This window comes from Camellia sinensis, chromosome 11 (assembly GCF_055761805.1).
Source record: "Camellia sinensis isolate YWXY chromosome 11, ASM5576180v1, whole genome shotgun sequence".
Lineage (NCBI taxonomy): Eukaryota > Viridiplantae > Streptophyta > Magnoliopsida > Ericales > Theaceae > Camellia > Camellia sinensis.
This window is the reverse complement of record NC_138971.1, coordinates 142,884,429-142,956,517: the sequence shown is the minus strand read 5'-3', so window position 1 is coordinate 142,956,517 and position 72,089 is coordinate 142,884,429. Positions and strand designations below refer to the sequence as shown.

General features: G+C 37.5%; 2 protein-coding genes and 2 pseudogenes across 2 annotated transcripts; 1 reads left to right on the top strand and 3 right to left on the bottom strand.

Annotated features, from left to right (window-relative positions):
• Positions 1–10,571: 10,571 nt before the first annotated feature.
• LOC145802721 (uncharacterized) lies at positions 10,572–11,066 on the top strand. The gene has a single exon (XM_082895483.1). The coding sequence runs from the start codon at positions 10,572–10,574 to the stop codon at positions 11,064–11,066; it is 495 nt and encodes a 164-aa protein (XP_082751609.1).
• Positions 11,067–18,551: 7,485 nt separating this feature from the next.
• On the bottom strand, positions 18,552–22,216 carry LOC145802720 (uncharacterized; annotated as a pseudogene).
• A 5,413-nt stretch (positions 22,217–27,629) lies between these two features.
• Positions 27,630–28,409, bottom strand: LOC114299140 (cysteine protease RD19A-like; annotated as a pseudogene).
• Positions 28,410–46,329: 17,920 nt separating this feature from the next.
• LOC145802719 (pectinesterase inhibitor-like) lies at positions 46,330–46,914 on the bottom strand. Its single transcript, XM_082895482.1, has one exon. It carries the CDS (start codon positions 46,912–46,914, stop codon positions 46,330–46,332), a length of 585 nt encoding a protein of 194 aa, XP_082751608.1.
• Positions 46,915–72,089: the final 25,175 nt, after the last annotated feature.

Genomic DNA, 72,089 nt, shown 5'->3' with positions numbered 1-72,089 from the left:
TGGTGCACCAAGGGGGCGACTTAGGGAGTGCGCCATGGGGTGGCTTGGGTGGTTCCCATGGTATATAACCATGCTCATTAGCTTGGGTGGTTCGCATGGTGTGTAACCATGCTCACCATGATATATGTATAACCCCCCCTCAAACTCAAATAGGTGTGAAGATAAAAACCTATTTGAGGTTGAAACAAAGGGATTGAGAAAGTGGAGCAAAACGGCTCAACATAAAGTGGAGATGTTAAAAAAAAAAAAAAAATGGTAGAAAGGGTTTTTTTTTTATTTTTTATTTTTGATTACGAAAAAAGGAAGATAAAATAAAATAAATAAAAGGAAAGTAGGGGTAATGTGAATCAGCAAGAGTTTTTGAAAAAAAAAAAAAAAAGGATGGTGAAAAGTGAGACAACTCATGGTATTAAAGTAGAGAATAAATTAAGTAATGAAAAAAAAATTGTTATTGTTTGTTGGAATAAAAATATATATATATATATATATATATATATATATATGAAAAAGGAAAAGGATAAATACGGGAATAAGAGGAAAGAAAAGAAAAATAGTTTGTCAAAAGCAAAGGGACATGCCCATGTGGGTGTCATGATAAGAAAAGCAAAAAGAAAGAAAGAGAAGATTGGTTTAAAAATAAAAAAGGGGTATGGGTATGTGCAAAAGGTGGTGGATGATGGGTTGGAAAGTGGCGTAACCCTGGTGGATGTCCTTGAGTAGAGAGAGAGAGTGAGGGGCCATGGGAGAGGTCTTGGAATTGTGTGATCAAACACAACTTTCTCGATTTGGAAAAGTACTGGATACAGCGTGAACGAGATGAACGGTGTCGACGAGGCGGTAGAGGTTGACGAGGGCCCAATCGAAGGTGTGCTTGCTGTTGGGGCCATGATCGACGGCGATGAGGATGTCGCGGCTGCGACGTCTCTTGCCGGTTTCTCTCTCAAGTTCAAGCGCGGCCACCACCGATCGTAGATGCCACGGTGGACAGTGCTGAAAGTAAACATTTCAGTAATGAAATTGAAAAAGTAGATCTATTTGCCTCCATTTTCACCATCTCTGTAGAAGAGTCAACAATGGCTGCTCATGGAGAAGAAGTGAGATGCAAAAGAGCTACTGGATCGAGCACGCTGCCGATCTCACCGTGGAGGCTATGAAGCTCGACTCCAAAGCTGCTGATCGCGACAAGGAAGAGAGACCTGAGGTACTTGCTCTGCTTCCACCATATGAAGGAAGGCGGGGGTGGCAGAGATGTTGGAGATGAAGGCGCGGAAGGCGGGGGTGGCGATGGGTGCTGTGTGACGGCGGTGGTGGTCGATTCGGGGTTTGACTCTTTGTTGCTTCATATGAATCCATGGTGAGGTCTGGAAAAGCTTGGTCTTCGTTGGCAGCCATTGTAAAGGCAGAGAAGAGCTCAATTATGGAAGAATGTATGTGTAGAAAAACAAGCGGACTAGGTTGAGGTCCGGCGGGCAGCCAAGGCGAGGTTGCCGCCCTCCGGTGAAACGAAAAATACTAAGTTCTTAACCTAGCTCTGATACCATGTAAGATAAATTGATAGAGAGAGAATAAATTGTATGTAATATGATTGATCTTGTGAATGTTGTATATTACAAATGGTGAGGGGCTCCTTATATAGGAGAGGGACTGAGAGTGGCCGAAGCACTATTATTACATACAGCCGAAAGGCTAATAGCACTAGCACTAAAGTAAGCATAAAGTAAGCATACATTAATATACACTAACATAAAATATATTAACAGATCTTGTGTTTCACTATCTGCTATTTAGTATTTTAACAGAAAATTTATTTTGAAATTGAAATTTTATTTAATATATTTATTGCATCTTTATAAGTTTCTTCTCAATGAATTATCTCGGATGAACTTTTCATATGCATATTGCTATTTTTTATTTCCTTCTTTATTTATTTATTTTTTGGGTGAGAGAACAATTAACCTTTGCTAATTCTTCTTAAAGAAGCAAAATGTGTCTCTTAAAATTCTTGAAAACAAAACCATGAAAATTATCTTACTAATTATCAATATAATATGAGATTTTTTTAAAATTTAAAAAATGTGACTGCCCCTACACCCCTAAATCAGTCATTTTTATGTTTAAGCACCATAAAACAAAGTCCGTAAATTTGAATTTCCTGCCACAACCCACTATAATTAAGTAATTGGAAGTCGCCACCTAAGTAAATATAAATTTTCAAACCATTACTATTACAAAAATAGATAAAGATCACACTTTTTTTGTATGATGTATGTTATTTAATCACACATTTTAAGTTTTATCAAAGTGTGATCTTTGAGAGTGTGATTAAAATGGGTCATTTTTAATCACACTTTTTAAGTTAGATCACTCCTTTTAATATTTAGATCATACATTTTAAGTATGATTAATAACATTTAGATCACACCTTTTAAGTGTGATTAATAATATTTAGATCACACCTTTTAAGTGTGATTAATAACATGTACATTACACCTTTTAAGAATGATTAAAAATATTTAGATCACATCTTTTAAGTGTAATTAATAACTAATAAAACATGTAATAATAAACATTTAGATCACAGATTTTAAGTATGATTAATATCTAATAAAACATGTGATTAATAATTAGATAAGATCACACGTTATATGCATTTGAAGAATGTAATGCACAATATATTCTATATTTTGAATCACAACCATATATTGAATGGAATAACGTCATATATTTCATAAATGAAAGTTAAATGTTCAAAAGTATATACAAAGGAATTAATAAAAAGTTTTCAACTGTGCTTATATATATTAAAAAATAAAAAAACTTGAAAAAACTAAATTGTTGAATTCTTTAACCATATTTTTCATTTCTCCTAGAAATTTCTGACCTGAAAAATAAAAACACAAATTAATTCAGAAACCACTAGAAGCATATGAATAAACTTACTATTTTTGTAGAGACTGTTCTTGTCTTACAAAAGACAAAATTGAACATTTTCTCATCACAGTGCCTTTTCATCTCCTGCATCAATAAAAAAGAAATAACAACTTTGATTGTTACTGAGAGTAGGAATGACAATGGAGCAGGGCGGGGCCGGGGACCACACTCCCTGTCCTCGATCCCCGAAAGTGAGATATTCCCTGTCCCCTCCCCCGATCCCTGACAGGGACCCATAGCCCACCCCCGTCCCCGCCCCCGATCGGGGATCGGGGATCCCCGATCCCAAAAAATCCTTGGTGATATATTTTTTTTTTGATCTGTAAACAATCCTATTGAAATATATTTTCAAACATATTTGTAACTCCGTCCATCATATTTTTTGTAAACATATTTGTAACTCTGTCCAGCATATTTTCATATTTGTAAATCTAAAATATATTTTCAAACATATTTGTAACTCTTCAAACAATCCTATACAAACATATTTGTGACATTTTCAAATTAAAAAAATCTATAAACATCTAATTCAAACATATTTCAAATATGATATTTGTTAACATATTTTGTATCTGTAAAGAACAAAATAACATCTATGAATAACTCTGTCTAGCAGAATAGTCCTATTAAAATCAATATATACAAATCAATAAATCTGTCCAGCAGTTCTAAAAAAAAAAAGAATCTGTCCAGCAGCATTCTAATCAAAAGAATCTGTCCAGCAGCATTTAGCATAGCAGAGAGAAAAGCATCCTATTCAACAAAATAACACAAACAACAAAACAGATGCCTAGCAGCCCCACACAAGAAAATTCAACAAGTTGTAAAAAGAATAATTAGTCCCAAGCACAACCCGCAAGGGATAGGTTACCCAAAAATTGAAATTTAAAAAAAAAAAATTCCATTACAACATAAAAAATCAAATGAATTGTTTCTCCAATTCTCATACAAACCACACAACTACTTTCATCATCTCCTTCAACTTGAATTCTTGTTAAATAACAAAAGGAAAGAAACAAATAATTAATACTAATAATAAAATGTAAAAAATGTTAACAATTTATACAAAAAAGATGACAACTAACACAAAAGTGGCACATGACTCGTCCGAGTCGATCTCATCATTATCATATATAGTTGCATAGCCTACCGATTCCAATGTTGAATTTCCTAAAAAGTAAAGAATATAAATTCAGTATTGAAATTATTCCATGGTAATATAAATAATAAAAGTGAAATAATAATATGTACATTAGATGAAATAATACATTTCATCTCCGCACCCCACAACCAACTTTGTGCACACATTAATGCTTCTAATGTGTTTGGATGAAGTCTACTACGATGTGGACTTACCAACCTTCCACTAGTACTAAATGCTGACTCAGAAGCAACAGTGGATACAGAAATAGCTAAAATGTCCCTAGCTATTGCCTGTAAAGTCGGATACTTTGGTCCATTAGCTTTCCACCAATTCAAAACATCAAAACCTGAAGTTCTTAGCAAAACATCATCTTCTAGATAATTGTCCAACTCTGATCTTACGTTCTTCATTTTTTTACTTCTCTTTCTACTAATAAACAAATCAAATTCTGAAAGGGTCTCTATAACAATTTCTGGATGAGTAGAAGAGTCACCAACAACATCCGTCTCCATACCAACTCGATGCTGATACTCTTGTAGCAAATCATAACAAATCTGACAAACCCTATCAACTTCATCTTCAGCTTTGTCTCCATAAAGTTTTTCAAAATAAAACTCCAATACACTCATCTTATACCTAGGATCAAGTACAATTGCAACTCCAATAACACCATGTACCACTAACCAATATTTATCAAATTTTTCCACGATTTTTGATGCCATTGTTCTAATCACTTCAATTTCACAAGAGAGCCATTGAGACAATGTCATCCTAATCTCACATAAAGCAGGGAAACAAACATTGGCTGTGGGATACTTTGTACCAGAAAACAATTTTGTGATAGAAAAAAAAATCTTAAACCTCCCACTAATCTCTTTAGCAAACTCCCATTCTTGCTCAGTTGGCACAGTCTTATATTGGGGCTCTCTAATTTTCAACCTAGAAAAGACATCCTTATACAACAAGGCTGTCTGAAGCATCAAGTAGGTTGAATTCCACCTAGTTGCACAATCAAGTCCTAATTTTTTAGTATGTGGAATAAGCAATTGGTTGACTGTTTCTTCAAAATTTTCTAGTCTTTTTGGTGTTGCTATCCAATAAGCTACACTCTCTCGAATTTTCTCCACACCCACTCGTATGACATCCAATCCATTTTCACTATCAAATTCAAAATATGCGCACAACAACGCATATGAAACAAAATACCACCCAACAAAAGTAATGTATTACTTAACTTATCCATCAACATGGTAATCATGGCATCATTTGTGGAGCAATTATCAATAGGCACAGTAGAGATTTTTCTATCAATATTCCAGTCCATCATACACTTAAGCAAAGTATCACAAATAACTTCTTTTGTGTGTGGACATGGAACATAAATAAACCTAAAATATGATATTCATAAACAAGTATTAATAACATGCAAATTGAACTGAATAAGATAGAATTTTTAAATGATCTGTAAATTTATGAAAATATACCTCAAAATTCGACTTTGCAATGTCCATGAATCATCAATAAAGTGTGCGGTGACAGCCATAAATCCTTTCTTTTGATTGCTAGCAGTCCACATATCAGTTGTGATTGCCGCCCTACTTTTATTATGCTCCGCCAAACTCAATGTCTTCACCCTCTCATAATCATAAATCTTTAAAATATCACTCTTTATTGTATTTCGAGAAGACATTTTAAACAATGGTTGAAGTGCTGCTAAATATCGTTTAAAACCAACATGGTCTACGATAGAGAGTGGATATTCATGCAAGATTATGGCATGTGACAACTCTTTCCTAGCAAAATCTTGATAAAAAATATAAGAATTCATTTTTGGACTGTCTCTACTAAAATTGTTCGTTAACACTTTTTGCCTCATGTCCATCACTTTTTTCCTAGTACAACTCTTATGGTGATCATGCAAATGCCTAGTTCCATTTTTTGAATCACCTCCAAGATGCTTATTACAATAATTACATATTGTCTTCCACACCCCATTGACTTGTTGTTTTTTAAAATGTTCCCACACAACACTAGGTTTTCTTTTAGTTCCTCTACAAGTAGTATTAGACTCTTCTTCTAAATCAATAACATTTTGATTAGAGAGGGGAGACGGTGAGTTTGTAGCTGGCGATGAATGTTGTGACACGTCACTCTCAAATGATACTTGAGAGTTAACGGGTACTTGAGAATTAACGGGTACTTCAGAGTTAACTGGTGGTTGAGAGTTAACATCTGACATTTTTAACCTTTATAAAAATAATATGGATTGAATTAATATTAACAGAGGTAACATAAAAGTACATTACTGCAACTAAGAAACAAATTAATAATAACTAATAACATGGATTGAATTAATGGAACTGAGAAACAAATTAACTAAACATTAATTTTCTTTATTAACAATACTGGAACTATGATTCTAACTCCTATATACCAATGTATTTGGCAATTGAGATTTGAGATACTTACTCTCCATTCATACTTCTTTTTAGAACTTGAAATACATAATGCATTTTATTCCCAAGTTTTTCTCACTACAAGTTACAAATTTTCCTAAATTGCGTTGTCCTAGGCAGTATAGCATAGCAGAGATAGCTATGCTATGTAACCTAGCCAAGGCAAAAAATGAAAGAGTTTCAAACTTCTAACAGTGAAATAACAAATTTAGAAAAGTAGAAATATCAAAGAAAACTCATACATAACAATATAAAAGAAAACTCATTACACCATCAGTCTAGTTTAAACTATTTTTTTGAAAATTGAATTTTTTGTTTTATTTTAGTGATTTTTTTTTAAATATTCAAACTCTACTTTAGCATTCAACTCAAAGAAACAAAAAAAAAAAAGACCAAATACAAAAGGTGTAAAGTGTAATGGCTGTCTTGATTTACACCCAATATTGAACATATTAATGTTTGCTTCCATTTTCAATCATGGCTGTCTTGATGTAGTGCTTCACAAAAAATTATTAAATATTCTTAAAACAAATGTGATAATAATATGAAATCATAACATATTTGAGAGAGTCATTTTTTTTTTATTATTATCTTTAATTAGTTAATAAAAGTGAGTTAATATGACTCACTCATAAAACTTTTTGTTTTATAATTAATTTGAAGTACTTGTAAATAATTATCCTTCATACGAACACAGTGCAATTAACAACTGCAATTAATTAAAGCTATAATTTTGTTTTTATGCTCTATTACCAAAGACTTACATGAGAAGCTGGTTTCATTTTTAATTATGAAACGAAGTATAATTATGAACCAAAGTCAACCAATTTGATTCATTGGCAAATTAATATCACTCAAATAATTTTAAAACTTGCCTTCCTTTCATCTTAAAAATTGGTAAGATTATGTTAATGACTGCAGTGTGTGCTAAGGACATTTAATTACAAACTTTGTAATTTGTTATAAGAATTTGTACTATAAAATTATAATTATGTTTAACTCAATTATCTAATGTCATTAAAATTCTCACTAACAAAATACAAATTTGTATTAACAAATCAATTGTTAACTAAACAAATTAACTAAACATCAATCAGCATCATCAACTTCACATAATTTCAACTACAAACAGATATCTGGACACAAATTATCAAATTAACAATTCAACTACAAACAGATATCTTCACACAGAATAACATCAATAAAGAGAACATAACATCATCTTCAATAATATATCATCAATAAAGAGAAAATAACATCAATCAATAAAGAGAAAATACCTGGATGAGCAAACGAACTAAACCTAATTTCTACACACAGAATAACATCATCAACATCATCATCTTCAATAATATATAAAATAAACAGATCTAAAATAAATAAATTTTTTTATAAACAGATCTAAAAATAAACAGATCTAAAATAAATAAATTTTTTTTATAAATAGATCTAAAAATAAACAGATCCAAAATAAAAATATATAAATAGATATATTTATATATATATGTATATAATAAATAAATTTAGAGGAAAAAAAAATAGAGCTTAAAGAAAACCCTAGATCGAAACCCTAGATCAAAAAATATATATATATATACACTCAGATCGAAACCCTTAATCGAAACCCTATATACACTCAAATGTATATATATATATATATATAATATAGACATATATATAAACCCTAGATCGAAATCCCTAGAGAGAGAGAGAGAGATACCTAAACAGAGAGAGCAGCGACGGAGGAGAGGAGCGGCGGTGAGGGAGGATCCGCGGTGAGGGAGAGAGCAATAGCCCTGTCGTTGTGTGTGTGTGTGTGTGTGTGAGAGAGAGAGAGAGAGAGAGAGAGAGAGAGAGAGATGGGAGGCAAAACGGTAAACGACAGAGGTGAGGCGGTAAGGGAGGCTCGGTGGTGACGGAGGATCGCTGTCGGTGAGGAGGGAGGCGCGGCGGTGACAGATGAAAGAGAGAGGGAGAGACCAGCGGCGAGTGTGAGAGAGAGGGAGGAGCGCCGTGTATGGGAGGTTGAATGTGTGTGTCTGTGTCAAACCTAAACAAAAATCAAGCATATATATATCCAGGGACAAAACTGTAATTTTAGCTCGGGGACTAAGTAGGGTGGGGCCGGGCCGGGTTCGGGTCTGAAACACCTATCCCCATCCCCGGCCCAGATATCATTGGGAATGAATTTTTGAATACCATCCCCGGCCCGTAGGGGATATTTTTCGGTGAATAACCACTGAATTCGGGGTCGGGGGGTCGGGTCACCGTCAGGTCGGTTTCAGATTGCCATCCCTAACTGAGAGGGTAATTTGTAAACAAATTGGACCGAGTTAGGAAGAGTCTTCTTTGGGAGTTGGGCCGTGTAATGGGCCGAGATAAGGGCTGGTGTAGCTCGGTCTTAGGTTAAGAAGACATCTCATATTTCGAGTTTGGACCGAACTATGGGCCGAGGTAATTATTTATGTAGCACGGTCCTCGATCATCTAAACATCGGGTCGGTCAAAGATGGGCTACCTGTGACCTGACCTAGCTATCCTGGACCAAGGTATCAGTGGAGAGAGAACCGAGCTAAAGGATAGCACTGTAGGGCGTTATATCAGAGTCAAGACTAACAATGGTGCTTAAAGTATCACCGAGCTGTGTGAGAGCACGGTTGATCGCAATGTCAGCCGAGGTAAGGGTTCATCCATCTCATTTGGCTTGCAGTGATGAGGGTGTTTTAGGGATAATCATTATCCTTGGGCTTGAGACTCCTAGGAGAACTCTACTAAAGAGAGTAGAGTCCTACTAGAATTATGCAAAACCATCTCACTTGGTTGGTAGTGAGTAGGAGTGTGACTCCTAGGAGGACTCTGCTAAGGAGAGTAAAGTCCTACTAGGATTGTGCAAACCATCTCACTTGGTTGGTAGTGAGTAGGGTGTGTGATTCCTAGAAGGGCTCTTATAAGGAGAGTTGAAATCCTACTAGGATTGGGCCAGGCCAAGTCTATAAAAGCTTATGACTAGACCTATGTACATGTATCTCAATTCTACTCTAAAATACACAGAGCTTATTGTCTATTGTCTAGTTGCTGATTTAGGCATCAGAGGGGTTTCCGGCACACATCCACCGGTTAGCTCACGTTTGTGTTTTCAGGTGGCAAAGCGACAATGTTTGGAGGAATGAAAACTTGATCAACAGGATTATACGAGAAGATTATTTCGTGCTCGCACAATTGGCGCTGTCTGTGGGAATTCTAAAAAGAACAAAACCTCTTGATCTAGTTTTCCTCTCCAAGCTGGAAACAATGGCGCACAATGAAGACTTACCACACTCTGCCATTGATGGGCAAACCCCGGAGGGGGGTGGGAGGCGCGAAGGATTGCCTTCTATCCTTCACATGGCAGATTTAGAAGCCCAGCAGCAGAACCCCCGAAGGGATGCAAGGGGGAGGCGGGTTGGCAGCCCCCGTCGCTTTCAAAGTCCTGAAAGACAGAGGCGGAAGATGGATCCCCAAGTTCTAGAAGATCGCGTAAGGGAGCAAGACGAAGTAAGAAGAAGAATGGCGGCTGACATAGAGTCTATGAAGAGCCAGATAAAAGGCAAAGGGGTGGCAGCAAAAGAGAGGTGCAAAGGCAACACACACTCTTGCCACTCAGAAGATCGTGGCAGACAAATCACACCATCACAAACTGAAAGTAGAAACCTCAAGTCGGGCGATACACAATCAAAGACTTCCAGGACATGCTACTCCAGGCCTGAGAGAATGAGGACTGAAAGGGCTCGAATGAGAGAAGACACTCAGGTTCGCTACCCCCGCAGAGTCTCCGCACTACAACGATTGGCTCCTAGAAAACATGGGAGTGTCGAGGTTGGAATTCCAAAGCCACGCCTTGCTTATGAACCAATAGACAAAGCGTTAGCAAGGTTGTAGAGCTCACCGTTCATTTCGACAATAGAGAACGCACCATTACCCTCAGGCTTCCACTAGCCCAAATTCACTACTTATGAGGGGAAGTTGGACCCCTACATACACTTGAGCCACTTTTACCAGGTTATGGCTGTGTATCGGCAAAACGAGGCTCTAATGTGTATCATGTTTCCTTCGAGCCATAGTGACCTGGGTTTAATGTGGTTTGAAAGGTTGCCAGAAGGTAACATAGCTTCGTGGGCGCAACTAGCAGAGGCATTTGTGACCAGATTCAGAACGAACACCAAGACACCAGTGGAGATTGACCAACTTCTCTCCATAGACATGGGCGAGAAAGAAACATTGAGGTCTTATAATAACCGGTATTGGGAGATTTTTAATCAGATTGGAGATTGCCCTACAAACCTAGCTATCACACAGTACAAACGAGCTTTGTCGGCTGGCAATAAGTTGAGGGATTCAATGACAATGACGCCACCTCTTACTATGGAAGCCTTGATGAAGAGAGTGCATCAACACATTTGGGTAGAGGAAGATGGCGCACGTACCAAGGAAGAGTCTGGCACAACAGTGATACCAGACAAAAAGCCTTTGGCGAGAGTTAACACGATTGACAAGTAGGACTGACCGCGCAAAAGTCTTTGCCCAACTGGGGGCAAAGTGGGTTGGCGGGTTTGACCAACTCTTTCTAAATAAGTCTTTGCCCGACTGGGGGGCAACAAAAAAGGTTGGTAGGTTTGACGAACACTTTTTTTCCTAAGCCGAGATAAGGATCTAGGCTACAGGAAGTTGGCAAGTATGGCCAACATTTAGCTCTCTTCAGCCGAGATAAGGATCTAGACTGAAAAAGGTTGGTAGGAATAACCAACATTTAGCTCTCCTAAGTCGAGATAAGGATCTAGGCTGTAGGAAGTCGGCAGGTATGACCAACAAAACTTTTTTGCACCCTTCAGCCGAGATCAGGATCTAGGCTAAAGGCGGTTGGCAGGTTTGACCAACAACAATTTTTAGACTTCTTGCACAATTAGGGGGCAAAGGAGGCTAGCAGGTTTGACCAACAAAAATTTTTTGAACTCTTTGACCGGGATGACAGTTACCTCGGCCAAAGCAGGTTGGCAGGTTTGACCAACAAAATTTTTACACTCTTTGGCCAGGATGACAGTTACCTCGGCCAAAGTAGGTTGGCAGGTTTGACCAACAAGTTTTTTGGATTCTTCAGCCGAGATGCGTATCTCGACCAAAGAAGGTTGGCAGGATCAGATAAGGCCAAGTTAATTAGTTTGGCTAGGCATGCGGTCAAAATGATGCAAAACATTGAAAAAGAAACACAGTAACCAAGCAAAGAGATTGAAATTTTTCATTAATTGGAAGATGATTACAAAAGGTACATAACGGTTGTAACAAGAGAATGAGGATAATGGGGGCACTCCACGTATTTTGAGAATGATGTCGTGCCAGATTAGTGGAAGAACATGTTGAGCAACTGACAAGGCTTATTGGGGCCGAACGAGCTATGAAACCAAACAACTTTTTAGCTCGGCAGAGTGGGGCGTTCTTAGCTCGACTGGAGGAAAAATAATCCCAATCATGCTACGCAGATGGAATTAAGGGGCAATTGAGAGGGTAATTGTAAACAAATTAGGCCGAGCTAGGAAGAGTCTTCTTTGGGAGTTGGACCGCGTAATGGGCCGAGATAAGGGCTGGTGTAGCTCGGTCTTAGACCAAGAAGACATCACGGGTATGTTTGGTTTGCATTTGGGAGTTGAGTTTTAGAAAAAAATTTCTAAAAAATTGTTTGGTTTGAGTTTTTCTCAAAAAATTTTCAAAATCACTTTCTCTCTCTTACACATCAATCAATCACTTTTTCTCTCTCCTCTCTCCTTCACAATCACTTTTTCTCTCACACACAACTACTCAAATTCTCCCAAAATATCAAATCATCCCAAACTCCCAAAAAAACAATTCTTCCAAAATATACAATCAAACAAACCAAAAAAATTTCTAAACTCTCTTTCCAATTTTTTTTTTCAAAAACAACTCTCCCAAAAACAAACCAAACAAGCCCCTCATATTTCGGGTTTGGGCCGAACTATGGGCCGAGGTAATTATTTATGTAGCACGGTCCTTGATCATCTAAACATTGGGTCGGTCAGAGATGGGCTACCAGTGACCTGACCTAGCTATCCTGGACCGAGGTATCAGTGGAGGGAGAACCGAACTAAATGATAGCTCTGCAGGGCGTTATCTCAGAGTTAAGACGGACAGTGGTGCTTAAAGTATCATTGAGATGTGTGAGCACAGTTGACCGCAATGTCAGCCGAGGTAAGGGTTCAACCATCTCACTTGGCTTGCAGTGATGAGGGTGTTTTAGGAATAATCATTATCCATGGGCTTGAGACTCCTAGGAGAACTCTACTAAAGAGAGTAGAGTCTTACTAGGATTATGTAAAACCATCTCACTTGGTTGGTAGTGAGTAGGAGTGTGACTCCTAGGAGGACTCTGCTAAAGAGAGTAAAGTCCTACTAGGATTGTGCAAATCATCTCATTTGGTTGGTAGTGAGTAAGGTGTGTGATTCCTAGAAGGACTCTTATGAGGAGAGTTGGAATCCTACTAGGATTAGGCCAGGCCAAGTCTATAAAAGCTCATGACCAGACCTATGTACAGGTATCTCAATTCTTACTCTAGAATACACAGAGCTTATTGTCTATTGTCTAGTTGCTGACTTAGGCATCAGAGGGGTTTCCGGCACACACCCGCCGGTTAGCTCACGTTTGTGTTTTCAAGTGGCAAAGCGACAATGTTTGGAGGAATGAAAACTTGATCAATCACCTTCAATCACCACCCCCGCCACACTCTTGTGTTTATTTTAGAATTAGAGGAGTGATGGAGACCCCCTTCAATCACCACCCCCGCCACCTTCACACACATGTGGTAGATGGTGATTGGAGGACAAGGGAAATAAAAAAAAAAGAAAAAGAAAATCCAACCAATGAGAAAGAGAGGGGGTCAGAGGGGATGGGAAAAAAAGGGGGTCTTAGACATTTTTGTTTAGAATTAATCGGATCAAGCAAGTACACAATCATCAATGTTAGATCAATGACTAACAATATCCAATGGTACCTACAATTGAACAAGTCACAAGTATAAGCTTGATAAGTTTATTATCATTTGAACACATGAAATAAATAGTTTTAGATAATTACCCAATATTATAAGGAATTAAAATCAATTGTTCTAGCATAGCCTCCTCTAATCTTCTTGCAAGCAACACTGATTTTGATTTCTTCCCAGCTATAGGTTTTCCACTAATGACACAAGGGTTAACAAATACAAATTGTTTCCTCCAATTGGAAGCCTTCAACACCTGATGGAGATGACTAATAAAATAAACAAATTTTAATTAAATTCGTAATTCATAAAATCTGCAGAAATAACTATTGATGTAGCAAATTTTCCTTACCTTATGTATAATATGATACATGTAACAGATAATTCTTTTACATGACATATGTACTCTATGTCTACTCTTTGAAGTTGGATATTGATCTCCTCCCCAAATATGTCTTTTTCTAATGGAATGTCTATGGCTTCATCATACTTGATATGCTCAACTAATGAAACAAAAGATTGAATGGACTCTTAATATTTTCCACATTCACTATTAATTGAAGCTCCCTAAGTTCAAAATATTCAAAATAAACAAATAGAAGTCAAACTTTAATTTTAAGAAACTGTAATAAAGTTTCTAAGTTTGAATATTTTACCTCATCACCAACCAATACAAGATTTTTGCGCCAAGCAACAAAAAATCCCAATGCTTCTCCAACAATAAGCATCTCATCTGGGATAGGTATAGGAAGAGGGGCATCTTTTTGAATAACAACTTCAATGGACACACATACATTGGATTCTCCTAATGGCACGGTATGAATGGCTTCATTGGGTTCAATTCTCTCATACACCGTACCATGAGCAACAATATTTTCAATGGAACCTACCGCGAGTTTACACGGTTTGCCCTATAACACACAAAGTTAACAATGGAACTTCTAAGAATATCACTAACGGCATTAGAAATTATAACATCAATATATAAAAACTACACACCTTTCTTTTATTTTGTTTAGGATCTTAAGGTGGAATGTCGTCCTTAGTTCTCACTCTATTTTCTACGAAGATAGAATCATGTTGAAAATTGCCTCTACCACCACTTTTCAACGTGTTTGAACATTTGCTCTATAATAAACACACAGATAACAACAAAAGCACTAATAAAATCACTAACAGTATTAGAAAATATAACTTTAGGTGTTCTAAATGCTACACACCTTTATAATCTTCTGGGTAAGAGCTTGGGGTGGAATGTCATCCTTAGTTCTCACTATGTTTTCTGTTGAGAGAAAATCACGCTGAAAATTTCCTTCATAACCACTTCTCAAGGTGTTTGAACTAACATGTTCAGATTCTGGTGTATGTGGTATTTGTTGTTCCACTGCACTAAGCCTAGCTTGTAATTGTACCACCACTGCCTCAAGATCATTACATTTCTTCTCCCAATGTGACTGATTCCCACGTCTAGGCAAGTGAAAGTAGGTGCTAGGTGTGACAGAATTTCCTACACCCCTTACTCGACTAGAAGATTTAGGAGTACCCAATGCCATAGTAAGAATGTCATTGCATCCTTCAGTCTTTAAACTCCCATCACTTTTTTGTTTGGTCAACTCATCCTACAATATTACATTACTATATAAGAAAGATAAACAGTTGAGGTAGTACAAAATAAATACAAACAGTACACACAAATATCTTACAATTCTAGCAACTTGTTCCATAATTGTCTTGTCATCATATTCTCCATTTTTATTTTGACGAGCTTTTTTCCATAGAATGCTTTTGTCCAAATCTTCAGTAGATCCGGTCATACATTTCTATCTATCAAACATACATCAATTTTTTAAAATAATCATATTAAAATTGTTATTAAATTATAAAATTTATAACCACTTACATAGTCTTCTTGAAAGCGAGCATAGCCCTTTTGACTGATTCTATGGTTATACTTATTTTGACTTTGTATCTATTTATGATCCTGACTCAAAATCTTTAAAAATGTAACACACAAAGTTAATCCAAATGTATAGCATTTAATATTTTTTTTTGGGTGAAAGTTATAAAATAAAACAGAAAATTTACAAGATTACAAGGGGCATGCCACTGTTATTACGGAACTATACAAAGTTTGATGGATCTAGCATTTAATACTGACATTTTAAATAACTAAAGTTCGATTATTTTTACCTCAAACTCTTCTGATAGTTGCCCTTCAAGAAATGAGTCCCAATGTCTTTGTTAAACGAATCCATAAATTGCTGGTAGGTTTGATATGATCTCAGGATTGGACTTATTTTCACGTATGTACTTGGTAAGTTCTTTCTTGAATGCCCTCCATTTTGAACAAATTGAAGATAACACTTTTTTCTTACTTCTTTCATCCACTTCGTATGTTAACTGAGTAGTGAAAAAATATAATGTTATAAAATTCAAATTTTGATTGCACTTAAATACAAGTTTAAGTGTCTTACTTACCTCCACACAACTCCATAATTTTTCTTTCAGTTCACCGGGCACCTCAAGCCAGTCTTTATAGCATATTGGAACCATTGTGTGAGCCAACGCCCCATGATAGCTTGAACATTTGATTGAATTGTTTCCAATCAATTGACCATTCTCGTTATAGTCAATGGTTTTTCGTGCACCAGAACTCCTATCCTTTATGACATCTGGTAATGTTGTCGAACCTCTGCCTTTTCTTTTATTAGATTTTGGTTATATTGCTGGTAACCATGCATCCTCTCCATCAGTAGGCAAGACATGAGAAATACCCATCCTATGAATAAAATAAAAAGAAATTTAAGAAAAAAGGTCAAACGGTTAGACAATTAAATATAAAGACATAAAGAAAATGAATATAAGTTAAACATTTTAACATGAAAATACAACACTTAGACATACATTCTTACAAAGAAATATTTTTTTTCCATCATGGATTACCGAGCCAAGTTCCCTTACAATCTCCTCGCATGTAAGATGACAAAGAATGTAACGCCCTCAAAATAACAACATTAAACCCATTAGATAAGACATGCATTTACATATAAACTAACCACATTCCTTTATTCATTAGAGTTCCATTGCATAAGTATTACATGTTAACATCAAAACAAAATGCCCTACGGGCTTACAGCTTTCCAAGTTAACACTTGGTTACAACAAAAGAGTACTAACTCGTTTACACATTAAGCCCTTGGCTTGAAGTTACATGTAATACATCAAAAGTTAAGCAACAAAAGTATGCCCGCCTCTAGCCTCCCAGCTATGTCCTTGGAGGTGGCATGCTACCAGTACCTGAAAATGATATTCCCATATAGGGTGAGCCACAGCCCAGTAGAAATATACTAAACCAACCATGAACAATGACTAAAAGATTAGCAATTGATAGATGGCCAACACTGATACAATCACATAAATCATATATTTATGTCAAACGACTTACAAGTCCCAATTACTTTTCATTTCCCCTTTTTCAACAGATCGGCATATAAGCACTACCCACATGCTCAACAGATATGTATAACAACAATATCCACATTCTCAGATAAGCAAATAAGCTATATCCACATTCTACAACAGATATGTATGACAACAATATCCACAGATAAGCATAAAAGCTATATCCACATATCACAAAGATAAGCATATAAGCTCTATCTTCACTTCTTTAGACAAGCATATGAGCTGTATCTACGGAGTTCATCCCCTATCTTCTCCCAACACTATCCGGTTTAGAGGTACATCCCCTATCTTCCCCTAAACCGCGGAGTACATCCCCTATCTCCTCCTCTACACATAACGTATATAAACACATTGGTTCTATATACAATCACCCAATACATACAGTTAATGTATTCTATCAACTATCAAGTTCCATGACACACTTCATTGATTAGTTTCAGTTTGCCTAATCATCATGCATTGTCTACAACAATCACGACTATCCTCCACCGATAGCCCAAAGCAGTTATTTCTAAACAGAAAATAAATGCACAAATGGATATTCAATCAACATTTCATTTCCTCATTTCTCGCCATTAATTATCCCAATTAATCAATAATGTAATTAGGTCATTATCCATAATTACCCTTTCAACCCTTAGGTCCCATTTTCATCAATGATTTAACATTCATTCAATTTCTCTATGCCAAACATGCATCCAGGTTTATTATGAATAAAACCCCAACTTTTGTAAAATTACACAAAAGCCCCCAAACTTTCACAAAATTACCAAACCAAGCCCAACATCTCAAAATACCAAAATTTAAAGACAAAATCCATAGAGAGGAGTAGGATATCCCTACCTCAAAGTTTAAGCCCAAAAGGAGATGAAGACCCGAAGATTGACGTGCTCCAAATCCAAACTTTTTCAGATTAAATCGAAGCTCTCAACACCCTCTATCCTTTTAACAAAGGCCCTAGGCTAGATTCACACTCTAGGGAGATCAAAACTTAGAGAGAATGTAAGTTTAGAGAGAGAGAGGCTCGGATTTAGGGTTTAATCAAAGAAAGGAAGTGAAAAAGTGATGTTTAAGACGCTGCTGTCCGCTGATATAAAACACGCTCGCTCGAGCGAAGGATTGGTCGCTCGAGCGACCAGACACAGAAAACTCTCGCTCGAGCCAAGAAGCTCTCGATCGAGCGAAGAAAAACCCAGACCGCTCGAGCGAAGGAAGCTCGCTCGAGCCAAGAAAGACAGCTCTCAGGTCCAGAACCAGGTGCAACCGCTCGCTCGAGCGAGCCACTCTGGCTCGACCCACCAAATACGAACCCCACTCTCGCTCGAGCGACCAACTCCTCGCTCGAGCGAAGGTCCAAAATTCTGGGCAGCAACACTAGGCTCCCAAACACAACCAACCTGTAACAAACCTGCTTAACACATCCTATAACTCAAATATGAAGAAAAAGGAATGTAAACACGATAATAACCAACTACCAACATCCACGGACACATGTCCGGATCACTGTACAACAAGGGTAAACCCGGGATCGCTATAAAGAATCATCAACCATATCTAATGATTCAACTTCTGGAAAAACTTTTGTAAAGCCATGATGCTCTATACAAAAATCATTGAACTCATCATCCTTTTCACAAGAATATTGTTTTTGAGGAGGTTCTAGCACAACTGACCATCTCAGATCAAGTTGATCTTGTACATAAAAACTTGCTTAGCTTGGGAAGCCAAAATGAAGGGATCGTCTTTATGGCCTATCCTCCCTAACTCAACTAATGTGAAACCCAACTCATCCACTATAATTCCCTTTGTGTTGTCAACCCAATCACACTTAAATACTGGAATCTTGAACATATTGTAGTCAAGTTGTCGTATCTCAGTAATAACTCCATAGTAACTCATATCCGTAAACACTGGGTTCTTATCCTTGTAACCTGTCACTTGCATTGTTGTTGCCACTAAACTAACTCCACTATTTTTGGCTGACTAGTGAGTTATCCCGATCTTTTGTGTGATAATGACAACCATTGATGATATAGCCAGGGAATTTTGTAACATCCAATCGAGGTCCTTATGCTATCCACTTCAGGTTATTTGAAATATTATTTTGGCCATTTAATTTCTTTGAGACCTGTATATGGTTGAATAGTTAGCTAATTTTTTCTTAACAATATTCGGTAATAGAAAAAGATAAATATTGAATTACCCCAATACCTTTTCACGAAGCCAATACATAAATGTTTTATTATGCTCAATTTGTAGCCATTTTTGACTTTGTGATTGACGATGATATTTTAGCTTCAACCAAGCCATATGCTCTCTATCAAATCATTAATAAAGCAATATATTATGAGATAAATAACTTGTGAGAATACAATTGTAAAAAAAATGTACATGAAATATTCTTACTCAATGTATGGTTGAATGTCACTTGTATTTTCTAACAACGATGTGCTTGCTCCCATTCATTACGATCAACAGTAACAACATAACCACTTGATAAAGGCCTTCCAATTTCTATATCATCATCAACTATGATGTTCGTATTAGAAGGAATCTTAATTGCATCCAATCCAGATAAGTACTCTGCACAAAACTCAACAACTTCTTCTACAATATAACTTTCAACAATGCAACTTTCAGGACAATTACAATTATGAACATAACCCTTTAAGATCTTCATGAACCTCTCAAATTGGTATATCCATCTAAAGTGAATTGGTCCACAAAGTTGAACTTCTCTAACAAGATGCACTGTCAAATGCACCATGATATCAACGAACGAAGGTGGCAAGTACTTTTCAAGCAAACATAATGTGGCCACAGGATCTTTTTGAATCTCATCTAATTTTTCCACATCGACCACTTTGCTACAAATAGCATTGAAAAAGAAACATAACTTGATAATAGCATGTCTCACATGCTTAGGTAACATAGATCGTATTGCCACATGTAGTAACTGTTGCATCAATACATGGCAATCATGTGATTTTAGACCATAAAGTTTCAAATCTTGTATTGATACACGACTTCCCAAATTTGAAGAGTATCCTTCTGGAACTTTCAATTCCAATAATGTTGTACATACTCTTCTTTTTTGCTCCTTAGACAATGTGTAACATGCTGGAGGCAAGTATGTTCGTTTCTTCCCAATTTGTGGTGCCAATTTTTCACGCAAACCCATTTCTACAAGATCAAGGCGAGAATTTATTCCATCCTTTGTTTTTTTTGGAATATTAAGTAATGTACCAATGAGGCTCTCACGCACATTCTTCTCAATATGCATAACATCCAAATTATGTCGAACATGTAAGTACTTCCAATATTCAAGATCAAAGAATAATGATTTCTTCTTCCAACATTTTGTACCACCAACATCTAATGCTTTTTTATTTTTCTTTCCCCATATGGTTACAAGCCCTTCAACCTTATTTAATATCTCCTCCCCAGTTAATGGTATTGGAGCTAATCCAAACTCTTGCTCACCATTAAAAGCCTTTTTTTGCCTCCGATATGGATGGTAGCATGGAAGAAATTTTTTGTGGCCAACATATGTGTTCTTCTTACCATATTTTAATCTGTGAGAACATGTTCCTTCACTACAAATTGGATATGCATAATATCCCTTTCCAGTACAACCGCTTAAATTGCCTAATGCTGGAAAGTCGTTAATTGTCTACAACAACATAGCGTTTAGCCTGAAGTGTTCTTCTTTATATGCGTCATAAGTTTCAACACCTACCTCCCACAACATTTTCAATTCATTAATTAGTGGTTCCATGTAAACATCAATGTCATTACCAGGTTGTTGTGGACCTGATATTAACAATGATAACATCATAAATTTCCTCTTCATACATAACCACGGTGGAAGATTATAGGTAATCATTATAACTGGCCAACAACTATACCTACTACTAAGGGAACTGTGTGGATTTATTCCATCTATAGAAATAGTTAATCGAAGGTTTCTTGGCTCTGCAACGAAATCTGGCCACTTGTGGTCTACTAACTTCCATGATGGAGAATCCGCAGGGTGACACATTGTGCCATCATAATCTCTTTCGTGAGCATGCCATGTCAAATCCTTCGCTATTTTTGCTGATTGGAACATCCTTCGAAACCTTGGGATAGGTGGAAAATACCATAAAACTTTTGCAGGCACATCTTTTCTTATTTCAGTGGAATTCTTCTTCAACTTTCATCTTGATGTACCACATGCAGGACATAAAGTTGCATATTTGTACTCCTTTCTATAGAGTATGCAATCATATGGAGATGCATGTATTTTCTCATATCCCATTCCCAATGCAGCAAACGTCTTCCCAGCCTTATACATGGATGATGGTATTTCATTGTTCAATGGCAGCATATCACCCAACAACGGCAGTAGATCTGAAAACCCAGCGTGAGATAGGCTATGTGTAGTTTTGAAGTTATACAGTTTAACCAATGCAGATAACTTGGTAAACTTTGTGCAACTCGGATACAATGGTTTTTTCACATCCTCAAGTAATTTCTTAAACACTTCAGGATCAGCCGTGTAATGATCATATGCATCTTGAACCATTTCTATTATTTCAGCTACATTGTCTATGGGAGACATGTCAAATTGTTGTTGGGAAAAATCTTGTTCATTTAAACATGGTGATGCCCCACTGGTGACTGCTTCTCTATGCCATATCCATGTGGTATAACTTTGATCAATACCTTTGAAAAAGAGATGATTTCTAATCTCTCAAATAGGTTAGCTTCTCAAGTTTCCACAGACTCTACAAGGACAATGTATGGATTGAAGAACACTTGCATGGATCATAGCAAAATTAAGAAATTGTTCAACTCCATTCTCATAGTCTTTTGATCTTCTATCCTTGAACATCCCAGATTTGTCCATTTGAAATGCATTTTTGAAAACCTATATGAACAAAGAAATTAGAATATAAAACAATAAACTTGCAAGGATAGAGGCTACACAGTTGATAACCTTAAAGGAATGTCATTGGCACAATTTCTTTGATAGAAAATTAAATGTCTCAAACAAACTTGCAACAAATTTTTTTTTTTAAAAAAAATACAAGATCTTAGTGAGGAAAGATTGTGTACTTAATAATGGGCAACTTTCTTGTGTTGAGTTGGGTGAAGTAGTGAAGGTTAGAATTGAAGTAGAATTTGTTAGCCATGTTTTACTCCATTGCCCATTGGTAGTCCCTGGTTCCATTGAAGCCTTGCTATAGTGGTGGGATGGGGTGAAGCTCAAGATGAAGGAGAGAAAATTTTGGAATATGGTGCCACTAGTGATGCTGTGGTTAGTTTAGAAGTTGAAGAATGAAATGGTGTTCAATGGGGGTCATCCCAATTTTGTTGATTTGGTGGATATTGTGAAGTCAAGGATAGCTTTTTGGGCAAAGAGCAGTATTGCAGGTGTGCAGTATTCAGTTCATGATTTTGTGATCAATTTGAATCAGGTGCTGCAACTGCTGAGGTGAAGGGTGTTACTGTGATTTTGTTGCTATTGTGTTACTGGTGTGGTTTGTTTACTGGGTGTAACCGCTGAGGTTAGACTGGTGTGGTTTGTTTACTGGGTGTAACCGCTGAGGTTAGAAGGTTTCTAGGTTACCAACAATAGGTTTGTAGGTTTGTCTATCCTATTGCCCAGACAATAGGTTTGTAGGTTTGTCTATCCTATTGCGTCCGACAACATATTCTATACCTTTATCATTGTTTGAGATTGTATTACATAGCTGTTGTTCTTTTGCTCTCTGATAATTTTCCCTTTGTTGTTGCAGTAATTGTTGCTTTTGTTCACTTGTTAGTCTTGAATACTATGCACGCTATTGGCAATTTTGTTCACACTTATGAGCTGGGAAATATCAACCGATTATTTGTGTAGGTATTGGTAAGGCAAAGTGATGCGCTCTATTTATGTAGCATACCTTCTTGTTCTTCAGATAGGCATTGTCAAGTTTTGATTGAGCAATTATTCATATGTTTGAGCTAAATTGTAGAGTATGCCTACATTTAATTATAAATTTTGCAAGTTACATCTAGAATAAATTAATAATAAATTAAACAACGACGCCGTAGAAGCTAACTTCTTAAAGTTTTCAACATTAATTGTAAAGAAAAGAAACCAGCATATTGAGTTATGGAATAAAACAAACAGGGTTTTAAGAATCTTCAAAAAGTTTAATAAATCTGAATGGTTAGATATTTTTCGCAGTTATGGAATAGAACAAACAAGGTTTAAAGAATTTTCATAAAGTTCAATAAATCTAAATGGTTAGATATTTTTCACATAATAAATTTGTGGCTATGTTTTTTTATACGCAAGACATGATCTCTATATTAATAGATTGAATTAAGCTAGTAAACAATCGGAAAGTAAACCAGAAACTATAGTTTCAATTGAAGAAATAAACACATATTTAACGAGAGCAAACCAAGAGATCATAAAAGGAAAACAATGAATCGACGAAGTAAATGTTTAAAGATTTTATTTTCTTAGAAAAGGTGGAACCAAATGATTTGGTAATCCAAAACTTAAGGCACATCAGTATTCATCGATCCACAATCCCCCGAAATCAACATTTCTTACATTAAAAGAGAAGCTCACAGATTTTGTTCTCAGAGCAAGTGAAGATGAGGCCAGCAGTGTAAGGGAAAGAGTAAGCAGCAAATTCAGTTCAGGAAGATCGCACATCATCCATGAGAATTCTTAATTAACCTTGAAAAATGAAACCTTTTTTGCAATCTTTGTGTGCTTGCCATCTTAAATTTTAGATTATAGGTAGGGAGGTAGGGCTGTAGAGTTTGTTTAAATTTGGTTGATTGATTTCTTTGTAGTGTAGTGTACAAGTTTATTAAACACATTTTAAGATGATAGCTAACAGGTTTTAGTTGAGTACTTTTTATTTTTAATAATGCTTACGTTGAGTAATGGATTGAATTTAACTTGTTACCAATTGATATTGAAAGTATTTTTGATGAACACTAATCAAGTTGGAGTAACTTATATTGTACTGTGTTAATTATACCATGTGAGTTTATTAGATATTTAACTAAAAGGTCTTTTTCAGATTACCCAATTTGTAATATTGGATCTATTAATCCTCGTGTTTGGTTTATTAGGATATTCATGTAGTTGTTGGGTAGTCCCTAGTTCCATTGAAGCCTTGCTACAATGGTGGGATGGGGTGAAGCTTAAGATGAAGGAGAGAAAAATTTGGAATATGGTGCCACTAGTGATGTTGTGGTTAGTTTGGAAGTTGAGGAATGAAATGGTGTTCAATGGGGGTCATCCCAATTTTGCTGATTTGGTGGATATTGTGAAGTCAATGATAGCTTTTTGGGCAAAGAGTAGTATTACAGGTGTGTAGTACTCAGTTCATGATTTTGTGATCAATTTGAATCAGATGCTGCACCTGCCGAGGTGAAGGGTGTTGTTGTGTTTTTGTTGCTGGTGTGGTTTGTTTACTAGGTGTAACCACTAAGGTTAGAAGGTGTCTGAGTTACCAACTGCAGCATTGTTCTGGAGAGCAGCAGCAGCAGTGTGCTTGGTTCTGGACAGCAACAGTAGCAGCAGTAGCCGCAATGTGCTTGGGTAGTGTCTGGTGTGTTTGGGTATTGACCAGCTTCCCTCACTTTTTCACTAGTATCATTAGCCAGCATACAATATGTACATTTTCATATCTGATTTCCATTTTCATCCCTTAATACAGCAACTTGAGATTAGACTAGTCAAGGCACCAATAAATTTTGGTGTAACTTACTCCAGTCAAAGCATGTACACAGTGTATTTGGTGTTTTGCCTATGACCTACATACACAGATGGTTATATATCAAGATAACAGCTTTGTATGTTATATATAAGACATAATATATTTTGATGATTGTTTATGTCTTCGGTCTATTGGCAGGTTGTGTCCCATGTTCTAACAAGCCCAAAGAAACAAGAAAGCAAACTAAAACTCCCAAACATAGTAGCAATAGTAGCCACATAATCAAATTGACAGAAATAATTTTAAAAAAAAATCATTATAATTATCTTGAAATAATTATAAAACTTCGGGTATGGTTCGAGTTGTGTTGTCAAAACATATCGAAAATTTCCACCCTTATATTTTATCTTTTTTTTTTTTGGGATCAACAACGAAGAAAACTTTATTGATGATAGAGACCTTACATGTAAGGAAAAAAAACATCAACAAAGGGGGGGGGGTAACGAGACAACCCAATCCCAACGAGGTTGGCTCTAAGCAACTCGCACAATCACATGGTAGCATCAACCCAAGCACCTGTTGGTAAGAGACCAACATATACAAACTGCAACAGAGCTTAAAATACTACAACAGATACACAAAGACAGCAGATAGCAACAAAATACAGCAGATACACAAAGACAGCAGATAGCAACAGATAGCAACAAAAATACCAAAACAGCAGGGAAAACTTATGCTAATAGCAGCCCAGGTCACTTTAAATCCACCCAAAATACTAAACCAGCAACCACTACAGACCAGACCCCATCAGATATTCACCACATAACAGCCCTCAGATTCTAGCAGATCTATCAGATACACACCAAACACACCAGTAGCATTCCACAGATTATATTAGACCATACACACTAGATATACTAGTCTAGGAGCCAAATTAGCAGGCAAATTGTTGATCAGTATTCTATTTGTGTATCAATATTCCTTCTCATTCAATGAAGACTATCTACTTGTTTTGCATATGCATACAAACTGATTTTGCAAAAAAAATCTCTGAGATTTTGTTTTTATCAAAAGATTTAAGAGGGGAAAAAAAAAAGAAGAAGAAATTTCACTTTTGTCTTTCCTTTTGATTTCTTTCCACTTATTTCTACTCTAATTCTTGATTGAAATACATAATGTTTTGGTTTTAACTACTCACTTTGCATTTGTAGTTTTTGGTATTGAAGCTGTAAGGAGTGAAAATCTAAACAAGAGAAGGTTGACAACGATGTCAAAACCACTTTCCCGGAACTGTAGGTTTAGTTTATGACAGTGTTTCGCTTGTCAGACACAAAATATATCCTTCATTCTCATATATTGCACAACCAAAAATGTCTGGATTCATTTTGGTTCTGTTTTAGGGAACCCAATGCCATTTTCTTTTTTGCTGTCATGATTTGGTTTATAGGGGAACCAAATTGAATCCAACCATCAATAAAAAAAATTGATGCACAGTAGTTCTACAGGTAGACAACCATGATAACCTAAAACCCACAACTCAATGATTACTTGGAGTTGCATCAACACATCTCCACAACCAATCTCAAAAGGAAGTATAGTACTTGGCGAAACACCATTTGCCAAGGTTAAAATCTCCATAAAAATAATAACTCCTCTAAATAACGATAGACCCACGTAAAACACACTAACAAAATATTATGAGGTAATAACAAGCATTCCAATGATATATAGGATAGAACTTTACAATATGCTGATGGTTTTCTGTGTCAAAAACTGGTATGCCTTTCTTGTAGCAGGCTTTGCATCGTTGACATAGCAACCAAATGAGTACTAGCATGCAGAGGGCCACATGTTTGTACCAGTGATGATGCACAATGCTGAAGTTCATAACAAAGATTCAGTTGTTGAGGTCTTGTGCAAGTTGCATGAACAATGTTCCCTGCATAGGCTCAAGTAAAGGTTGCACACTCCTAAAACATGAATATTCTCTCTCATTAAATCCTCATTGCTAGAACGAGGGTCATAGAAGTAAGATTTAGGAGAAAAGCAATGGATGAGGCATGCTGTGAAGCAGATATCCTTTTGAAAAAAGTGCAGGGAGGAAATGAAAAGTTGTTGGAAGAAGAGAACGATAGGAGGGAAGATAGAATTGCATGAGATGCGCAATAACGCTTTGAGTGTGAATGCAATAGTTTCAAAGAAGTCACAGAAACCCACACAAAATGTCTAAGCTACTTACCAATTCATGAGAGAGGGGATCAATGATTTGAAGGTGTAAATATATATATATATATATATATATATTCATTTGATGTCTTGCTTATGGTGCTTTCTTTGCTACTTGCTGAAGGTTTTCTGCTGTGTAGTTATGGCATTTTATAGTTTTGGCTAGGTTGTTGTACATATAGCAATTTTGGTTTTGTTAGTTATAAGATATGTGATTGATTTTTGTTCTTAATTGATACCCCAAAGAAACAAGAAAGCAAACTAAAACTTCCAAAAATAGTAGCAGCAACAACCACAGAATCAAATTGATAAATAGCAGCAGCAGCCATAGAGCCAAACCAGTAACCAAAACTGACAACTCAACCACCTCAATCAACTACCAACTCCAACAACTTAAACTCCAACACAGATCAAAAAAAGGAAAAGAGAAAGAAAAAGAACCCTTGCATCAGGACCAAACCAGAATTGAGAGTCACCTGGAACAGAAACTGACCTGATATAAATTATAGATTGTTAAAATTCACCTACTACACACCTACCACTACCACCTACTACACACTCACCTACTTCACCTACTCTCCACCTACTCCTCACCTACTCCTCACCTACTACACACTCACCCTCTTCTATATATAGGAATCATGAATCATTGTAATATAAATCATCAATCAATAAATCAATCAATAATATACATCAATATTTTACATGGTATCAGAGCGAGGTTAACAACCTAGTCATTCTACTTCACCGGCGGGCGGCAGTCTCGCCTTGGCCGCCCGCCGGACCTCTACACATACCTTCACTCCGCTGTATCTTCCAACAAGATCCTCTGTGTGTTCAGATCTTTGTATCCATGACACTAAAGTTAGCTACTGAAGCAGCAATCTTGGTCTTGTCAAATTTGCAGGTTCCACGATCAGTACCGGTGTAAGGAGAGTCCTCTTCTCGCATAAGTCCACCAGCTTTGAGTGTGTACTCAAAGGCACTATTCATCAGCCCACCATTGCAACCAGAGTCGCAAGAATCAGCTTCCTCTGGATCACACTCATGGTCACAATCCACAAGTTGTTGCTCGCTAAGGCTCACAAGCTTCCTTGTTGCAAGGAAATTCGCACCCTCCAAGGCCCCAGTGGCACTAAACGACCAGCATGATCCACAAGAACCCTGATTCTTTACGGGTGCGACGGCTCCGTGATCTCTCCAATCGAAATCTGTCGGGAGATCATTTGTCGGAAGGATTGGAGCCTTGTTAGCGTCGGATGGAAGCTTGAGGGGCTCCTCAAGCCGAGGTGTTGCTGGCGAAACTCCGCCGGAGACAGATCGGAGAACTGAGTGACGCCGTGGACCGCCGTGGGGTTGAGCTGCTGGTGGCGGCGAGCCCGGCGTAGGTTAGACTTGAAGATCGAGAACCTGTGATCGTGCTCCTCCATGGTGGCGCCGTCCGAATCTCTCTCTCTCTCAACCCATCTCTCTCTCTCTCTCTCTCGGGCATTGTCTCTCTCTCCCTTCCTTGTAAAAGTCTACAGAAGTCTTGAGATCATACTCGCATTCTCTCTTCTCCAGATACTCCATTGCTGCCTTTTGCTTCTTTCCTTTCTTTTTCTTTTACTATTTACATCCACTTTTGTCCCCCACTTTCTCTCTCCCTTTTTTTTTTTTTTTAAATAATTTCCAACCCACCGCCCCACATGCACTTTATGATTCCTTATTCCACCCATTTTTTTTTATTCCACCCACCAGCGCATGCTTTCCCATTAATACCTTTTTCTTATTATTATTTTTTTATTATTCTTATTATTCTTCCCACCAAAAAAAAAAAACAAAAAAAAAAACCTCAAACATTTCAAATTTGCACAACAACCAATATTTTATTCATCTCAGGGATCACCCCGAGCACAATTTTACACAAAAAAAAAAAAAAAAACACACCACAACAACCAACCACAACAGTGGCATTTTTTCTTCTCTACTCTGCTGTCGGCCTCTTCTTCTTGCCTCCGTCTTGGACGGCCCTTGACGGTGTTGCCTCTGTGTTTCCTAGACCACCAAGCACGTTGCCTCCTCCTTGCTCCTCCACTGCAGCATATGGCGGACCTCCAAATCGAAACATCACAGTGGCCTTCCGCTTCAGCTCCTTGTTTTCCGCCTTTAGCACACTTATCTCTGCTCGCGCATCCTTATACATGCATTGGAGCAGAGCCAGTTGGGCGTTTAAATGTTGCACCTCATTTGTCCTACTCTGCAGCCGGTGCGACAAGTTTGTGACCGCAGTCATGGTCTCCACACATGACTTCAGTGTATATTGATTGGCTTCAATATCTGTTTGCCCTGCCATTTTTTGCTCCACAGACCGCATCGAAAAGTTCAACGGAGCAAACCCTGGGGCGCTTGGTTGAGGTTCAGGGGCCACCGCACCAGTTATTTCTCTTGTGGACTCGTTGAGGTCTGGAAAGAGAGTGAGCAGACTACGGGACAAAGAAGCCATTTTTCTGGGCAACAGAGTGTTACAGAGTATCTTTCTCAGCAAAACGAAGAACTTTTCAGAGGTTTCTCTCCGTTTTTCTGTCTCAGCTTCTGCCTCAGCCTTAGCCTCCGTCTTGGTTAAATAGCCGAGGCAGCCACGCGTATCGCGCGCCACTTGACGCCAGACGACAAACGGGCGCGCCAGCCAAGGCACTCACGTGCCTCGCCATCATATCTGGCACGCCTTTTTATGGATTGGGCACGCCTTTTGATGGCACGCCTTTTGAAAGATTGGGCACACCTTTTGAGGGTGCGACTTTTTAGGGGTCCGACAAGACTCTGTAAACTATCCCGACATTGATTCCGGTTAGCTCCTTCATGGGTCCGACAAGACTCTGTAAACTGTCCCGACATTGATTCCGGTTAGCTCCTTCATGGGTCCGACAAGACTCTGTAAACTGTCCCGACATTGATTCCGGTTAGTTTCTACAAGGGTCCAGCAAGACTCCGTAAACTGTCACAACAACTGTCACAACATTGTCTGCTACAACGGTCCGACATGACCCCATAAACTGTCTTCTACATCGGTCTGACACCGCCATCCAGTGTCCTCTACACCGTTATGACACCCCCATACAGTGTCCTCTACAACGTTATGACACCCCCATACAGTGTCCTCTACAACGTTATGACACCACCATCCAGTGTCTTCACCAATGGTCTGACACGCCCATACAGTGTCACCTATCCTCTTTTATTTTTATGTATTTTCTTGTTTTGTAACTCTCTCCAAACTCAAGTTGGTTCGTTCCTATCCCCCTTGAGTTTGCGGGGGGCTGTTAAAATTCACCTACTACACACCTACCACTACCACCTACTACACACTCACCTACTACACACTCACCCTCTTCTATATATAGGAATCATGAATCATTGTAATATAAATCATCAATCAATAAATCAATCAATAATATACATCAATATTTTACATAATGTCATTCATTGAGAAGGGCAATCCTGTGTATGATGCTTTGGTCCATAATGCAATTCTCACTTTGACAAGTGAGCTCCCTATGTTGTGTTTCTGGGAATTGCATTCTATTTATACAAAGTGAGCTCCCTCTCTTGTGCAATATCTAGCTTAAGATCACATTGGAAGATGCATTTATTGTACCATACTCTTATTTTTATGAGTTTCCTAAGTTTTTATTTATTTATTTATTTATTTTCTGTCATGGCCTTTATGAATGGTTGTCTTTTTTACATTTTTAGTGCTGATGAATAAAAATAGTAGTAGCATAACTTACTTAACTCAACTAAGCCCTGTTCTGCTAGTACTAGGAGTAGTGATATTGGTCGTGTTTGCAAAAATTAACATTCAGAACTTATTACCTTCCAAACTAGAAAAAAATAGAGAAAGAAAAACATGACTCTGTCTACCCTTTTTAGCCATGTAAAACACATCCAATTTGAATGGGAATTTCTGGTTCACTAGTCTGACCAGCTAATCTGGAACTTCAATGTTAAATGCAATGCTGCATGTGCTTGGACACAGGACACCCACTGATACAAATGACATGGATAAGTTGATACAACAAACCTTTTTTATTTTAATTTTACTTTGGTGAAAAGGAAAATTTATAAAATAAATATATATAATGACACTTAACAGAGGCCAATAGAGTAATGAGTTTCACTATTTTGGCACTCAACCACTGGTTGCAAAGAGTGACAATCATCATTCGTATGGTTCAAGAAGGAAAGGATAACAACTTTCAAATGATCCAAGCATAGCAAGTTTCTATAATTAAGAACCGATGGGAACAAAATACCATCTTGCAGAACAGAAAAGAAAATTCCAAAATAGATAGAAGGCCAACCAAATGCACATCCTTAGCATACATACAAATACAATGACAGAATATACACCCAAGAAGTTAAAAGGCCAATCAAATACAATACACATCCATATCCAATACCACAAGAGGATAAATACACATACAGTGAAGAAAAATTTGCAAAATTTGTGATTCTACTATACCAATAGAAATACACACAAAAGGGGCATAAAAAATAGAGGACTCACCAGAAATTTCAAGAGATTTTTTATGTCAAAAGACAAACTTCAATGGTGGTTTGAGTGAGTAACTTCAATGGTGGTTCGGAGCTGTGATGAAGAAAATGAAGGGCATCGTTTTAGCAAGGAGAAGAGATTCAATCTTGTTGGGAAAGGCGAGAGTCATTTGCTCTCAATAGTGGTACAGAATAGGCGCCAACTTGGGAATCGGATTTTATATAAAAATGAAATTGAAATATTTTATACAATCACACCTATTTAGAGAGTGTGATTAAAATATATATATAATCACACTTATCTAAAAAGTGTGATTAAAATAAAATGAAATCGATATATTTTATACAATCACACCTATTTAGGGAATGCGATTAAAATATATATAATCACACTGATTTAAAAAGTATGATTAAAAATAAATATTATATATAATGACACTTAATTGGAAGTGATATAAAAATAAATATAATCACATGATAATTAAAAGGTATGATTAAAAAATAGATATATAATCATACTTAATTAAAAAGTGACATTAAAAAAAATGTTATCACACTCAATCAAATCAAGTGTGATTAAAATATCAATCAATTTTTTTTTTATCACACTTACATTAAAAGTGAGATATTTTCTTTTACCACGGCTTGCATTTACTGTATGTCGTTAATGTGAATCCGTGAAATCCCAATTTTGTTGTAGTGAGGAGAAGAGACCCGTGTGTTTGTGAAATTCAATCTTGTTGGGAATAGAAAGAGTCGTCCTCTGTCCTTCATAGGTGTAGAATAGAGGCGTGAATTTGGGAATTGTATATTTTATATAAAAATCAAATTGAAATATTTTATACAATCACACCTATTTAGGGAGTGTGATTAAAAAGTAGTAATATATATATAATCACACTTTAATTAGAACGTGTGATTAAAAAATATATAAATAATCACATTTTAATTAGAATGTGTGATTAAAAAATATATATATAATCACACTCATTTAAAAAGTGTGATTAAAAAGTAGTAGTGTATATATAATTACACTTTAATTAGAATGTGTGATTAAAAAATATATCAATGATCACACTTTAATTAAAATGTGTGATTAAAAAATATATTTATAATCACACTTATTTAAAAAGTGTGATTGAAAAGTAATAGTGTATATATAATTACATTTTAATTAGAAAGTGTGATTAATATATATATATATATATATATATAATCATACTTAATTGAAAAGTGAAATAAAAAATAAATATTATCACACTCAATCAAATTAAGTGATAAAAATATCAATTTAATTTTTTTTTATCACACTTCCAATAAAGGTGAGATATATATTTTTTTCAAAGTGTGATCTTTAACTATTTTTGTAGTAGTGCATATAAAAAAAATAGAAAAACACATGTTTTTGAAACCAAAGATTAATTTGGTAGATGACACATTTCTTATAAAGTCTGATGTTTGAACTTGATGCTTGAACATTTAGGTCTAAAGCGAAATATTTTGGATTGCAATACATAAAAATAAAATTTATTGACTTCCATAGGTAGCATAGTTGTGAAGGAGTTGGATTGGAATGAACTATAAATCTAGGGACTTGCGGTGGCTGCTGTGCCCCTTGCATAGCAGCCATTGTTGTGCAGTCAAATGGGCTCATTTTGGGGCTTATTTTGATGATCCGAATCGTTCACATTTTAAAGTACATCGAGTAGAACATACCTCCAAACAATCAAATTAATCGGATATTGTTAACCTTTTCATTCACTCACATTTGTATATACAAAAATAAATAACAATTGTGATTTAAAGTATTAAAATAAATACAAATGTGAATTGATGAAGGGCTATCAATATCCGATCAACTTTATTTTTGACAGGTATGTTCTACTCAATGTTCTATAAAAATTGTACGGTTCAAATGATAAAAATAAAATCCGAAATAATTCCCATGAGCCGCACAATAGTCACTGATGTGCAAACCGCTAGGGGTGAGCAAGGAATCCGTGAAATCCGTAATCCGATCCAGTCCAGTCCAATCCGATAGGTTTGGATTGATTTTTTGAATCCGCGGTTCGGTTCCGGATTGAAGATTTAAAAATCCGTAGTACACGGATTGGTTCCGGATTGAACCCCATGGTTTCGGATTTGAACCGATCCGGACTGTATACAAATAGTATATATTTTTATTATATATCCTCCCCCATAGTATCTTCTCTTATTCTATATAAAATCTAAACTCAAACCTAAAACCGTATAACATCTTCTTTTATTACTTTTGTTTGTTAGTTTTTAATTTTAATTTGTAATGGTCTAAATATTTATGGTGAAACTAGTTTTCTTATGGTTGTTTAAATTCTAGAACAGTATGTCACTATTATAGAAATATATGTTGCTATTGTGGAACTAATATAGCGCTATGTTTATATTTTTATGAAATTAAAGTGTTATATATATTTTTTTGTTATTTAATTATGTGAATTTGTGGTCCTAAACCGATCCAATCCGTATTTAAATGGATTGGTTCGGATTGGTTCCATGATTTAAACGGATTGGATTGGTTCCAATTTTTCAAGAACTGTAGATAACGGATTGGTCTTAGTTTTATCCCAATCCGGTCCAATCCGGACCATGCTCACCCCTACAAACCGCACAGCAGTGACTCCTGATCCTAAATCTGGACAATTTGGATTCAATTCTCATTAGGGACTTAACCAGTATATATTGTTTGCGAGTGATTATAGGTATTTAAGATTTACTTTAGATTCACCATGGTCTTGCCCTGGCGAGATTACTTGTCGTAAAAAATAAATTAAAATTTTTACAAAACAACAATCATTAAAAAATTATTACTATGTCCTTTTTTGGGTGGGATGGGAGCCTTTTTTAAGTAAACCTTCTAAAAAAATAAAATTGCTAATAGAAAAGAATTATATTATGCTAATATTTTGAGAGTTTGGAACCTTTTTTCAAAATGGGACTACTTTTAAAAATAGAGCTGCTAACAAAAAAGAAAAAAAAAAGAAGAAGAATAAGAAAGAATTATATTATGTTCATGTTGAGAAATTTGGAACTTTTGACAAAATAGGGCTCATTTTGCTTTTCACAGTAATAGCAAGTCTAGTATTTATTTGAGCTCTGATCTCAGGGATGGTATCAACATAATGTTGTAGTGTGAATAGGACAAGTCTATTATTTTTCCCCTTTTTTTTAGATTTTGTTTTCTACTTTAAGAATATATATATATATATATATATATATATATATTTCTTCTTATGTAAGATAGAGGCCTAAGCTAAGGAAGAACTAAAAAACTCTCCAATCTGGAGGCTCTTGAACAAGGAGTTGTTTCAAATGAGATGACGACACCTTAACTATTTTCAGCTGCGCGTCTCATTGAATGACCTACTTAGCTATTTGATCTGCACATCCATTTATATCTCGAGCAATATAAATAAGCTTGCATAAGTTCTGTCCAAGACCCTCCGTATTTGAGGTTTCTCTTTTCTACTTTAAGAATTAGCATGTTTGGTACGATAGAATGAAATGAAGTGGGAATGGAATAAAAGTAAAAATGGAATATAAGGTTGAATGGAATGGAATGTCCATTCTCATTAGATTGGTTGGTTGCCAATATGGAATGACATATGAATAAGATGATAATTCTCATTCTCATGTTTGGTTATACCTATTAAACTCATGAAATGGAATAAATATTTATTTATTTATTTTTGTAATAAGCTAGTAACAAATAAATTAAAATTTTATATAGATCATGATAATATTAATAGTTGTGAAAGTGATGGTGTGAGTTATAGTAGTGGTGGTGGTAGCAGCGATGGCAATAGTGATGGCATCTGTAGTGGTGATAGAAATGATAGTAGGATAGCGGTAGTAGATTGTTGTGGCCTTAGTGATGGTAGTAAGGTGGTGTTGTCGTTGCGATGGTGGTGGTAGTGGCGGTAGTGGTGACGGTGACGGTGACGACGGTTGTAGCGGCCAACTGTAGTGGTGATAGTAGTAGTGGCGACATCGGTAGTATAGTAATGGTAATATGGTGGTGTGGTGGTTGTGGCTATGACTATGGTGGTGGTGGTGGTGGTGGTAGTGATGGTTATGGTAGCAATATAATGGCAGTGGCAATGGCGATACGGTGGTAGGAGAACAGAATGTTGGTAGTACCTAAATAATAATTTTTTTTAAGTGCCGACAAAAAAATAATTATGGTAATTCCATGATGAAATGGAATGATTATTCCTTAGGTTGGAAGAAAAAACAAGTATTCCCACATTTTGTTAAGGCATACCAAACAAGGGAAAGAGAATGCAAAGCTAGAATGGGCATTCTATTCTAGATTTTTAATCAAACTTTCAGAAGGCTCCAAATATGAAATTAAACTTATTTTCATCATCAATTTTGGCTTCTCATATCATTAAGGCCTTCAATTTCAGATCAACTCAAGATTTCTGTCAATAAATTACATATTCAATTGAACATCTCATAAATAAATTTAATTCTTAATAATCTTAATTCTCAATCCTCATAACTTAATTAACTCCAATTCAGACATAATTAATCAAATCTCAATTTTATAAATCTGAATAGAGTATCTATTAAACTCCTATATGGTCTGATACTCGAATTAAAATAATTCAATTCACAAATTGTACTTTCTTACGCCATTTAGGGTTTCAATTTGAAAAATCTAGAAATTCCCTAGATGTTGATTTGTGATTATGTATCAATTTTAAGCAGTATATAACAATCCCAATCAAACAATCAAGACAGATCGACACAACGATTTTACGTGGAAAAACCACAATTGGACACCTCCAATTGTGATAAAAAAATCACGGCAACAACCACAAAACAATCCACTAAGAAGATATAAAGGAATTACACAGGTATACTCTCAATTACCTAGCGAATCCACGCCCGAATTGAACCAACCTCTATGTGCCTCTTCCAACCCCGTCTTCACCTCGGAATTGTCTTGACGATGAGCCACTCCGGAATCCACCAAAGCTTCAGGCTTGAATCCTTCAGAATCCACCGAAGAACAACTCTTTCTTTTGTGTAGAACAAACAAATAATCCTTTGATGTATACTCTTTAAACCATGAATTGAATACTCAATCAAAACATCAAAGAAAGCTAGCAAAATATTCCCAAATATGAACCCTAGAACCCAAAAACAAGATCTAGAGAAGTAATCCTAGATTTGGATTGAAACACGTATTTATAGAAAACTGTCTCGCGATCTTCGCTCGAGCGTTGGATTGGCCGCTCGAGCGGACCTACGCTCGAGCGCGGAAAGTTTCGCTTGAGCGGGAAAAAACAACATCCAGTATTTTTGCAGGCGAACAAACTTCTGAAATCCAGCATTCTCCGCTCGAGCGGACAAGCAACTTTGAATGCATTTTTATATTTTGCTTCGAGGGTGCTGCCCCCTGGACCCCTGTGAGCTGATCGGGCAGCTCGATCCCCGTCATAATCAGCGAAGTGGCAATCTTGAAAATATTAACATCACAAACTTCTCTGCAAGGCACAATTCGGGTTGGATTCTCATCTAAACACTCATAGCCTCACTGAAATAAAAAGTGCAAAAACAAATACAACTTAAAGGAGTTTTGTCAAACGGGGTTGCCAAGAATAAAAACCTAACACAATTTTTAATTCCAAAATAAATCATCAACCAAATCATATACAAATTAGATTGAATAATTCTTATAAACCCCAAATTAAATCAAGAATAATGGGTAATTAAAATTCAAATCTCCTTAATTAATTAAATACTAGATATTATACGTTCTAGGGTCGTCACAATGATCTCTTCTCTCTCTCTCTCTCTCTCTCTCTCTCTCTCTCTCTCTCTCTCTCTTTCTCTTCTAGATCTCTTTTTTTTTTCTTCTTCTTTTTTTGTTGATTATTATTGTTGTTGTTGTTATGGTAGATCTGGTGAACAGATACCAATTTTTTTTAGTTGTTGATTATTATTATTATTGTTGTTGTTGATGATAATGACAAACAAATTGCACCAGATAGGGATTATAACAGTTAGATTTAAACAGATAAGGGACCTCATGTGGCTCTGATTTGTTTAAAATTGATCTGATATTTTAATAGATAAAATGTTCTGATATATTCAAAAAATTGAATAGATATGTTGAAATAAAAAAAAAAATATGTTTGATAAATTGAACATACAGTAAAAAAATAAAAAAAAATAAGAAAAAAATTGGATAAATAAGAATTTCAGCAGACAAATGAAAAAAAAAAATAAAAAAAATAAAAAGAAATTAATAGTTAAAAAGTTTAGGTAGAAAATTTGTATAGAAATTTTTTGAATAGATATGTAGCACTTGTATCTTTCAAAGCTTTTGGGGAAGTGTATTCGAATCCTTTATTTTTGTTTTGGAAATCTTTGGTGTTGTTGTACGTTAGTTTTAGAGGAGTATAATCTGATTTAAACTTGTTGGGTTTGGTTGTTCACACTTATTCTTATCAAAAGTTCCTTGGAGACTTAGAAATTCTATTCTAAGGTCGACACCAGCCTTTCTAAGGGTCGACCCTTACCTGTTGGTGAAGTTTCGGGAAGTGTTACTGGAAAATAGGGTAGACACCAAATTGGAGAGGGTCGACCCTCTTATGTTTGTGTGTTAGTTGCTGGAAAATAGGGTAGACACCAAACTTGAGGGGGTCAACCCTCTTATGTCTATGTGTTAGTTGCTAGAAAATAGGGTCGACCCTATCCTGTTTAAGGGTCGACCCCCCTTGCTTGTGCAGATTATCTTTTCTACCTAAAGGGTCGATCCCCATGCCTGAAGGGTCGACCCCTGTGTGTTTTTTTTTAGATTTTTGAGGTCCGAATGGACCCTATCTAAGGGGGTTTTTGGGCCTATTATTTTATTTGACCTTAGGGCTTTTCCTCACTTCTATAAATAGGCCCAAACCATTTTTTTCTCCCATGATTTTCCTTCCCTTTTTCCTCTTAAACCGTGATCTCTCTCTTTTCTCTCTAAAACCCAAACTTTTTCACTTAAATCTCTAGATCTACTCACCTAGATTGATCTTTTCACCTTGCTCATTTGAGATAAAGTGTAGAGCTTGTGAAGAGCTTCGTTTTGATCAGGGCAAAACATGGTTTTGTCACCATCAAATTTTGACCTTTCTCTCTTCTCTCTTATCTAAGCTTGAGGTAGGGATATTCTACTCTTTAATATGAGCTTTAACCTAGATATTTGTCATTTTGTATAAATTGTGAGGTTTGGGAAGATTTTGGTAAAAGTTAAGGTTTGGGTTCTAAACTAAAGGGGATTTTTCATGTTGATTTACAAAGTAACCTTGGGGGTTTGTGTATGAGGTTCTTTATTGTTGAACTGATGAGATTTGGACCTATGGGTTGATATTTTGGAAAAAGGGAAAATTTTTCCCTAAGTTGAGTTGAAATAACTATTTATGTAAATAATAAAATTAGTTTGGGAATTATGAAATTGGGGGAAATGTGATTGAATGGTGTAGTTTGGTTTGATAAATCACACACCTATGGAATTTGATAAATTATCTATTGATAGATTTTTTTATTTGTTTAGATATATCTATTTTGGACTATCGGTGGAGGATAGCTATGATTGTTGTAGAAACTGTATGAGGATTAGGATGATTGAAACTAATCAATTGAATTATGTCATTGAATATGACGGTTTGATTAAACCATTAAATATGTGTTTTGATTGGTCAGTGTATATGATAAAGTGTTTAAATACGTTGTATATATATCTTTGTTTGTGAGGAGATAGGGGATGTACTCCATTGTTTGGAATGAGATAGGGGATGGACTCCATTGATAATTAAGTTGGTCGGAATGTCCAGGGTGAAAATCCCGAAATCTTATATATTTATGGGTGCCGATTCCCTCGGACGTGGTTCCGCAAAATGGCAAGAAATAGAAGTGTTGGATTGATGGATGTAATGAATTGTGAATCACTGAGTTGTAATCTTCTATTGGTTGCTTTGATAATAATGAATTTGGTTAATTGATTTACCCGGAATGGAAGAATAGAAATGAATTGAGATATTGGCTATCTATGTTGAATGACCTTGAAAAGAATATGTATTGGTTAAGAATGTTGTACATTTATCTGATGCTGATATTTTAGTTAATTCTCATATATTGTTTAGTATATCTCTACTGGGCTTTGACTCACCCTACTTGGGAAACCATTTTCAAGTACAGGTGACATGCCGCCTCCAAAGGCATAGCTTGGGAGGCTTAGGGGCTGAAGGCTCCACTTTTGTGATTTTGTTTTTGTGCTGAATGTTTATTCAAGCCAAGGGCTTTATATGAATAGAGCTAGGACTCTTCTTTTGTTGTAACCAAGTAAAATCTTAGAAAGATGTAACCCCGTAGGGTACTTATTCTATTGTTAACCTTCAGAGTTACATGCTATAGCTTCAGGATGATCATTTGTGAAAGTGTAATGCATGTAATATCTCTTGCAATATTTAACTTTGATGAATGAAAATATAACATTTCTATTATGTCTATAGATCTTGTGAATGATTGATTTATGTACTTTTTTGAGGGCGTTACAAGATAGTAGTAAAAATTCATCAGATCAAGTAGTAAAATTCAACAAATAGTAAAAAATTGAATAGTAGGGAAAATTGAACAGATAGTTAAAAAAATTGAATAGATAGGGGACAAATTGAACAGATAGGGAACAAATTTGAATGGATAGGAAAAAATTTGAACAGATAAGAAAAAATTTGAACAAATAGTCAACAAAAGTCAACAAATAAATTAAGAGGTAAAATTGGAAACAAAATTTCTTTTAAAACAAATAAAATGATTTCTTACCAAACTATTTCACAAAGGATGAACCTCTCACTAATAAAAAATATTCACTGGATCTAATGTTTTATACCTTCTATAAATTGGATTTATGACCAATTTTTTCGTACAAAAAATAATGAGAGTGATGTCACAAACTTTTTGGTTTTTTGGTTACGGGAGATCCTTCGGGTGCATACCAAATTCATGCTATTATAAAAAAATTATAATTTTATCATAAAATTATGTATCATTAATTATAAAATGCATAATCTTATCACAAATTGATATAATAAAATGTTTAAAATTTTATGGTTTAAGTTGTAAAAATTTATCAATTTATGATCAGATTACATATTTTATGATTGATATTATGTATTTTTGTAATAAAATTACATATTTTGTAATAAGTTGTATATATTATGCATCGTTTAGTAGTGCACAACATAACTTTTCTTTTACCACAATAGGAAATTTTTTTTATGAGTTTATTGGCACATAATAGAATGAAATAAAAAAATTATAATTTATGAGCTTATAACTTTTCCTTCATCGTTTAGGATTTTTACTCGTTCAATTTAAACTTCCGAAAAAAAAAATTATTGACACATGATAGAATGAAATAGGTAGAAAGTAAGGGAAAGAGAAAAAAAATAAAATACAATTATGAATTTCTTTAGTTTGAAAGTGGTGAAAAATAAAAGAAGATTAATTTTTTATATAATTCATATTAACATTATAATTAATTTTTAATTTCTTGTAAAAAAAACCTAAGAAAAATTGAATGTGTAAGTTATCTATAACTGAACTCTTAAATTTTTCTATATTATTCTTACAAAATTTTCATCTTAGTCAAATATTTATAAGAAAATATATTTTCTTTTCTATTTTTTTTTAATTTCATTTTTTCTCACTTTCACTTTCAACCAAATTTTCTTTCTAATCAAAGGGAACCCTAGGGAAAATAATCACCTAATTTTTTCTAATTTTTTGAAAATCGAGTTTTTTATTTTTGAATTTTTTTTTAGTAAATTAGTAAATTTTTTTAATATTTTATGTATTTTTTTTTTAATTTTTTAGATACCAATCTATATGTCTATCATATTAAAAATTCATTTTTTTTTTAAAAGTAAAAGCTGTTAAAGAGTCTAGTCATGATCAAGAAGCTTCTAGTCCTGATCAAGCTGCTCCAGCTCTTCATCAGCACCTGCAACAGCTGTGACTACAGCTACATCACAGCTACATCATTGCTTCAGTTAGATAGTTACAGATCTTGTTAGACAGTTATAGATCAGTTAGATAGTTAACAGAGTAGTCAGGTAGTTACAGCATAAACTAGAGTTACTTGGTTTGTTATGCATTAGTTAGCTTGAACCAGAGTTAGTTTGTGTAGGTTATAAATATCCTCATTTCTGTAAATTGTAATTCATTCTTTCTGAATAATAAAAAACAAATATTGTTACTCTCTGCAAAATATCTGCTATCTGTTATGGTATCAGAGCCATTATCTCTTGCGAGCATTAGTGCTTGAGGATTCATCAATGGTATCTTCCCTGCCATCTCTGAATCTGTCCTCCCCTGCTGTATCTTCTTCTTCATCTTCTATACCTCCAAATCTTGCACTACTCATTACAAATCTGAATGCCTTTGTCACTGTCAAACTTGATGCCACAAATTTTATTATCTGGAAGAATCAAGTTCACAATATTCTGAAAGCTACTCAGCTTCTCAGTTTTGTTGATGGTACACAAGAATGTCCTTCATCCACTATTGTTGATGCACACAATCATGAGGTTCAGAATCCAGTTTATACAAATTGGATTTTGATAGACTCTCATCTTCTCAGTTGCTTAACTGCAACTCTCTCACCATCTATCTTCACATCTGTGTTACATTGTTCCACAAGCCATGAAGTGTGGAGTGTTCTTCTCAAACGGTTCACCTCTTTGTCACGATCACATATTCACCAGTTGAAGAATAAACTTAGTCAAATTGTAAAAAAAGGCCACACAATGGATACTTACTTGATGCAGATCAAGTCTATTGCTGATCAATTGGCTTTAGCTGCATCACCTGTTGATGATGAGGATCTGGTTCTCCTAATTCTTAATGGATTGCCTGATGAATATAATGCATTCAAAACAGCAATCAGAACTAAAGTTGAAACTATATCCATTGGAGAGCTCTGTTCCCTATTAAATTCTGAATCCATTCATGTTGAAGCTGCATCTAAGCAAGCTCTTGCTTCAGAACTACCTTTTGCTTATCATGTTTCCAGCACTTCTTCTAGAGGTGGCTTTAGAGGTGGTTCTTACAGAGGTCGAGGAGGAGGAAGACCTGGTAGCAGATTCTTCAAAGGAAATTCTAGTTCTAGCAATGCTATATTTCGAGGAAAAGGCAGATCTTCTACTTCAGGTCATACAGGCCAAGGTTACACAGGACCTCAGTTCTATCATTCAAGTTCTACTGGTTCTACTGCACACTCTGCTACTTCTCATCCTCATTCTCATTCTTCTCAAGTGATTTGTCAGATCTGTGGAAAATTGAATCACTCAGCATTAGAGTGTTGGTACAGATTGGACACATCTTCTTTCCACTCTTCAAGGCCTCAAACTCATCAAGCCTATATTACCAATACAAATCAGGTTGCTACTAGTTCTCCTGCTGACAGTGCTTCTACCAACTGGTTTCTTGATTCTGCAGCTACTAGTCATATCACAAATGACTTGAACAATCTATCTTCCTATCAACCATATCATGGACATGATCAGGTTACTGTTGGTGATGGAACTGCCTTACCTATTCATCACACTGGTCAAGGTCTTCTCCCCACTCCTTCTTTTCCTTTCCATCTCTCAAACATGCTTCATGTACCTTCCATATCTTCCAACTTAATTTCTGTTCATCAGCTTATTTCTGATAATCATTGCACTATTACTTTTGACAAAGATATGTTCATTATACAGGACAAGAGTACCAAGAAGGTGCTATATAAAGGTCTTCATTCCCATGGTCTTTATCATCTCCCTAGTGCTGCTCCATTTTCTGCATCTGTATCACCAGCTTGTTTCCAGTCCACTGTTAACTCTTCTCATTGGCATTTTAGATTAGGCCATCCTTCTTCAAGGAAACTTCAGCACATTATTACACATCATTTGTTACCTTCTTCATCTGTAAATGTTACATCTGGTATTGATAATAAAATGTGCTCTCATTGTTGTGTTTCCAAAAGTCATAGACTTCCTTTTAGCTTGTCCAATTCTACAGTTAATAAGCCATTAGCTCTTATTCACTCTGATGTATGGGGACCATTTACTTCCTCTGTTTCTTCCTACAAGTATTATGTGTTGTTCATTGATGACTATAGCAAGTTTACATGGTTGTTCCCTCTCCATTATAAAAGTGAAGTTTTTCATAAGTTTGTGGAATTTAAAGCATTTGTTGAAACACAATTCTTTACTCAATTACAAGTGTTAAGAAGTGACAATGGTGGTGAATTTCTTAGCACCAAGTTTCATGATTTCTTAAAGCATCATGGTATTCAACATTTAGTCCCGTTGCCAAACAACCTACTATCAGAATTCTCCTCTGTTTGGCTCTTCATTTTCAATGGTCTATTAAACAGCTGGACATTTCCAATGCCTTTCTTCATGGTATTTTAGAGGAGGAAGTGTATATGCATCAACCTATTGGTTTTGTTGATCCAAACAAACTTCCCTAGTTTGCAAACTCAATAAAGCCTTGTATGGCCTCAAGCAAGCACCTAGGGCCTGGTTCTCTACTTTTTCCTCTTTTCTTCTTACTCAAGGTTTTAAGGCTAGTCATTGTGATTCCTCTCTATTTGTTAAAAAGACTTCTCACTCTATCACTATTCTTTTAATCTATGTTGATGACATTTTACTTACAGGAAGTGATTCTTCCTATATTTCCACTCTCATTACTCAGATGCATTCTACCTTTTCTATGAAAGAATTGGGGCTGATCAATTATTTTTTAGGAATCTCAGTTACTACTTCTTCCTCAGGATATTTTTTATCTCAAAGAAAGTATGCTACTGACATTTTGGTTAAAGCTGGTATGACAAACTGCAAATCTTCTCCTTCCCCTTTGCCTCTCAAAACTTGTACTGATTCAGTTGATGATTTACCCTTTTCTCAGCCTTCTCTCTATCGTAGTCTTGTTGGTGCATTACAATATCTTACTATTACGCGTCCTGACCTCACTTTTGCTGTTAATCATGCATGTCAATTTCTTTAATCCCCTCTTACTAGTCATTTTGCTTTGGTAAAAAGAATTCTCCGATATCTGAAAGGCACTCTTCATCAAGGTCTCCATTTTACTCCTGGTCCTCTTACCTTACATGCCTTTTCTGACTCAGATTGGGCAGGCTGTTCTCTTGACCGCCGCTCAACTACTGGTTATTGTGTGTTTTTAGGTCCTAATTTGATTTCTTGGTCCGCTAAGAAGCAACCTACCGTGTCAAGATCTTCCACTGAGGCTGAGTATAGAGCCCTTGCTCAAACTGCTGCTGAATTAAGCTGGCTTGGCATGCTACTGTCAGATCTTCATATCACAGTTCCAGCTCCCATGCTTTGGTGTGATAATCTATCTGCAATTTCCTTATCCAGCAATCCTGTGTTTCATGCCAGATCTAAACATATTGAAGTTGATTATCATTATGTTCGCGAAAGAGTTGCAGCCAAGAAACTTCTTATTCATCATGTTTCTTCCATGGATCAGCTTGCTGATTTATTCACCAAACCTCTTCCCTCTTCTCGGTTTTTGTATCTGCAGAACAAGCTTCTGGGATCTTTCATCCCTCTCAGCTTGAGGGGGCCTGTTAAAGAGTCTAGTCATGATCAAGAAGCTTCTAGTCCTGATCAAGCTGCTCCAGCTCCTCATCAGCACCTGCAACAGCTGTGACTACAGCTACATCACAGCTACATCATTGCTTCAGTTAGATAGTTACAGATCTTGTTAGACAGTTACAGATCAGTTAGATAGTTAACAGAGTAGTCAGGTAGTTACAGCATAAACTAGAGTTACTTGGTTTGTTATGCATTAGTTAGCTTGAACCAGAGTTAGTTTGTGTAGGTTATAAATATCCTCATTTCTGTAAATTGTAATTCATTCTTTCTGAATAATAAAAAACAAATATTGTTACTCTCTGCAAAATATCTGCTATCTGTTAAAAGCAACGATGATGGTGGCAATAGTTACAGTGGTGGAGTGTAATAAGCTTCTCTACTTAATTATATGTTTAGAGGGGAGTGAAATAGAGAGAAAACAAATTTTATAACCCACTTTTTCAAAATTTTTTTTTTTTTTTTTTTTACGAGAGCTATAACCCACTTTCTATACTGGTCTAAAGTAATCAAAATTAGGTTAGGTTTGAATTAAAGATTTAAAAAATATTTATGGAGAAAAAAAAAGAAAAAAGAAAAAAGAAATAAAATAGAAGCTTATTTTTTTTTTCTCTTTCATTTTCTTTCTCTCATCAAATTTCCACTTTAATTTTTAATCCTAATACGGTGTGAAAATTGGTAAATTAGACCATCTCTAATAGATTATGCTATTTCAATCATAGCAAAATTGAATTTTAGCATGTTACAATATCAATTTTTTATATTTTAAGAAACCCACTCTAACATTAAGTAGGTTATTTTTCAACACGTATATAATTTAAGTTCTACTACATGAGTGATTTTGTATACCTAATTATATATTTGCAATGTCTTTAAAATAAACTTTTAATTAAAAAATGTTATCTAATAATTTAATATTTATAAAAACTTTGATTCATTAGTTCATCATGATAGCCAACACCCTAATTAATTGAGTTCAATACTAGTACCATATGATTCAATCTTCTCAAATCCATTTCAAACTCAATTGAAAAAAAAAAAAAAACCTCCACTGCTAAAGGTGCAAAACATTTCACCTACAGCCATGATTTCAAGCTCCAAGTTCATACTCGATTCCTTTTAGGATTGCCAAGTCTTGGATTCATGGAAGCCGGGTAAATGAAGAATATGAATCGTCATATAATGACTTAGAAGAAACCTTGATTACATCGCAAAGAATTTCAAATTCCTTATTCCATCTTCTGTGGTCAGATGAGTAATTTACTGAATTTTCAAATTGATTTTTGCAATCACGAACTTCTTCCTTAACATCATTTACTTTAACTGCTATGCGCTTATAGTCACCATCATAGAAGAGTTTCTTGGTTTGCTCAAGGTCTCTAATGGCATCCTGATAATTTTTGTAACACGAGCCATATCGGTCTGTGAATGAGTTGTATCTGTCCTTCCATGCATCATATCTGTTATCATAACGAGAATTAAGAACCCCAAGAATGTCCCTAGCCTTAGAGGATGCTAAGTCAATTGCAATCTCAGTTAGGCCACGAATATCAGCAACTGAAGCACGCCAATCAGATTTCATAAGCTTTATGCACTCATGCTGATCAATAGTCTTAGAACATATTTGCTTGAGCTTAGTATGTTGTTTAGCAAAGGAGGGACCAATCAACATGAACATGAATACAAGAGAAACTAGCATGGAACAACTACCAAAAAAGGATGCCATTTTCAATTCTCTATTTCTGGATTTGTTTTTTTTTGTTCTTCCCTCTTGGCTAGTATGGGAAGTAGGAGAGACTCTTATATAGTACTTTTAATTTAAGGGACTCTCAATTAATACACTTGATTTTGTGTTTCACGAATTGCTATTTAGTATTTTAACAGAAAATTTATTTTGAAATTGAAATTTTATTTAATATATTTATTGCATCTTTATAAGTTTCTTCTCAATGCATTACCTCGGTTACATGATGAACTGTTCATATGCATATTGCTATTTTTTATTTCCTTATTTATTTATTTATTTATTGGGTGAGAGAACAAATAACCTTTGCTAATTCTTCTTAAAGAAGCAAAATGTGTCTCTTAAAATTTTTGAAAAAAAAAAACCATGAAAATTATCTTACTAATTATCAATATAATATGAGATTTTTTTAAAATTTAAAAAATGTGACCGCCCCTACACCCCTAAATCAGTCATTTTTATGTTTAAGCACCATAAAACAAAATCCGTAAATTTGAACTCCTTGCCACAACCCACTATAATTAAGTAATTGGGAGTCACCATCTAAGTAAATATAAATTTTCAAACCACATAAAAAAAATAGAAAAACAACACATGTTTTTGAAACCAAAGATTAATTTGGTAGATGACACATTTCTTATAAAGTCTGATGTTTGGACTTGATGCTTGAACGTTTAGGTCTAAAGCGAAACATTTTGGATTGCGATAAATAAAAATAAAATTTATTGACGTCCATAGGTAGTGTTAGGTTTTATTTTTGGCAATCCCGTTTGACAAAACTCCTTTCAGTTGTATTTATTTTCGCACTTTTATTTTAGTGAGGCTATGAGTGTTTAGATGCGAATCCAACCCGAATTGTGCCTTTCAGAGAAGTTTGTGATGACAAAGCTTTCAAGATTGCCACTTCGCTGATTATGACGGGGATCGAGCTGCCCGGTCAGCTCGCGGGGGTCGAGGGGGCAGCGCCCCTTGGCGGGTCCGGGGCAGCGCCACGGCGGGGTCGAGGGGCAGCGCCCCCGAAGCAAAATGCAAAAATGCATTCCAAGTTGTCTGTCCGCTCGAGCGGACATACCCGCGCTCGAGCGGAAAATTCCTGGTTCCAGCAGTTTTGGTCGCCTGTAAAAGTACTGAGATGTGTAATTTTGCGCTCGAGCGGGTTCTCTAGCGCTCGAGCGGACCTCTGTTATATCACGCGCATATTTTGCTGAAGCCGCTCGAGCGGGATGTTGGGCGCTCGAGCGGAGATCGCGGGACAGATTCTATAAATTCGCGTGTTGGGTCAGATTTTAGGATCACTACTCCAGATCTTCTTTTTGGATTCTAGGGTTTATATCTGGGGATACTTTGTGAGTTTTCTTTGATGTTTTGATTGAGTATTCAACTCATGTTCTAAAGAGTATACATCAAAGGTTTTGTTTGGTTTACAAGTTCTACAAAAGAGAGAGTTGTTCTTCGGTGGATTCTGAAGAATTCGAGCCTGAAGCTTTGGTGGATTCCGGGGTGGCTCATCGTAAAGACAATTCTGAGGTGAAGACGGGTTGGAAGAGGCACATAGAGGTTGGTTCAATTAGGCGTGGATTCGCTAGGTAATTGAGAGTATACCTGTGTAATTCCTTTAAATCTTCTTAGTGGATTGTTTTGTGGCTGTTGCCCATGGTTTTTTTATCACAGTTGGAGGTGTCCAATTGTGGTTTTTTCCACGTAAAATCGTTATGTCTCTTTGTCTTGATTGTTTGATTGGGATTGTTATATTCTGCTTAAAATTGATACATAATCACAAATCAACATCTAGGGGATTTCTAGATTTTTCAGGTAGCATAGCTGTGAAGGAGTTGGATTGGGATGAGCTGTAAATCTAGGGACTTGGGGTGGTTGCTGTGCGCCTTGCATAGCAGCCACTGTTGTACATCAAATCGACTCATTTTGGAGCTCATTTTGATGATCCGAGCCGTTCACATTTTAAATACATTGAGTAAAACATACCTGCAAACAATCAAATTAATCAAATATCGTTAACCCTTCCATCCACTCACATTTGTATATACAAAAATAAATGACAATTGTGATTTAAAACATTAAAATGAATACAAATGTGAATTGATAAAGAGTCTATTGATATTCGATCAATTTGATTTTTGACAAGTATGTTCTACTCGATGTTCTTTAAAAATTGAAAGGTTCGGATGATGAAAATAAAATCCGAAATAATTCTCATGAGCAGCACAATAGTCACTAATGTGCAAACCGCATAGCAGTGACTCCTGATCCTAAATCTAGACAATTTGGGTTCAATTCTCATTAGGGACTTAACCAATATATATTGTTTGCATATTTAAGATTTACTCTAGATTCACCATGGTTGAGAGGGAAATTTATGATCTGGATTGGGCCGTGGAATTGGGCCGGACAGATTTGGGCCGGACAGAGTTGTGCCGGACAGATTTGGGCCGGACAGAGTTGTGCCAAACAGATTTGGGCCGAACAGGTGTTGGGCCAAGTTGTGTGGCCCGGCCTTGAAGGAAGCGGCTCGGTTAAGGTAGTGCGTGGATTGACCGAGCTGCAAGGATCCGTGGTTACGAAGCCGGTCAGGTAAAAGGTCCAGCGCCAGGAAAGGCAAGGTTGGACCGAGGTACCTGTTTGCTCGGCAGGTAGGTCGACCGCAGACAAGCGTGAGTTGTCCCGAGCTTGGCTTTGCCGAGATGCCACCGAGTCCGGTCCTCATCTAAGCTTAGCTGTTGGAGTACTTGGGCATGAAGCGCAACATGGCAGACGATGGCCGAGATGGTACTGCCCGATTGCCGAGCTCCTAGGAGAATGGGCAGACAGTTGGGTTAGGTGGTGCTCAGCAAGGTTTATGTTGACAGATGGGATAGCAGTGCCACGTGTTGAGAGGTCACTGGGAGTAGATTTGGGGCGCAGAAGGTATATAAGCACGTCTGCGCCCCCCATACGCAAAAAGGATGAACACTTTGTAAGAAAACTCCTACACTCTAACACTCCTCTCTCTCTCCCTATCCTAAGGTGTGTGCTAACTTGATCGTCGGAGGGTTTTTCCGGCCACACACCGCCGGGCAGCTCACAGTTATTTGCTCGCAGGTGATCGGACGTAAACGGAGCTTGGAAGAAAGGAGTACGGGCTCACCGGAATATTTGCTCCCCGTACAATTGGCGCCGTCTGTGGGAAGCTTGACAGATAAAACCTTGTCTTCCAGGCTCATCTGATCGCCGTCCATGGCGAACAACGACGAGATTCCGTTGTCCGCCATCGATGGAGCTACCCCGAAGTTCACCCGACAGAGAGAAGGACATCCTGCCATCCTTCCAATGGCAAACTTGGATAGGTTCACTGGAGGACAGTCAGGAGACGCGCGGAAGAAGTTATGGTCATTCACGAAGTCCAGACGGTCATCGGCGGCAGAGAGAATCACATGCCCGACGTCTGGAACACAAGTTGAGGGACCAAGACGCTGTCATCCGGCGAATGGCGGCGGAGATGGAGGAGTTGAAGCGGCATGTCAAGGGAAAGGGTGTAGATGGAGTGGTAGACCACAGAGAGTGCACCCCATCCCGCCGTTCAGAGAAGTCCAGCGCGTAAGATAGCACTTACCAGCCCTCACGTCCGGTGACGACGTCGAGCTATTCCTATTCCGCTCGTTCAGAGGACTTGCGGGCAGTCTTGAAGGAACGGTCTCGCCGGCGGGAGGCTCAAAGGGTACCGGCGTTCCAGCGGCTATCCTACAGGGTTCATGCCAGCGAGGAGGTCAGAATGCCCCCACCCCGCCTAGCGGCACCACTCCGTGTAGATACAGACTTGGCGAGGCTGAGCGCTACCCCTTTCTCCCTGGAGATAGAAACAACACCGCTTCCCGCGGGCTTCCACCAGCCAAAGTTCACGCTTTATGACGGAAAGACCGATCCGTATATGCATGTAAGCCACTTCCGACAGGTCATGGCCGGACGTAGGCGAAATGACGCTCTCATGTGCCTCATCTTCCCGTCAAGTTTGGGTGAGCTGGGCTTGAAATGGTTTGAGAGGCTGCCAGAGGGGAGCATAGAAATGTGGCAGCGGTTGGAAGCCTTTGTGACGCGTTTCAAAACCAACACCAAAATGCCAAAGGAAGTTGACCACCTTCTCAGTGTCAGGATGAAACCGAGCGACACTCTTAAGGCGTACAACTCCAGGTACTGGGATACCTTCAATGAGATCCTAGATTGCCCGGTCAACTTGGCAATCACCCAATATAAGCGCGGTCTCCCGCTCGGACATAGGCTGACGGATTCGCTTACAATGAGCCTGCAGACATCCATGTGGCACCTAATGCAGCGCATCAATGAGCACATTCGAGTAGAGGATGATACAACGACGTCCACCGCGGAGACAACCTCGATGGCAACGGGCAAGTGGGCGACTGGGTTTTAAAGGAAGGTCATGGGCAACGCACTAGTGCCGGGTGAAGGCAAGCTAGGGGCAAACTAGGAAGAGCCTTACAAGATAACCGGGCAAGAGGGCATACCACTTAGAGGATTTGGATGGCAAAGGCGTACCCCGGCCATGGAATGCGGCCTTATGTAATTTTTTGAGGGACTTGTTTCCCCTACACTTCTGAATGCAAATACTCTTTTTGTCAATGTAATAGAAGTGAATTACTTTTGCTGAAGAGCTTTGTTGTGTCCTAAATAATAGTGGATGAGGGGCCTACTCTTCTGTTCCAGCCGAGATGTTTTACTCCGGCTGAAGAGTTGATGATTTACTCCGGCTGAAGAGTTGATGATTTGCTTAACTCCGAGGTTCCAGCCGAGATGTTTTACTCCGGCTGAAAAGTTGATGATTTACTCCGGCTGACGGGTTGATGATTTGCTCAATTGCGAGGTTCCAGCCGAGATGTTTTACTCCTGCTGAAGAGTTGATGATTTGCTCAACTGCGAGGTTCCAGCCGAGATGATTTATTCCGGCTGGTGAGTTGATGATTTGTTCAACTCCGAGGTTCCAGCCGAGATGATTTACTCTGGCTGAAGAGTTGATGATTTGTTCAACTCCGAGGTTCCAGCCGAGATGATTTACTCCGGCTGAAGAGTTGATGATTTGCTCAACTCCGAGGTTCCAGCCGAGATGTTTTACTCCTGCTGAAGAGTTGATGATTTGCTCAACTCCGAGGTTCCAGCCGAGATGTTTTACTCCGGCTGAAGAGTTGATGATTTACTCCGGCTGACGGGTTGATGATTTGCTCAACTGCGAGGTTCCAGCCGAGATGTTTTACTCTGGCTGAAGAGTTGATGATTTGCTCAATTGCGAGGTTCCAGCCGAGATGATTTATTCCGGCTGGTGAGTTGTTGATTTGTTCAACTCCGAGGTTCCAGCCGAGATGTTTTACTTCGGATGAAGAGTTGATGATTTACTCCGGCTGACGGGTTGATGATTTGCTCAACTGCGAGGTTCCAGCCGAGATGTTTTACTCCGTCTGAAGAGTTGATGATTTGCTCAACTGTGAGGTTCCAGCTGAGATGATTTATTCCGGCTGGTGAGTTGATGATTTGTTCAACTCCGAGGTTCCAGCCGAGATGATTTACTCCGGCTGAAGAGTTGATGATTTGCTCAACTCCGAGGTTCCAGCCGAGATGTTTTACTCCGGCTGAAGAGTTGATGATTTGCTCAACTGTGAGGTTTCAGCCGAGATGTTTTACTCTGGCTGAAGAGTTGATGATTTGCTCAACTGCGAGGTTCTAGCCGAGATGTTTTACTCCGGCTGGCGAGTTGATGATTTGTTTAACTCTGAAGTTTCAGCCGAGCTGATGTTGCTCGCCGAGAAGGAAGTCGCGAAGCGGACCTTGCACGCCTTCCTTGGAGTTCCTTGCCGAGCTGATGTTGCTCGCCATGAAGGACGTCGCGGAGCGGACCTTGCTCGCCTTCTTTAGAGTTCCTTGCCGAGCTGATGTTGCTCGCCGAGAAGGAAGTCGCGGAGCGGATCTTGCTCGCCTTCCTTGGAGTTCCTTGCCGAGCTGATGTTGCTCGCCGAGAAGGAAGTCGCGGAGCGGACCTTGCACGCCTTCCTTGGAGTTCCTTGCCGAGCTGATGTTGCTCGCCAAGAAGGAAGTCGCAGAGCGGACCTTGCTCGCCTTCTTTAGAGTTATTTGCCGAGCTGATGTTGCTCGCCGAGAAGGAAGTCGCGGAGCGGACCTTGCTTGCCTTCCTTGGAGTTCCTTGCCGAGCTGATGTTGCTCACCAAGAAGGAAGTCGCGGAGCGGACCTTGCTCGCCGACCTTGGAAGTTCCTTGCCGAGCTGATGTTGCTCGCCAAGAAGGAAGTCGCTGAGCGGACCTTGCTCGCCTTCCTTGGAGTTCCTTGCCGAGCTGATGTTGCTCGCCAAGAAGGAAGTCGCGGAGCGGACCTTGCTCGCATTCCTTGGAGTTCCTTGCCGAGCTGATGTTGCTTGCCAAGAAGCAAGTCGCGGAGCGGACCTTGCTCGCCGACCTTGGAAGTTCCTTGCCGAGTTGATGTTGCTCGCCGAGAAAGAAGTCGCGGAGCGGACCTTGCTCGCCTTCCTTGGAGTTCCTTGCCGAGCTGATGTTGCTCGCCGAGAAGGAAGTCGCGGAGCGGACCTTGCACGCCTTCCTTGGAGTTCCTTGCCGAGCTGATGTTGCTCGCCAAGAAGGAAGTCGCGGAGCGGACCTTGCTCGCCTTCTTTAGAGTTATTTGCCGAGCTGATGTTGCTCGCCGAGAAGGAAGTCGCGGAGCGGACCTTGCTTGCCTTCCTTGGAGTTCCTTGCCGAGCTGATGTTGCTCACCAAGAAGGAAGTCGCGGAGCGGACCTTGCTCGCCGACCTTGGAAGTTCCTTGCCGAGCTGATGTTGCTCGCCAAGAAGGAAGTCGCGGAGCGGACCTTGCTCGCCTTCCTTGGAGTTCCTTGCCGAGCTGATGTTGCTCGCCAAGAAGGAAGTCGCGGAGCGGACCTTGCTCGCATTCCTTGGAGTTCCTTGCCGAGCTGATGTTGCTTGCCAAGAAGCAAGTCGCGGAGCGGACCTTGCTCGCCGACCTTGGAAGTTCCTTGCCGAGTTGATGTTGCTCGCCGAGAAAGAAGTCGCGGAGCGGACCTTGCTCGCCTTCCTTGGAGTTCCTTGCCGAGCTGATGTTGCTCGCCAAGAAGGAAGTCGCGGAGCGGACCTTGCTTGCCTTCCTTGGAGTTCCTTGCCGAGCTGATGTTGCTCGCCAAGAAGGAAGTCACGAAGCGGACCTTGCTCGCCTTCTTTGGAGTTCCTTGGCCGAGCTGATCTTGCTCGCCAAGAAGGAAGTCGTGGAGCGGACCTTGCTCGCCTTCTTAGTACGGTCATCGTCTTGCAGACTAAGAACCGAGGAAGAGTTACCCCGGTCAGATAGGTAATCCCAGTCACACTTGAGCGGACGGAATTAAGGGGCAATTGAGAGGGAAATTTATGATCTGGATTGGGCCGGACAGATTTTGGTCGGACAGAGTTGTGCCGGATAGATTTGGGCCGGACAGAGTTGTGCCAGACAGATTTGGGCCGAACAGGTGTTGCGCCAAGTTGTGTGGCCCGGCCTTGAAGGAAGTTGCTCGGTTAAGGTAGTGCGTGGATTGACCGAGCTGCAAGGATCCGTGGTTACGAAGCCGGTCAGGTGAAAGGTCCAGCGCCAGGAAAGGCAAGGTTGGACCGAGGTACCTGTTTGCTCGGCAGGTAGGTCGACCGCAGACAAGCGTGAGTTGTCCCGAGCTTGGCTTTGCCGAGATGCCACCGAGGCCGGTCCTCATCTAAGCTTAGCTGTTGGAGTACTTGGGCATGAAGCGCAACATGGCAGACGATGGCCGAGATGGTACTGCCCGGCTGCCGAGCTCCTAGGAGAATGGGCAGACAGTTGGGTTAGGTGGTGCTCAGCAAGGTTTATGTTGACAGATGGGATAGCAGTGCCACGTGTTGAGAGGTCACTGGGAGTAGATTTGGGGCGCAGAAGGTATATAAGCACGTCTGCGCCCCCCATACGCAAAAAGGATGAACACTTTGTAAGAAAACTCCTACACTCTAACACTCCTCTCTCTCTCCCTATCCTAAGGTGTGTGCTAACTTGATCGTCGGAGGGTTTTTCCGGCCACACACCGCCGGGCAGCTCACAGTTATTTGCTCGCAAGTGATCGGACGTAAACGGAGCTTGGAAGAAAGGAGTACGGGCTCGCCGGAATATTTGCTCCCCGTACAATGGTCTTGCCATGGCGAGATTACTTGTCATAAAAAATAAATTAAAATTTTTAGAAAACAACAATCATTAAAAATTTATTACTATGTCCTTTTTTGGGTGGGATGGCAGCCTTTTTTAAGTAAACCTTCTAAAAAAATAAAATTGCTAATAGAAAAGAATTATATTACGCTAACATTTTGAGAGATTGGAACCTTTTTTCAAAATGGGTCTTCTTTTAAAAATAGAGCTGCTAAAAATAAGTAAAAAAAAAAAAAAAAGAAGAAGAAGAAAGAATTATATTATATTCATGTTGAGAAATTTGGAACTTTTGACAAAATAGGGCTCATTTTGCTTTTCACAGTAATAGCAAGACTAGTATTTATTTGAGCTCCGATCTCAAGGATGGTATCAACGTAATGTTGTAGTGTGAACAAGTCTATTATTTTTTCCTTTTTTTTTTAGATTTCTTTTTTCCTACTTTAAGAATTTATATAATATATATTTCTACTTATGTAAGATAGAGGCCTAAGCCAAGGAACAAATAAAAAACTCTCCAATCAGGAGGCTCTTGAACAAGGAACTGTTTCAGACGATATGACGGCACCTTAACTATTTTCAACTGCTCGTCTCCATGAATGACCTCCTTAGCTATTTGATCTGCACATCCATTTATATCTCGAGCAATATAAATGAGCTTGCATTCCCAAGTTTAGTCCAAGACCCTCCGTATTTGAGGTTTCTCTATTCTACTTTAAGAATTTAGCATGTTTGGTACGATTGAATGAAATGAAGTGGGAATGGAATATAAAGTTGAATAGAATGGAATGTCCATTCTCATTCGATTGTTTGGTTGCCAACATGGAATGCCATATGAATAAGATGATAATTCTCATTCTCATGTTTGGTTATACCTATTAAACTCATGAAATGGAATAAATATTTATTTATTTATTTTTGTAATAAGCTAGTAACAAATAAATTAAAATTTTACATAGATCATGATAATATTAATAGTTGTGAAAGTGATGGTGTGAGTCATAGTAGTGGTGGTGGTATCAGCGGCGGCGATAGTGACGGCATCTGTAGTGGTGATAGAAATGATAGTAGGATAGCGGTAGTAGATTGTTGGCGCCTTAGTGATGGTAGTAAGGTGGTGTTGTGGTTGCGGTGACGATGATGGCAACGGTGGTTGTGGCGGCCAACTGTAGTGGTGGTAGTAGTAGTGGCGACATCGGTGGTATAGTAATGGTAGCATGGTGGTGTGGTGGTTGTGGCGGTGACCGTGGTGGTGGTGGTAGTGATGATTGTGGTAACAATAAGATGGCAGCGGCGATATGGTGGTAGGAGAACAGAATGTTGGTAGTAGTTAAATAATAATTTTTTTAAAGTGCCAACAAAAAAATAATTATGGTTATTCCATGATGGAATGAAATGGCTATTCCTTAGGTTGGAAGAAAAAACAGGTATTCCCACATTTTGTTAAGGCATACCAAACAAAGGGAAAGAGAATGCAAAATTAGAATGGACATTCCATTCCAGATTTTTAATCAATTTTTTAAGAAGCTCCAAATATCAAATTAAACTTATTTATATCATCAATTTTGGCTTCTTACATCATTAAGGCTTTCAATTTCCAATCAAACTCAAGATTTCTGTCAATAAATTACATATTCAATTGTTCACCTCATAAATAAATTTAATTCTTAATAATCTTAATTCCCAATCTTCATAACTTAATTAACTCCAATTTGGACCCAATTAATCAAATCTCAATTTTATAAATCTGAATCGAGTATCTAATTAAACTCCTATATGGTCCAATACTCAAAATTAAAATAATTCAATTCACAAATTATACTCTCTTGAGCCATTTAGGCTTTCAATTTTTAATTCCAAAATAAATCATCAACCAAATCATATACAAATCAGAATGAATAATTCTTATAAACCCCAAATTAAATCAGAATAATGGGTAATTAAAATAAAAATCTCCTTAATTAACTAAATGCTAGATATTATATGTTCTAGGGTAATCACAATGATCTTCTCTCTCTCTCTCTCTCTCTCTCTCTTCCAAATCTATTTTTTTCTTTTTTTTGGTTGATTATTATTATTATTGTTGTTGTGGTAGATCTGGTGAACATATACCTATTTTTTTTAGTTGTTGATTATTATTGTTATTGTTGTTGTTGATGATAATGACAAAACAAATTGCACCAGCTAGGGATTATAACAGTTAGATTTAAACAGATAAGGGACCTCATGTGGCTTTGATCTATTTAAAATTGCTCTGATAATTTAACAGATAAAATGTTCTGATATATTCAAAAAATTGAACAGTTGTGTTGAAATAAGAAAAATATACTTGATAAGTTGAACATATAGTAACCAAAAAAAAAAAAAAATTGATATATAAGAATTTCAACAAACAAAGGGAAAAAAAAATTTAAAAAATAAAATAAAATTTAACAGTTAAAAAGTTTAGGTAGAAAATTTGTATAGAATTTTTTTTTAATAGATAGGTGTAAAAATTCAGCAGTTCAAGTAGTAAAATTTCAAAAAATAGTAAACAATTGAATAGATAGGAGAAATTGAACAGATAGTTAAAAATTTTGAATAGATAAGGAACAAATTTGAACAGATAAGAAAAATTTTGAACGGATAGGAAAAAATTTGAACAAATAGTCAACAAAAATCAACAGATAAATTAAGAGGTAAAATTGGAAACAAAATTTCCTTCAAAACAAACAAAAAGATTTCTCACCAAACTATTTCACAAAGGATGAACCTCTTACTAATAAAAAATATTCAATGGTCTAATGTTTTATACTTTCTTTAAATTGGATTTATTACCAATTTTTTCGTACAAAAAATAACGAGAGTGATGTCACAAACTTTTTGGTTTTTTTGGTTATCGGAGATCCTTTTGGGTGCATACCATATTCATCCTATTATAAAAAAATTATAATTTTATCATAAAATTTTGTAACATCAATTATAAAATACATAATTTTACTACAAATTGATATAATAAAATGTCCAAAATTTTATGGTTAAAGTTGTAAAAATTTATCAATTTATGATGACATTACATATTTTATGATTGATATTATCTATTTTTGTAATAAAATTACATATTTTGTGATAAGGTGTATATGGCCTCGTTTGGTAGAGCTGTGCAAAAGTGATTATAGATTATAGTTTAACAGATTATGACTTATAGCTGTGAACATAAGCTGTTAACCTATTTGGTGCAACTGTGGGATTCTGAATTTAAGCACAGAATAGTGTTTGGTTAATAAGCTGTAAAATAGCTTTTTACTGTATAATTGTCCTTTCTACCCTTATATGATATAAAATAATTATTTTGTCATTTTTTTCAGTTTTAATTTTTTTAATAAATATTTCATTAATAAAAGTTCATTTAAGTAGTATTAATTAGTATCAATTAATATAAAAATTGATACATTTGCTAAAAATATAATGGAAGTATTATTGTCACAATTATTTTCCATTATAAATTAATTAGTATCAATTAATTACTTAATTAGTATCAATTAATACTAAAATTATTAATTAGTATCAATTAATGGCTTAATTAGCCTCAATTAATATTAAAATTATTAATTAGTATAAATCAATATTAATATTTAATTTTTATTAGTATCAATTAATATTAATAATCAACAATTGTTATTAATTAGTATCAATTAATAATTAATTCATTACAAAAGTATACAATATTAATTTATTAATAATTAATACCAATTAATATTGATTTTTTTTCTTTTTCTTCAGAAATATACATTTTTTTAATCTTTTAATTAATATAAAAATATAAAATATGAATTTATTAATAATTAATACTAATTAATATTTATTTTTCAATTAATATTGATTTTTTTTCTTTTTCTTTAGAAATATACAATTTTTTATTTTTTAATTAATATTAATTAATAATATTAATATTTGGATATTGATGAGGGCATTTAAGTAATTTTAGCCCCTCAACACTAGCTGCGCATTTAAGTAAAAAGTTTAAGCACCATTGACCAGCTTTTGAGATAAGCTGAGTATAGCGATCCCGGGTTTACCCTTGTTGTACAGTGATCCGAACAAGTGTCCGTGGATGTTGGTAGTTGGTTATTATCGTGTTTGCATCCTTTGTACTTTGTATATTGAGTTATGGGATGTGTTGGGCAGGTTTGTTACAGGTTGGTTGTGTTTGGGAACCTAGTGTTGCTGCCCAGATTTTTAGTCCTTCGCTCGAGCGAGGAGTTTGTCGCTCGAGCGAGAGTTGTGTTGCGTCTGGTTCTGGACCTGAGAGTTCCATTTCTTGGCTCGAGCGAGCCTCCTTCGCTCGAGCGGTCTGGATTTTTCTTCGCTCGATCAAGAACTTCTTGGCTCGAGCAAGAGTTTTCTGTGTCTGGTCGCTCGAGCGACCAAGTCTTCGCTCGAGCGAGCGTGTTTTATATCAGCGGACAGCAGCGTCTTAAACATCACTTTTTCAGCCCCTTTCTTTGAGCAAAACCTAAATCCGACACCCTCTCTCTCTAAACTTGCACTCTCTCTAAGATTTGATCTCCCTAGGGTGTGAATCTAGCCTAGGGCCTTTGTTAAAAAGATAGAGGGCGTTGAGGGCTTCGATTTAATCTGAAAAAGTTTGGATTTGGAGCAAGTTGATCTTCGAGTCTTCATCTCCTTTTTGGCTTAAACTTCAAGGTAGGGATATCGTACTCCTCTCTATGGATTTTGTCTTTAAATTTTGGTATTTTGAGATGTTGGGCTTGGTTTGGTAATTTTGTGAAAGTTTGGGGCTTTTGTGTAATTTTACAAAAGTTGGGGTTTTATTCATAATAAACCTAGATGCATGTTTGGCATGGAAAAATGGAAATGATTGTTGAATAATTGATGAAAATGGGACCTAAGGGTTGAAATGTTAATTATGGGAATTGACCTAATTACATTGTTTAATTAATTGGGATAATTAATTGAGAAGAATGAAGAAATGAAATGTTGATTGAATATCCATTGTGCATTTATTTTCTGTTTAGAAATAACTGCTTTGGGCTATCGGTGGAGGATAGTCGTGATTGTTGTAGACAATGCATGATGATTAGGTAAACTGAAACTAATCAATGAAATGTGTCACGGAACTTGACGGTTGATAGAATACATTAACTGTATGTATTGGGTGATTGTATATAGAACCATTGTGTTTGTATACGTTATGTGTAGAGGAGGAGATAGGGGATGTACTCCGCGGTTTAGGGGAAGATAGGGGATGTACCTCTAAACCGGATAGTGTTGGGAGAAGATAGGGGATGAACTCCGTAGATACAGCTCATATGCTTGTCTAGAGAAGTGAAGATAGAGCTCATATGCTTATCTTTGTGAAGTGTGGATACAGCTTATATGCTTATCTGTGAATGTGGGATATTGTTGTTATACATATCTGTTGAGAACGTGGATATAGCTTTTATGCTTATCTGAATGTGAGATATAGTTTTTATACATATCTGTGGAAATGATGATAGAGTTAGCATGCTTATCTGTTGAAAAAGGGAAAATGAAAGGTAACCTAGACTCATAAGTTGTATGACATAAATATGTGATTTATGTGGATGTATCAGTGTTGACCATCTATCAATTGCTAATATTTTAGTCATTGTCCATGGTTGGTTTAGTGTATTTCTACTGGGCTGTGGCTCACCCTATATGGGAATATCATTTTCAGGTGCAGGTAGCATGCCACCTCCAAGGACATAGCTGGGAGGCTAGTGGCGGACATACTTTTGTCGCTTAACTTTTGATGTATTACATGTAACTTCAAGCCCAGGGCTTAATGTGTAATCGAGTTAGTACTCTTTTGTTGTAACCAAGTGTTAACTTGGAAAGTTGTAAGCCCGTAGGGCATTTTGTTATGATGTTAACATGTAATACTTATGTAATGGAACTCTAAGGAATAAAGGAGTGTGGTTAGTTTATATGTAAATGCATGTCTTATCTGATGGGTTTAATGTTGTTATTTTGAGGGCGTTACAACTTGGTATCAGAGCGTACCGGGTTCGAATACTTTGGGTAAGATCACAATGGATTTGTCTCGCTTGATAGAGACTTAGATGTAGTATCATATGCTATGTGCTTAAGTGATAACATGCTTATGTGACTATGTGGGTATGGGATTTAATTTCTAGGATGTTGATTGGATCCTTGAGTTTCTGGGAGTCTTGTTGGAAAAGCACTTGATCAATGCTATTTCTAACCGGAACTCTAGTAACGCCTTGGGACTATCATTATCCGGGAATGAAATTCGTAAGTGCTTATGTGTTTATGTGCTTATGTGGAGTGAATTACAGTTGTCCATGCATTAGGACGTGAGTGTTTAGTTTCGGCACATTTGTGAATGTGCTAACGTTCTGTGTTGCCTTTATTAGGATGTCAGGACGAGGAAGAGGAGCTAGGCGTGGTAGACCTGCGAGGCAGGAAGTACCGTTACCGGGTGAGATTCCGGCAGTGCAAGAGGGAGTTGGGCAGGCCAATGTGGCCGAACTAGTGGGTCAGCAGGCCATGGGTGCCTTGGCCAGAGAGATAGCAGGAGCTTTGGGTATTCTTAGAGCTGGGAATCAGGCAGCTGAGGCAGGGCCCTCTTTCTTGAAGAGGGAGTTCTTCCGGTCTAATCCGGATGAGTTTATCGGGGATCCGAAGGAGCCACTGAAGGCTGATGAGTGGTTAGAGCAAATGAGTAAGACGTTCGAGATGCTTGGCATCGAGGACGGAGCACTGAAAGTGACCTTGGCATCCTTCCAGCTGAAGGGAGATGCGGGTCAATGGTGGAAGTACGAGAAGGCTCATGTTGGTGGTACCTGGGAGGCATTTGTGAATGCTTTTCAGGAGAGGTTTTTGTCTGCAGCAGCTAGGGAGAAGCTAAGGGAGCAGTTTAGCCGGCTTAATCAGCAGGGCTTGTCAGTGGCCGAGTTTGAGGCTACTTTTACCAGTCTGTCCAGGTTTGCACCGGAACTGGTGGCGTCTGAGGAACGCCGTTGCTATGAGTTTGAGCGGAAGTTGAGGCGGGGCCTCAAGCTGAGAGTTGGTGGGTCTTACATCCGAGAGTATAGACACCTAGTGGATGCTGCAGCTCATATGGAGCTCATGATGCAGGAGGAGGATGAGGGGCAGAGAGGCTCCAAGAGGAGCCAGGATAGTCAGAGTGATGGCAGGAGGCAGGGGGGTTCTAACCCTCAGCAGTCGCAGGGTGGTGTTGCTAGATCGACCTTCCCAGTGCCGAGTGTAGGCTCCGGGAGAGGTGGTCAGGGGGAATTCACTTGTTACAAGTGTGGCCAGCTGGGTCACAAGGTTTCAGTTTGCCCGCAGAAGGGTGGGGGTCAGAAAGCTGCTTCTTCTTCAGCTAGACCGCAGAGTCAGAGTTTGGGCAGGGGACAGCCCTTGACTTGTTATCAGTGTGGACAGCCTGGGCACCTGAAAAGGTTTTTCCCGCAGTTGAGTGCCACTTCGGGAGCGTCTGGTTCTAGGCAGACGCAGGGTTTTCAGCCAGCTCAGTCTGTGCAGGCCTCGAGGGCCAATCCGGGAGTTTCGTCATCCTAGTCTGTGCAGCAGTCTTTTGCTCCGAGAGGTGAGCAGGTAGACCAGGGGCCTACGGGGCGCGTGTATACTGTTACCGCGCAGGATTTAGTACCGGCTCCATCAGTAGTGAGAGGTACTTTTCTGTTTTGCAACTCAGTTGCTAGTGTGTTGATAGACACGGGTGCATCTCATTCTTTTGTATCTGCTGCGTTTGCATCTATTTTGGAATTGGAGTTAGCACAGTTAGCATCTCCTATTTGTGTGGTATCGCCTTTGGGTGGTGAGTTGATCTTGAAACAGGGTGTTAGAGGATGTGATATAGAGGTCGCCGACTATAGGCTTCCTTTTCCGTTTGTTGTCATGCCCATGAAGGGTTTTGATGTTATTTTGGGTATGGACTGGTTATCGTCATACCGGGCTGTTATTGATTGCTACCGCCAGAGGGTCACGTTATGTACCTTGAGCGGGGAGTGGTTCCATTTCTTGGGAGACCGGGTTGGTAGTGTTTTGCCACCGGGGTATGATTCGCGAGGGCAAAGTGAGCTTAGTAGTCTACTTGCTAACTTTGAGAGTGGTGAGAGTGGTGAGACCCAGCATGTATTGCCGAGGGTGGTTTGTGAGTATTCGGATGTTTTTCCCGAAGATCTTGTTAGTTTGCCACCTCACCGAGAGATAGAGTTCTCTATTGATTTAGTGCCTGGTACGGCGCCGATTTCTATGGCACCTTACCGTTTTGCTCCAGCAGAGTTGGTTGAGTTGAAAGTTCAGCTCCAGGAATTGCTAGATAAGGGCTTTGTTCGCCCTAGTGTTTCACCGTGGGGAGCACCAGCCCTCTTTGTTAAAAAGAAAGATGGTGCCTTGAGATTGTGTATTGACTACCGGAAGTTGAATCGGGCTACGGTTAAGAATAAGTATCCTATGCCCCGTATAGATGATTTGTTTGACCAGTTGAAGGGTTCCCGTTGTTTCTCTAAGATAGACTTGAGATCGGGTTACCACCAGTTGAGGGTCAGGGAAGAGGACATTCCGAAGACGGCTTTCCGTACGCGGTATGGCCATTATGAGTTTCTGGTGATGCCATTTGGGCTTACCAATGCACCGGCAGTCTTTATGGACTTGATGAACCGGGTTTTCCGGGAGTTCTTAGACCGATTTGTGGTCGTCTTCGTGGACGACATTCTTATCTATTCACCTTCTGAGGAGGAGCACGAGGCACACTTGAGAGTGGTGCTTGAGTTACTTAGAGCCCATAGGCTGTATGCCAAGTTTGGGAAGTGTGAGTTCTGGCTGAGGGAAGTCAAATTCTTAGGCCACGTGGTATCCGGGGAAGGGGTGTCTGTTGATACATCCAAGGTTAAGGCAGTGCAAGATTGGGCACAGCCTAAGAGTGTGTTTGAGATCCGCAGTTTTCTGGGATTAGCTGGGTATTACCGTCGGTTTGTGAAAGATTTCTCCAGGCTAGCATCACCGTTGACTAGACTGACTCAGAAGGGAGTCAAGTTTGTGTGGAGTGAGACTTGTGAAAAGTCGTTCCAAGAACTGAAAGTTAGATTGACCACCGCTCCGGTGTTGATTATTGCGGAGAGAGGGTTGGGTTATGCGGTTTATTGTGATGCCTCACGAGAGGGTTTGGGTTGTGTGTTGATGCAAGAGGGGAAAGTGGTAGCTTATGGCTCACGTCAGTTGAAAATACACGAGAAGAATTACCCCACACACGACCTAGAGTTAGCAGCAGTGATCTTTGCCTTGAAAATCTGGAGGCACTACCTTTATGGTGAGAGGTTCGAGGTATTCTCGGATCATAAGAGTTTGAAGTATCTATTTACACAGAGAGACTTGAATTTGAGGCAGAGGAGGTGGATGGAGTTCATCGAGGATTATGATTTTGAGTTGCACTATCATCCGGGAAAGGCCAATGTTGTGGCCGATGCCCTTAGTAGGAAGACCATTAGTGATGTTGCTAGTATAGCCATCCGGGAATGGGAGATGTTGGGAACACTTGGCGAGTTTGATTTGCTATTGGGCGAATCTGTTGAGGCTGCGGCTTTGTTTTCTGTTGTTGCGCAGCCTACACTTGTGATTAGAGTGTTAGAGGCACGGAGAGGTGACCTTGAGTAGAATCCCTCCGAGAGAAGATCTCCAGTGGGAAAGTTGAGAAGGGTTTGACGGTGTATCCCGACCTGAGTGTGAGATACCGAGACCGTTTGTTTGTACCGGAGTCTTGCCGAGAGGAAGTACTCCGAGAGTTTCACCATTCGCGCCTTGCGGTGCATCCGGGAGGTACTAAGATGTATCAGGATTTGGGTCGCCAGTTTTGGTGGCGGGGTATGAAGAGAGATGTGGCTGTTTTCGTATCGAAGTGCCTTACTTGCCAGCAAGTGAAGGCCGAGCATCAGAGGCCAGCGGGTTTGTTGCAACCCTTGCCTATTGCCGAGTGGAAGTGGGAGCATGTCACTATGGACTTCGTTGTAGGTCTTCCGAGGACTCAGCGGGGTAGTGATGCTATTTGGGTGGTTGTAGACCGGTTGACTAAGTCGGCGCACTTTATTCCTATGCACGTGAGAGATTCGGTAGATCATCTTGCCGACTTGTATGTTCGGGACGTAGTGAGATTGCACGGGGTCCCAGTGACGATCGTCTCAGATAGAGATCCTCGTTTTACTGCTAGGTTGTGGCAGAGTTTGCAGAGTGCCTTGGGCACTAAGTTGACCTTTAGTACGGCTTATCATCCTCAGACTGACGGGCAGTCCGAGCGTACTATTCAGATCCTCGAGGATATGCTTCGGGGTTGTGTCCTGGACTTCAATGGGACGTGGGAGAGGCACTTGCCATTGGTAGAGTTTGCCTACAACAACAGTTTTCAGTCTAGCATCGGTATGGCACCGTTTGAGGCCTTGTATGGCCGACCGTGTAGGTCTCCAGTGTGTTGGGCCGAGGTGGGTGATGCACCTTTGTTGGGTCCGGAGTTGGTTAGGGAGACGACGGAGAAAGTTGAGCTTATCCGTAGGAGGCTTGTTACAGCCCAGAGTCGACAAAAGAGTTATGCCGACCGTAGGAGGAGGCCTTTGGCGTTTGAGGTAGGTGATCATGTCTTTCTGAAGATATCACCTAGGCGAGGCTTGCTGAGGTTTGGGAAGAGTGGGAAGTTATCCCCTCGGTTTATTGGTCCTTTTGAGATCCTTGAGAGGATTGGTGAGGTTGCTTATCGGTTAGCCTTACCGCCGCAGTTGTCCGGAGTGCATGATGTGTTTCATGTGAGTATGCTTCGGAAGTATGAGCCAGATCCATCACATGTGCTGGATTGGACCGATTTAGAGGTAGATGAGGATGCCTCGTATGAGGAGAGACCGGTTCGGGTCTTGGATAGGCGGGACCAGGTCCTGCGTGGCAAGACCATCCCTTTGGTAAAAGTCTTGTGGAAACATCACGGAGTGGAGGAAGCCACTTGGGAACGTGAGTTGGGAGTCCGAGAGAAATATCCGGACTTGTTTGTTGATATGTAATCTTGTATTTAAATTTTACATTTTGTTGAACTTAAGAGCTTTTATATATGTCTTAAGTTGTGAAACATTGAAAATGTTTTGGTTATTGGGAGTATGTTTTGGGACTTGCCTCATATGGAAGTTGAATGTGACACTATATGTGTTGAATATATTGTTGAAATTGGAAAGATAGTGCATAATGTTGATGCATGTTGAAAGTACATATGTTGTTTACATATTGTGATATGTCTCTTGTTAAAGGGATGGGATGACCAGTAATGGGTCGAATTGTTGAATGTTCAAGTGTAACATTGTTTAAAATGGAGAAAAACTTGTTTTTGAAAAACTTGTGCTTAATTTCGGGGACGAAATTTTTTAAGGGGGGGAGGTTATAGCGATCCCGGGTTTACCCTTGTTGTACAGTGATCCGGACAAGTGTCCGTGGATGTTGGTAGTTGGTTATTATCGTGTTTGCATCCTTTGTACTTTGTATATTGAGTTATGGGATGTGTTGGGCAGGTTTGTTACAGGTTGGTTGTGTTTGGGAACCTAGTGTTGCTGCCCAGATTTTTAGTCCTTCGCTCGAGCGAGGAGTTTGTCGCTCGAGCGAGAGTTGTGTTGCGTCTGGTTCTGGACCTGAGAGTTCCATTTCTTGGCTCGAGCGAGCCTCCTTCGCTCGAGCGGTCTGGATTTTTCTTCGCTCGATCGAGAACTTCTTGGCTCGAGCGAGAGTTTTCTGTGTCTAGTCGCTCGAGCGACCAAGTCTTCGCTCGAGCGAGCGTGTTTTATATCAGCAGACAACAACGTCTTAAACATCACTTTTTCAGCCCCTTTCTTTGAGCAAAACCTAAATCCGACACCCTCTCTCTCTAAACTTGCACTCTCTCTAAGATTTGATCTCCCTAGGGTGTGAATCTAGCCTAGGGCCTTTGTTAAAAAGATAGAGGGCGTTGAGGGCTTCGATTTAATCTGAAAAAGTTTGGATTTGGAGCAAGTTGATCTTCGAGCCTTCATCTCCTTTTTGGCTTAAACTTCAAGGTAGGGATATCGTACTCCTCTCTATGGATTTTGTCTTTAAATTTTGGTATTTTGAGATGTTGGGCTTGGTTTGGTAATTTTGTGAAAGTTTGGGGCTTTTGTGTAATTTTACAAAAGTTGGGGTTTTATTCATAATAAACCTAGATGCAAGTTTGGCATGGAAAAATGGAAATGATTGTTGAATCATTGATGAAAATGGGACCTAAGGGTTGAAATGTTAATTATGGGAATTGACCTAATTACATTGTTTAATTAATTGGGATAATTAATTGAGAAGAATGAAGAAATGAAATGTTGATTGAATATCCATTGTGCATTTATTTTCTGTTTAGAAATAACTGCTTTGGGCTATCGGTGGAGGATAGTCGTGATTGTTGTAGACAATGCATGATGATTAGGTAAACTGAAACTAATCAATGAAATGTGTCACGGAACTTGACGGTTGATAGAATACATTAACTGTATGTATTGGGTGATTGTATATAGAACCATTGTGTTTGTATACGTTATGTGTAGAGGAGGAGATAGGGGATGTACTCCGTGGTTTAGGAAAAGATAGGGGATGTACCTCTAAACCGGATAGTGTTGGGAGAAGATAGGGGATGAACTCCGTAGATACAGCTCATATGCTTGTCTAGAGAAGTGAAGATAGAGCTCATATGCTTATCTTTGTGAAGTGTGGATACAGCTTATATGCTTATCTGTGAATGTGGGATATTGTTGTTATACATATCTGTTGAGAACGTGGATATAGCTTTTATGCTTATCTGAATGTGAGATATAGTTTTTATACATATCTGTGGAAATGATGATAGAGCTAGCATGCTTATCTGTTGAAAAAGGGAAAATGAAAGGTAACCTAGACTCATAAGTTGTATGACATAAATATGTGATTTATGTGGATGTATCAGTGTTGACCATCTATCAATTGCTAATATTTTAGTCATTGTCCATGGTTGGTTTAGTGTATTTCTACTGGGCTGTGGCTCACCCTATATGGGAATATCATTTTCAGGTGCAGGTAGCATGCCACCTCCAAGGACATAGCTGGGAGGCTAGTGGCGGACATACTTTTGTCGCTTAACTTTTGATGTATTACATGTAACTTCAAGCCCAGGGCTTAATGTGTAATCGAGTTAGTACTCTTTTGTTGTAACCAAGTGTTAACTTGGAAAGCTGTAAGCCCGTAGGGCATTTTGTTATGATGTTAACATGTAATACTTATGTAATGGAACTCTAAGGAATAAAGGAATGTGGTTAGTTTATATGTAAATGCATGTCTTATCTGATGGGTTTAATGTTGTTATTTTGAGGGCGTTACACTGAGAAATAGCTTGATTTAAGCTATCAGCTGGTTAACTTAAGCTGCACCAAACACAATATTTCAGCTTAAATTAAGCTAAAAACTGAAATAAGCAGCTTATAAGTTCTACCAAACAGGCCTTATATTATGCATCGTTTAGGAGTGCATAACATAACTTTTGCTTTACCGCAATAGGAAAAAAAAAAAAATTATGAGTCACATAATGGAATGAAATAAAAAAAATTATAATTTATGAGCTTATAACTTTTCCTTCATCGTTTAGGATTTTTAATAGTTCAATTTAAACTTCTGAAAAAAAAAATTTATTGACACATAATAGCATGAAATAGGTAGAAAGTGTGGGAAAGAGAAAAAAAGTAAAATACAATTATGAGTTTCTTCAGTTTGAAAGTGGTGAAAAATAAAAGAAAATTAATTTTTTATATAATTCATGTTAACATTATAATTAATTTTTAATTTCTTGTTAAAAAAAAAGAAAAATTGAATGCGTAAGTTATTTATAACTGAACTCTTAATTTTTTCTATATTATTCTTACAAAATTTTCATCTTAATCAAATATTTATAAGAAAATATATTTTCTTTGCTATTTCTTTTTTTTTTTTAATTTCATTCTCTCTTTCACTTTCAACCAAATTTTCTTTCTAATCAAAGGGAACCATAGGGAAAATAATCACCTAATTTTTTCTATTTTTTTAAAAATTGAGTTTTTTATTTTTGGATTTTTTATTTTTAGTTAATTAGTAAATTTTTTTAATATTTTACATATTTTTTTAAAATTTTTTTAGATATCAATCTATATATCTATTATATTAAAAAGTCAATTTAAAAAAAAAAGTTTGACAAAAAAAAGAGGAAGCGATGTGATGGTGGCGATAGCGACGGTGATGGAGTGTAATAAGCTTCTCTACTTAATTATATGTTTAGGGGGGCAGTGAAATAGAGAGAAAACAAATTTTATAACCCACTTTTTCAATTTTTTTATTTTTATTTTTTTGAGGAGAACTATAACTCACTTTCTATACTGTTCTAAAGTAATCAAAATTAGGTTAGGTTTGAATTAAAGATTTAAAAAAATATTTATGGAGAAAAACAAAAAGGAAAAAGAAAAAATAAATAAAATAGGAGCTTATTTATTTTTTTTCTCTTTCTTTTTCTTTCTCTCATCAAATTTCCACTTTAATTTTTAATCCAAATACGGTGTGAAAATTGGTAAGTTAGACCATCTCTAATAGATTGTGCTATTTCAATCATAGCAAAATTGTATTTTAATATGATACAATATCCATTTTTTATATTTTAAGAAACTCACACTGACAGTAAGTAGGTTATTTTTTAACATGTTCACTATATAATTTAAGTTCTACTACATATTTTTTATACCTAATTATATATTTGCAATGTCTTTAAATTAAACTTTTAATTAAAAAATGTAATCTAATAATTTAATATTATAAAAACTTTGATTCAGTAGTTTATCATGATAGCCAACACCCTAATTAATTGAGTTCAATACTAGTACCATATGATTCAATCTTCTCAAATCCATTTCAAACTCAATTGGGAAAAAAAAAAAAAAAAACCTCCACTGCTAAAGATGCAAAACATTTCACCTACAGCCACTACAAGAAAAGTAACTTATGGTGACGAAAAATTGTGAAGAAAATAAATTTCGTCACTAAATAAGAATAATTCGTGACGAATTATAAAATTTTGTTACATATAATAAAAAAGAAAAAATTATAGGTGTCGAAATTTATTTTCATCAATAAATACTTCTTTTCAGATGAGGAAAAATTAAATTTCGTCACCAAAGATTTTCCCTCTAATTTTTTTGGGTGGCACCAAAATTTTCAGACTTTTGGTGAGAAATTTTTTTGTCACCAATTATAAAATTATTAGTGAGAAATATATTTTCGTCACTAATAATTTTTAATATTTTTAAGATTTTTTGGTGAGGAATTAATGTTGTCACCAATTTTGGTGGGAAAAATTTTGAGTATTGAGCAGCATTGAAAAAATAGGGTTCTAGTTATTTTTTTCCCCCTTTTCTGTTTGTCATCTCCTTTTCCATTTATCATCTCTATATCTCTCTCTCAAAACACACGCACCTAATACTCTCCGCCATCGCTCTTTGCCCTCGCTACTCCCCCTTTAGCGCCTGCACTACCGTCGGCCCTTGTTGTCTTTCTACGCCGCGGCTAACATCGTATCTCTGAGCAAGCATATTGTTCTCTCTCTACATTGGACTTGTATAAATAGGGCTCCACTCTTTGCATCAAACCCAGGTTCTTTTTCTCTATTTTTTCTTGTATTCCATCAATTTGATTGAGCTATTGTAGAATTTTTATGGGTTTTCAATCTTCACAATTTTTTTAGCTTCTAATATGGCTTTGTTGCTGATATGTTAAATAAATTTTGAATTGTTTTCTTTATTGAGCGATTTAAAAGCTTTAATTTATCATATGGGTTTTCAAGTTTCATATATTTTTTGAAATTTTTTCAGTAGTTGATGTATTTAGTTAGCCATTACTGCTCTGCTCAAGGATTAGATTTCTAAACTAGGGTTTCGATTTTGGTGATTTGTGCAATTTGATTCCTTCTAGTCTACCGCCTAAAGATGGTATTTTTATTTTGTTATTATTCTACTCTGTGTCTATCAAAATTATTTGGGTGAAAAGGACATTTATTTTAATTATTCATTTGGATATTAAGTTATTTCTAGCGAGATTATTTCTAAGATCAATGAGTTTGGACTGTGATATTCTGATTAATGATATTGATAATGAAGCTGTAACACACTAACATTGTTACATTATTGTTTAGTTGATAGCAAAAAGCAATTCTGGATGTTAGAAATACTATGTTTGCCTTACAAACAAACCAGATGGCATGGAATAACTCTATGTTCAACAAACCAAATGGCATGGAATAACTCTTTTAAAAATAAATCAAAAATAATAAAATTAAATTACAATTTCTAAAACAAAACAAAATACAAAATTAAGAATCTAAATGATAGAATCTACTCATAAAGTACCTTACATCACAGCAAAGTGGCAAGTTTGATACTTGGGCGGTTTCCTATCAAACATGGGCCTTTTAAAACTAATCCACCAATATTAATCTAGATAACTATTTACCATTCTATTATCCTATGATCCAAATAGACTAATTAAGTTGTCTTCATTTAGTAATGCTCTCGATTATGGGGTTTTTGAAATGTATCTTTATCTTGATGGTATTGTAGCAAAGGTTGGTTAGAGATTGTTACAAAATCCTCAATCAAGTGAGTACTGAAGAAATCTCAGATGACCTGAAGTTGTCGAAGTCATTTTTGAGCAACAATTGCTATTTTATTTGAGCAACAATTTCGTAAATATATAAAAACTTTGGTTTTACTTTATTTGATTTAAGAAAGTGAAAGACATTGTTCTTATGAGTACAATGAAACAAAAATGAAGGAAAATGATGAAGATTTGAAGAAAAGAAGCTAGAGAGAGAGAGTCTAATTTTGCTCTAGTTTTCATTCTGTTCTTTGAAGAA

Bases quoted from the DNA above. Each gene is read 5' to 3' on its own strand.
- LOC145802719 (XM_082895482.1), bottom strand. From the start codon at position 46,914: ATGGCATCCTTTTTTGGTAGTTGTTCCATGCTAGTTTCTCTTGTATTC.
- LOC145802721 (XM_082895483.1), top strand. From the start codon at position 10,572: ATGGCTGTGTATCGGCAAAACGAGGCTCTAATGTGTATCATGTTTCCT.